This window comes from Camellia sinensis, chromosome 3 (assembly GCF_055761805.1).
Source record: "Camellia sinensis isolate YWXY chromosome 3, ASM5576180v1, whole genome shotgun sequence".
Classification (NCBI taxonomy): Eukaryota; Viridiplantae; Streptophyta; class Magnoliopsida; order Ericales; family Theaceae; genus Camellia; species Camellia sinensis.
The window spans coordinates 167,110,891-167,182,979 of NC_138963.1; the positions used below are offsets into that span (position 1 = coordinate 167,110,891).

Below are 72,089 nucleotides of genomic sequence, written 5' to 3' on the forward strand. Positions count from 1 at the left end.
TTTTTACATTGAATTGTTCGGATCATCGATGTGGGCTTCATGGTGAATCCACAGAAGCCCAACAACACTCTTTAGTTCGTTTTCCCAACTGAAAAAAAGCCTCTCTTGAAAAAACATTCAACTTGTAGACTTAGAAGTAAAGATGAGTTGTATAAAACATCAATTTTATTAGATATCACTAGATATATGAACAAATTAAATTCTTTTTTTTATTATTTTTAAACGGATCACAATTATGAATTTAAACATAAACAACCCATTTTATAAAATAAAATGTGACTTGTTTATCTATTATTAATATCTGATAAAATTAATTTTTTACGCATATGATTTTCACTATAAAATTTATAAAACGAACAGTTAAAATCATCATTATAAATTCAGAATACAACCCACAAAATGAAATAAAAAATATATAGAGAGAATAATGGTAGAGGAGAAGCCTTTCTCACAATCCTAATGGCAGTGGATTAGACATTTTTACAAGCCAAAACAAATATTTCCAAAAGCACCCATAAAACCAGCAATGTCCGTGATGTTTGTGTAGGAAAACTATTTAATAAAATAGTAAACTGTGTGTATTTAAAATTTTTTAAAAAAATGCTTGGAAATAAAATTATAAAATAAATTTTAGAATGTAAACTTAATTTTTCCAAAACCCAAAAAAGAATTATTTTCTGAAAATGAAGGAAGGAAAGAAATTTCTTGTTCAAGTATAAAACTAGAACAAGAACACACACTGAATTACTTTAAATAAAATAAAAATAAAAATAACTTACAAATTATTGCTGTATGAAAATGCAAAAAGAAAAGGCAGTTGAGGCGCGTGTTGGATACACTTTCCTTAAAATCGTTACGTCCTTGCTACGATGCTCGAGAACAGATGACGTCGACCTCCCACAATGCAACGACTATATCTAAGAATTGCAGCACTACAATCTAGGTCTAGCGAACAGACTAAGTTGTTTCTCTCTCTTACAGAAAATTATAAGAACAATATGCAGAAGAGTAATACGGCGAAATGGAGAAAAATGAATTCATGAATTGGTTGGAGAATGTTTAAGTTTATAGGTAAGATGGTGATTGTTCGGATGGGTTTGGAAGCCCTTTGAACAGGTGCAAACTTGAAACTGCCAGAGTGAAGAGAGGTGACCAAAGAACAAAGGAATGCCACTGTTCAAGTTTGAATTTTGAAATTGGTGCAAAAGTTTGAATTTTTTCATTAGGATTTCAAGTTTTCCCGCAAGAATTTGGGGGGGAAAAAATTCAAATAAATTTTGTCCAAAAATTAAAGCTAGGACCCGACCCGACCCACAACTCGCACCCAGCACGGTTGGCCGAACTGCAGCGGCAGCGTGCTCGTGCGGTGGTTTTGGGCTAAGCCCACTTTGTCCATAACTTCCCTCCTTACAAAACTTGGGGTGCCCCTTGGGGCCCAATACAAGTATGTCCACCTAGAGCTTATATACTCACACCAGCTCTTTTAAAGTTTCAATGTGGAACAACCAATTTAAGAAAACTCAAATTTGACTCTTCAACTTTCCATTTCACGAACCCGAAAATGACATCAACTTCCTATTCACTCATAAATAGTTTTGACGAATCATCTTTACCGTGTGAGTTTCTATGCAACAAAGAACACGTCACCTATTGGACTCACCCCAAAAGACGTGTAGACGCCACTCAAATTTAGACTCAAAGTTGGCCCAAAATAAGCTTATGAAAACCATAATTTCCAACAATCTCCCACATGAATGTAGTTCACGAAAAGGGACATGCAATAATATCCAAAAAATGCAAGAGAGTACATTAAGGAGATACTTTGCCTCGGGATAGATAGCTTTTAGCTTTGAACCTCCCCTAGTGAAATCCTATCGGACTTACTAGCTGTCCAGTTGACTTAATGCCTTGAACTGTTTAGCTGGTTGTGTAAGCTAAGACAATAGATTACACACAGAGTATTACCAAACACATTCTTGTTTTGCAGTTATGTTCATTTGGCCCTAAATAATACTTGGTTCGGTGAGTGTTCTAGAGAATTCAGCCTTTTAATTCTCATAAAACCGGCCCAGTTTATACTCACATAGGTAATTCTCATTAAGAATGTCCTTCCACACACCACTTTGATATCCAAGATATAAGAATCATCAAAAGTAAAGCCTATCATAGAAAATGGGTAGGAGAGAGAACCTCTCTAGTGATCGGGGAATTTCCATAATTCGGTTATCCAATTGAACCTAGTTCTTGGGATTTTCTGTCTTCTAGGTTCGGTTCGGTTGCCATTATGGCGATTCTTAGTTAATAGACTTTAATTTCATTTCCCTCGATAAACTAAACACTTGCTCTCTAACTAGTCCTTTCGTTAACAGATCCGCAATATTATCTTTAGACCTTATATATTCAATGGATATTATACCATTTGAGAGCAATTGCCTAATGATATTATGTCGTCGATGAATGTGTCGAGACTTACTGTTATACATATGATTTTGTGCCCATCCTATTGTTGTTTCACTATTACAATGTATGCATATAACTGGCACGGGCTTTGGCTACATTGGAATATCTTCTAGGAAATTTCAAAGCCACTCTACTTCTTCTCCTGTTTTATCTAAAGCTATAAATTCGGATTCCATAATGCAAGTCTGCTTGGAGAACTTCCAAGAGATTGTTGCACCTCCTAGAATAAAGACATATCCACTACTGGACTTTGAGTCATTGGTATCCGATATCTAATTCGCATCACTGTACCTTTAAGTACTGCTAGATATTTTGTATAATGCAATCCATAATTTTGGTTATGTCTTAGTTATCTAAGCACCCTAATTATAGTTTTCCAATGATCCTTCCTTGTATTGCTTGTGTACCTACTTAGTTTGCTGACTGCAAAAGCTATGTTAGGCCATGTGCAATTCATTAAGTACATCAAGCTTCCAATAATTTGGGAGTATTCTACTTGTGATATGCTTTCTCTTGTGTTCTTTAATAAATGAGTATTTGTCACGACCCAAACCCACCCCTGTAGGTTTAGCACCGTAACCGGCCAGTAATCCGTGGATTACCAAAGGCCTCTGAACAGATTAGCAAATAATAAGGGGCTACGGAAGCAATAATACAAAATAGACAAGGTCCAATGAGCTGTGATAACGTACATGGGACAGAATATTTCAAAACTTATTTATAGATACATAAACATGCCAATCCAGATACACAATATTTACAAGGTATTCACAGATTGTACTTTCCAAGACCTGCCTATACAGAGCATACACAAAGACTAGCATGTATACAAAAACAGCCATGGCTTTAGGCTTCGTTCGGAACCTCCTCGGGAGGCACAATAGTTGGCTGACAAAAACGAAACAGAAGGCCGTCAACTCTGGCCCTGGTCATGTGCCGGCTCACCTACATACATAATATAAACTGTGAGCGAAAGCCTAGTGAATAATAATAGGGTAAAGGGTTTCAATGAATGAGTTCGTACAGATTCAAAAATCATAATTCAGTTTCATATCGAAATCATAGTTTATCCAGATTATATACAGACAGAAATCATGAGTCATGATTAAGTTTACGTGATACATCCATTAGCATTAACAAAACAAAACAGAACAGAACGTATACACGTAGGGTTACGAATAACCAGCTCCATAAAGGAACCTCCGGATCCGGGTAACAGAACAGAACAGAAGCTGAGCCCCCGTGACAGGGCCTCCGGTACGGGTAACAGAGTGCAGACAGAAATAAGTTCCATAAAAGAACCTCCGATACCGGGTAACAGCTAACAGATATCACATGATGCTAAGGATGTCACAAATACATATCAGAAATTGAACAATCATTCATTGTATAGAACATATCATTTCGGAAAACAGATCTTATTTTATCACACAGAAAGTAGATACAGTTTGAACATAACTTTACTAAATTATTACTCACAGTTGGCCTTGAAACAGACAGATGAAGCAGATAGATCACACGACACGCGGCACGTGACCTACATAACACATAACGGACACACACTTGAAACACACATTCTAATTGCACAAAACTTACGTCGTTGGTTCTTAGTGTGTTTCTAACCTTAAATCCTCACTATAGAGTTTTAAACATGGCCTAGGAATGCCTAGGATGGAATGAGCATACAAAGATGCCTTGGAAAATATTTTTCAAAACTTGCTGAAAACAGGGGTCTCGCTCGAGCGTGGCTTTCTTCGCTCGAGCGAGCTTGTCAAAACAGAGGGGTCACTCGAGCGTAGACTCCTTCGCTCGAGCAGTCTGTAAAAATGCAAAAGTCCTGGTTGTTGAAATTTTACGCTCGATACCCGCTCGATGCTCGCTCGAGCGTGAGACACAGCTCTTCGCCCGAGCGTAGGTCTCGTCGCTCGAGCGTGTGTCTGCGTGCACCAAAAACCTGAGAGCTTGCAATTTACACGCGAGCCACCATTCCTTCACTCAAGTGGAGCTCTGAACAAACGATGGTCGCTCGAGCGTGGAATCCTTCGCTCGAGCGAGGAAGCCAAATTCTGGAATTTCCAGATTTGCCTCCCAAGCTCAAACCAAGCATTCAACACCTCAAAACTCGACCTCTTGGACCCATTTTCTAGAAAACACTTGTAAACTCATAGTAAAAGATGTTTCAAAGATCAATTTGTAAAATCAAAGCCCAAAGGTGAGTAAATTAAACACAATTTCAAATAAAATATCAAGAACATAACTTAAATGTAACATGCGTGAATTCTCATGACTTCTAATGCTCCAAAACATGATCCAAAACAAGATTAAGCTCAAGAATAGGATGAATTCATGGACTATAACAAAAATGTGGACATGTATGTGGAAATTCATGAAGAACAACTCCAAAATCCAAAAATAGATGCATGCATGCATGAATTCACTCTCAAACCCAACTTTTAAACCAATTCTAGACTTTAAACTCTAATCTTCCATGAACCATACAAGAATTAATCTTAAATTCACATTTGAAAGGGGAGTCTCCTACCTTAAACCTTGAATTCCAAGCCTAGGAGCTCAAATTTGCAAAGCCTCTTCAATTCTCCTAAGCTCCAAGCCAAATCTTTAGATGAATTCTATTTTCCCCTAACTAACCCTCTCTAGTCGGTTTTGGTCAAGAAAATGGCTGAGGATATATGTTTCTAAGTGTAATAAGGTTGGTCTCAAATCAAGCCACTAAGTGGCGTAATGGTAGATAAGTCCAACTAATGTAATTTAGCTTAATTGAATCATACCAAATCAAATTTCAACTAAATTTACCATAAAATCACATTAATTCTAATTAGTCTAAAACATTAGTCAATTTCGGATTTGGCCGCCAATAATGCCTTCAATTTGTAGCTCAAAACATAAAACATGAACAGATTATTTTATGGCAAACAGATAAAAACACAAAGATAATGCAATACATATGCGATTTAATTCCGGATTCCTTCTAAATTACTGTTAGGCATAATTAATCATGGTTCAGCATTAATCGGAGGTCAGGGTTATTACAGTATTAACATCTATAGGTGTCTTAGCAGGAGGGTTGTCATGCTTTCTAAATTTTTCCAGAATTTTCTCAAAATAGTTAGATTGAGATAAGGCATACCCATCAAACATTTTGTAGTATGACATCTGCTACTCCTATATCTTTCATGTCAAACATTTTGTTTAACAATTTATTGGTAGTCTTTATCATTTTAATATTGTTACCAATGATGAACAATTTATCTACATAGAGACAAATGATGACATAACCTTTGTTGGTATTTTTGACATAGACACATTGTTCACACTCGTTTATTCAAAACGCATTTGATATTATAACATGATCAAATTTTTCATGCCATTGTTTCGGTGCTTTCTTTAATCCATATAAGGATTTAACAAGTCTACAAACCTTCTTCTCTTGGCCAGGAACTTTCAATCCCTCATGTTGTTCTATGTAGATTTCTTCATTTAAATCTCTATTTGAAAAGGCGGTCTTAATATCCATCTGATGTATTTCAAGATTATACAATCCTGCTATAGCAATCAACATGTGAATGGATATTATTCTTGTTATAGGAGAATAGGTGTCAAACTAGTCATGACCTTCCTTTTGTTTATACCCCTTAATTACAAGGCGAGCTTTGTATTTATCAATCGACCCATCTACTTTCATTTTCATTTTGAAAATCCATTTGTATCTAAGTGGTTTGCACGCTGGAGGAAGATCAACCAATTCCCAAGTATGGTTTTGTATAATGGATTCAATTTCGCCATTTATAGCCTCTTTCAATAATGGTGCTTCAGGACCTGACATTACTTCCTTAAAGCTTTGAGGCTTATTTTCTAACAGAAACTTAGAAAATCTAGACCAAAAGACTTAGATTTCCTTTGTCACTTTCCATGTCTAGACTTATCTTCTTGTTGGTCTTTGCCACTTTTCATGGCGTCATTACAAGTTTGTTTATTAGAACTTGGCTCTTTCAATTCAGATGACTCGGCTTGTTCAGCCATTGTCTCTATATTTACAGGAATTTGATTTTCTTAGTTCTTTTTCCAAGGAAAGACATGTTCGAAAAATGATGCATTTTTTGACTCGATAATAGTACTTGTGTGTATATCAAGAATACTTGATTTAAATACCAAAAATCGATATGTGCTACTATTATTTGCATAGCCAATGAATACACAATCAACGGTTCTTGGTCCAATTTTAGTCTTTTTAGGACTAGGAACCACCACTTTTGCTAAGCACCCTCGTACTTTTAAGTAATTATAAAAAGGTCGATGACTTTTCCATATTTCATAAGGTATTTGGTTAGTTTCCTTGTGGAGTATCCTATTTAGGATATAATTTGCTGATAAAATAGCCTCCCCTCACAAGTTTTGGAGTAAAACTGAACTTATCAACATGGCATTCATCATCACTTTAAGAGTGCGATTTTTCCTTTTAGCCACTCGATTTGATTGATGAAAATAAGGTGCAGTGGTTGGGGAATGACACCAAGTTCTGAGCAAAACTCATCAAATGGTGCATCATATTCACCGCCTCTATCACTTCTTACAACCTCAATCTTTTTTCTAAGTTGATTTTCAACTTCTACCTTATATTGCTTTAGAACTTTTAAGGCCTCATCTTTACTTCACAAGTATACATAGGAATATCTAGTGCAATCGTCAATAAAAGTTATATAGTATTCTTTTTTTACCACCTCTAATTTGCACAAATTCTAAATCCCCAATGTCGATGTGAATTAAAGCTAGTGGTTCAATACTTCTTTCAATTTTATTAAATGATACTCTAGTCATTTTAGCTTCAACACATACTTCACATTTATGATTAAGGTCAAGATTAAATTTAGGTAAACATTCTAGATTAACAAGTTTACGCCAAGAACCATAATTTACATGTCCTAATCTACCATGCAATAACTAAGAAAAATCAACAATATAAGCAAAAGATGAGTTCTTATTATTAGAAGCAATAGTTGGTACAGCAATTAACACATTGAGCTTAAAAAGCCCATTAGTCATATACCCACAGCCTACATACATCACAGCCTTAGTGAGTAGAAAATTTTCAAATTCAAATACTAGTCTAAACCTGTTCTTAATTAACAATGACCCAGAAATTAAATTTTTACGAATTTCTGAAACATGGAGTAGATTATTGAGAGTGAGTTTCTTTCCCGAGGTCATCTTTAGCACTATCTTCCCTTGTCCTTCTACAGTTGATGTGGAGGAGTTTCTCATGAAGAGTTGTTTGCCATTTTCTACCACTTTGTAGGTTGTGAATATTTTTTTATTGGCACAAATGTGGTGGGTTGCTCCAGTATCCACTCACCATTCTTTAGGGTTGCCTACCAAGTTAGCCTCAGAGACTACTGCAGAAAGGTTGATGTCTACCAATCCCTCAGAAAGGTTGTAACCGTCGGTTATGTTGGCTGGTGCCAGTTTCTTGCTAGAATTTGCTCCATCTTTGCACCTTCGACAATCCTTTGCTCAATGTCCATCACCACCATAAACATAGCACTTGCCTTTGAATCTTTTGTTGTTATCACCTTTGAAGCCTTGCTTGGACCTTTTGCCATCATGCTTTCTCTTTTTGTTATTGTTGAACGTCAAACTTTGTCTTTGTTCCACAACATTTACCTTAGCCTACATGACTTGGTTTGTAGACTTCTTCTCAGATTTTCGGTTGTCCTCTTCAATCCTCTGTCGTATGATAAGTTCTTTCAACTTCATTTCCTTGCGTTTGTGCTTAAGGTAATTTTTAAAGTCTTTCCATGTAGGTGGAAGTTTCTCAATAATAGCAGCAACTTGAAATGAATCACCCAAAATCATCTCTTCGGAAATGATATCATATAGGATCAACTGAATTTCTTAGATTTGGCCAACCACCATTTTAGAATCAAACATTTTAAAATCCAAAAACTATCCGACAACAAATTTCTTTACACTGACATCTTTAGTTTTGTACTTCAATTCAAGAAATTTCCAAAGTTCTTTGGCCGTCTTGTTTACACAATATATATTGTATAAAGAATTATCAAGTCCATTTAGTATGTAATTTCGACACAGAAAGTCACCTTACTTCCAGGCATCTATTGCAACAACAAGTTGACGATCAGCGTCCTTCCCCTCTATCTATTTCGGGGCCTACTCATGGATGTACTGGGCCAAATGCAAAGCTGTAAGATAAAATAGTATTTTTTGCTGCCATCTCTTAAACTCTGTTCCATTGATTTTTTTCGATTTTTCTCCATGGTTTGTCGACACCGTAGGAGTCACTGGCGATGGTATCAAGACTGTTGGGGTCAAGATCAAAATAGTCTCAGCACTATCCATTGCCATTTTTTCTGAAAATCACAATTTCATAAAAAAAATAAATACACAAAAATAACTTAACGATCTTAAGCTATAGGAAAACCGTTTAATAAAATAACAAACTGTGTGTATTTAAATTTTTTTAAAAAAAGGATTGGAAATAAAATACTAAAATAAATTTTAGAATGTAAACTTATTCTTGTTCAAGTATAAAACTAGAACAAGAACACACACTGAATTACTTTAAATTGAAAAAAAAAAAAAGAAAACTTGTAGATTATTGCTGTGTAGAAATGCAGAAAGGAAAGACAGCCAAGGCATGTGTTGGACACACTTTCCTTAAGATCGTTACATCCTCGCTACGGTGCTTGAGAACAAATGACGCCAACCTTTCAAGATGCAACAACAATGTCCCAGAATTGCAACACTACAATCAGGGTCTGGTGAACAGACTGAGTTGTATCTCTCTTTTATAGGAAATTATACGAACAATATGCAGAAGAGTAATACAGCAAAATGGAGAAAAAAGAATTCATGAATTGGTTAGAGAAGGTCTGAATTTATAGGCAAGATGGTGACTATTCGGATGGGTTTGGAAGCCCTCCGAACAAGTGCAAACCTGAAAACTATTAGAGTGAAGAGAGGTGACCGGAGAAGAAAGAGATGCCACAATTTGAGTTTGAAGTTTGAAATTGGCACAAACATTTGAATTTTTCCGCTAGGATTTCAACTTTTCCCGCAGGACTTTTTTTTTTGGGGGGGGGGAATCCAAACAAATTTTGTCCAAAAATTAAAGTTAGGACCCAACCTGACCCGCACTTGCGCCTGGCTCAGCTTAGCCGGGTGACGGCGCGTATATGAGGTGGTTTTGGGCCAAGCCCATTTTATCTATAACTCTCCTCCTTACAAAACTTGGGATAAGGGTGAACAACAGATATTCCGATCCACTCAAACTGACCAAATTGAACTGAACCGATCCGTCGCATTTCGTTTGGTTTGATTTTTAGAATCTATTTATAAAAAAATCTTTCTAAGAAACTAAAAATTAAATTGGTGAAAAAAAATTAATAACATATTATTTTTATATAATTTTATCTTGTGGGAGGATAGAAATAATTTTTTTTTAATTTTTTTGATATTTATTTTAGTTGAATTAGTTTATATTTTTTCAAAAATCAAACATGGTGACAACTACAATTTCATTATTAAACCAATCTATTAAATCAAAAAATCAAAACTAAAAATATTTTATATATTAAACATATCGATTATAAATTAAAAACTTAATAACGTCCATTACAAGATAGCAATTCAAAGATATCTGTTAATAACAAATACAACAGCCATCCAAAAATATTAACAAAAATAATCACATATTACATGATCATCATCCAAACACATACTAAAAATTAATATGGTAAAAAAATTAAAAAAAATTAAAAATGTAAAAGATTTATCATTGTTATATAATTTTATCTTTAGTGGGTAGAAATAATTTTTAAAAATTCAAAAATAATTTTTTGACATTTATTTTTTATCAAATTAGTTTATATTTTATCAAATTAATGACTTTGCCCTTGAAATGCAGCAACGGTTTCTTCAATTGTTCTTATTTGGAACGAGATTCATAATTATGATCAAATGTATCACAATTGAAAGATCAAGAATCAAAGTAACAGAAGTCCCAAATTATAAGAACCATCAGTGTAATTCATCCTTGTTTAAAATTGGGATTTGTCCAAAAATTATTTTGAAATGGTGAAAAAGTTAAAAATTAAATTAAGTGTGTTATTAAAATTTGTAATTTTTTTTTTTTTTTTTTTTTTTTGTACCTAAGGGACACTTAACAAGACCCATTTAAATAATCCAAAGCACATAAAAAGCAAAAGGGAAAAAAAATACAACTTCCTTGTTTTCTCTTGAAATTTTGGTTTTCTTAAATATTAATCATATAATTGTTGAATTATAAGAAATTCAAATTTAACTCTTGACCACACTTCTTTAATTTGTATTGAGTCCTCATCAAAGACTTCAACAGCTTTAATAAATGGAAGAAATTATGGAATTTCACTAGCACATCAGATGAAATAAATAAATGAAGAAAAAAAATAAGATGAGGCTTCATAAATTTGTAACCCTATTTGTTGAAACTATGAAGTTAATTGTGGTAGGTTTATGTTTGGCAGCTAACTTGCCCACCGACAATTATTTAAAAACATAACAAGTTGAAAAATCACCTCATTTTCACTTAGATTAGATGTATGGTATATATTATCAGGATATTTTATCAAAATTTTCACTTTTTAAAGTAGGGATATGAGTGCTGGTGTAGGTAAGGATACAAAAATGTTGCGAGCATGTTGATACAGTAGAATATAAGTACAATCCAATACATCCATAAAAATATAGTTGTACATAATACATAACAATTAAAAAATCAAATTTAAGAAACAATTAAAATATTTTTGAAATGCAAAGAACTCTTAACGATTTTTTTATAAATTTTTATAATTGTAAAATACAGTTTTTAAAAAAAATTTAAAAATAAACACAAATATGAATGTTCCAACACTCTTATATTTTAATGTATGTATGTATGTATGTATGTATATATGTATGTCGTGAATATCTGAAAAAGTATTTGAAATGTATCCATCTCGTATCCGAAATGTACATGTCTTATATCCATTCTAAGCCCCAATGGGTGTGTTTGATTGGACGGACTGGAAAAGGGGGGATTAGAATCCATCGGACTTGAGTCCTGGGACTGTGAATCCCCCGGACTATTTGGTCGGATTGGATATGTATCCTGTGTTTGTTTTTTCATGGGATTAGATGTCTGGATAGGACTATTTTCAGTGAATCCAGCGTTTGGTTGGACGGACTGGATAGGATAAATGAACAAAAGACTATTTTACCCTTTTCAATTGTTTACTAAGTAATAGTAATATTAAACATATCTTTAATATTTTAATTATTTTTAATTAAATAAATTCGTTTTTTTAAAATTAAATAAATAAATAAATAAAATATCAATAAAATTTGTTTTAAATCATTACTGTATAACAAATCATTATTTTTTTTACATGCAAAACTTTACTGTGTTTGTTTATTTACACAATTAAACATTAAACATACTAATGGTTAAATTTTGTTTAAAGATATTTAAACATACTAATATTGATAAAAAAATTTGACTGGTACAGATTATTTTTATTTTTAAATTAAACATACTAATGGTTAAATGTTTAAATTTTTATTTAAACAATTAACATTGAAATTATTTTGATGTACAGATTATGTTTAAACAATTAACAATTAACAATTAAATAAATGTTGATGTACAGATTATGTTTAAACAATTAACAAATGTTGATGTAATTAACAATCAACAAATGTAGATGTAATCAAATGTTGACGTATTAAAACATAATTTAATAGATGTTAAATAAATATACATGTTGATGTACAGATGTTGAAATAATTTAATAAACATGTTGATGTACAAATGTTTAAATGTTTAAATAAAACATAATTTAAATAAATGAAATTATTTATTGTTGAAATTAAACATTTAATTGTTTAAATAAAACATCTATTAAAACATCTATTAAATTTAAATAATGAAATTAAATAAAACATAAACAAAATTTTAAAATAAAACATCAATAAAATATCTATAAAAAAATTATTTTAAAAAATTAAATAAATAAAACATTAATAAAAAGTTAAATAAAATTATTTTATTTTTAAATTGAGACATTTAAATTTTATTAAATTTTATTAAATATAATACATAATTAAATAGTAGAGGGTCAAAATTGTCATTTTCGCATCTAATCCAAACAGTGATTAGTCCCCCCAAAACAATCCCACCCCCCCCCCCAGGATAGGATAGTCCCCCATATGGGGGACATGGAGTCCGGCCGGACATGGAGTCCGCCGGACTAAAAAAAAATCAAACGACGGATAAGGAACACTATTTGGATTACAATCCAAATAGTGGATAGTCCACCCCCCTTATCCCGCGAATCAAACACGCCGAATGTATTTTACATAATTATACATATTTGTGTCATGTTATTCATACGACAATATGTTTGAAATACTCAAACTTCATAACTTTTTATATATATGACTTTCAATGTGTAATAGTATGTCGTTAATAAATAAAAAAAAAGTGTCACGATATATCATACTATTTTTTAAAGATGATAAATCTTACGCAGACACCTTATTTATTGTGTAAATACATAATAAGTAAAAATATCCATAGTCACCATTTTACATGAGGCATCAACCCCAATTTCCTGCAAGTCTTATTAAATTTAAAAGGATTAACTACCAAAAAATTCTATTAACCAATACTGTGTTAGCTTAGGTCCTGTTCAAGATTTTTTGAACCAACAAATCTTATTTTGAGATATAAAGACGTTTTTGTCCTTTTGTCATTTGATTTGATTTGACTATCTAGTAAAATTGATAATATTATCAGTTCTTTTTTAATTTTAAAAATGAGAACATTATTAATTTTGCACAACAATATTCCAGATAGTTGTTTTGCTAACTGATAAAAAAAATATATAGTATAAGATTAAACGTTTTTGCCCCACTACTTTTTGGTTTGATTTGACTATTTAATAAAATTGAGAATATTATTAATTTTTTTCAATTTTAAAATTGAGAGTATTATCAGTTTTTTTCAATTTTAAAAATAAGAATACTGAGAAGAAAAAAAAACAGAGCATGAGATGAAATTGGTGATTTCATTCCCATGATACCAAAATCAACGTTGAAATTGAAATTGAAATCGAAATTGAAATCGAAAACAATAGTTTTGAAAATGAAAAGATTCCCTCAAAAATTAGGGTTTAAGATATTTGAATTTGAAAAGTCTAGAATCATTGAGCCGATCTACAACATCGTCGATCACAGTTTTGCAAACCTCAGGGTATCAAGAAACGAAGTGATCTTCAAGAGCTCGTCGAAGACCACTTGCAACGGGAGCTCTTATTTTCACTATTTCGCTTCTTCCAATATGAGAATGTTCCAACTGAATCTATGTTTGATGATAGTAGATGATCTTCTAGCTTTGTTGCTTTGGAATTTGTGAACGAAAAAGTAGAAAAATATGAAATTTGTAGAGATAGAGAGAGAGGGGAACGACTTCAAATATGAGAATGTTTCCAACTGATATCAATGTTTGATGATAGTAGATGATCTTCTAGCTTTGTTGCTCTGGAATTTGTGAACAAAAAAGTAGAAAAATTTGAAATTTGTGGAGATAAAGAGAGGAACGAAGAGAGAGAGAGAGAGAGAGAGAGAGGGTGTTTTGTGTTTTTGAATTTGTAAAGATAGATTGGTCATACAAAATTAACAAAAGACTTATGAATTTAAAGTTTTGTGAATAGAATCTAAGTTGCCATTATTTGTCAAAAATAGCACTTGACTGTAAATTTCTCAATTTAAAATGATAGTAGATGAGATTGAGATCTACCAGCTTGTAACTCTCCTACTTACTGCATTTACCTTGACTTTATGATCAACACTTGCTGATCATGAAAGTTTTTCTACTCCAACCAATTGTTTTTAAGCAATACGAAGAGGAAAAGCAAAATTGTATAAGAAAACTCCAACTATGTATAATAAAACTTTACCCATCAAAAAATAAATGTATAAGAAAACCCTTTACAACATGGTTGAACATGAAACTCAATAAAAAGAAATTGTTATACTTCTACTAGTACTCCTTTTAAGTATAATCTTACAGGTTGAAGTAGTAGGGGAGTTTTTATACTCTCTCCTTGTGTATTATACTTTTCTTGTACCTTTAATTTTATATATTTATTGAAATATTTTTTTGTTAATCAAATAAAAAAGGAAAAAAGAAAAAAGAAGTATAATCTAATAACCTAAATTAATTGAAATCGAACTGATTTATTTCAGTTAGCCATTTCTATACTTTTGAGGGTCAAATCAATGTCCAAGGTAAATGTTGTTTTTTTTTTTTTCCCTCCTTATCATGGATTTTTTTTTTAATCATTTATATCTTTGCAATTATGAATATCTTATTGATTGATCCGAGCCACAAACTAAACCAAGAACTCATATTTATTTTTTAAATCGATTGACTAAAAATGAAAATAAATGTAATATTCATGTTTTTAAAAGGAATATAAAAGTAATATTTCCATGATATAATTCACAACATATAAGTTTCACAAAAATAGCTAGTCAAAGGAACATCGTGCATGAGTTTCACAAAAAAAAAATAAATAAATAATTAGCTAGTCAAAGGTGCGGCAATAGTACGGTCCGACTTTCATGGCTAAATTACGATCCAACCAAATCTCTCTATTTTTCTACCAAAAAAAATACTCGAGACCCTTCAATTTTTTTTTTTAAAGATATCATAATTTTTTTTAGATCTCCACCATTGATGTATAAATGAGACCCGCTCATATATATATATATATATATATGGGAGTCACATTATTAATGATAGAGGTTCAAACAAAGTTGTAAAAATCTCCAAAAAAAAATAAATAAATAAATAAGTAAGAATCTCAATCATTGTTATTTTCTAAATTTCCCTCCGTGACTATGACGTCCAAAGACCCCCACTTTCTAAATTTCCCTACGTGACTATGACATCCAAAGACCCCCACCCCCAACTTTGTTTTATTAATAAAAAGAATTCCAAAGAAACCCACAAAACCAGCAATGTTTCTGTGGTGTGTTTCTGTTTATATTCATATTTAATTTTTTTTTCCTTTTTATAACTAGGTATTCGGATTAATTTACACACATCTCGATTAATTTTGAAGATCAATCTCACCGTTCACTTATGAAGACCCCATTTAAAGCTAAAGCAAACGCTCTATATGGATTGACCCCAAAGAACTTATTGCGTAGTAAATATTGAATTTGAGATCTGGAAGAAATACACCTCCTAATCCCAAGTTGTACCTATTAAGCCCCAAAGTGCTTAATTCATGAACGATGAATATACAAAACTTATGTACAGAAATATCTTAACAAAAATAATTATTGTATAACTCAAATTCATTTTGATTTTTGATCATATAATACTGTTTTTGAGTATTTTCCTATACACTAGTTTTGTACATATATTTTACTGCTAATTTATAGTAATAGGATTTTGCTTCTCTCCGATTGGAGAAAAATCCAGTCCACTGCTGTTTGACTTGTGGATCCATTTCGAATCCCACCTTTTAGGTTATTTAGGTCTATATGTATAGATTCTTGAAAAAAAAGTTTTAAAAAAAAAAAAAACTAATTAAATAATCATAATTATATAATTTTATTATTATTTTTTAAATAGACAATGTATTTCAAAATCGTATTTGTTATTCAATTTTCAAAAACAAATCTAATTAATTTAAATTATGAAGGGACCATTAATAGATCAAACAAACTTTTTTTTTTTTCCCTTAAATAAATTATCTATATAAACCCCTCAATCCTAGGAAATGGCTTTCCTCCATACCCCTTTATATTATATTTTGCAAGCTTTATCTCGGATCCACAACAATAATTCAAAGAGAGAGGCTTCTCTCTAGTCTATTATCGAACTAGAAGGTGATGTTGGGCGACCGTGGGCTCACCACGAAGCCAACATAAATGTGTAGAGTTTGTCGACTACTTCATTCCTATAGAAAATCATATTGATCGAATATCGATAGTTACTTGATCATATTGCATTTGTGTTAACAGTAAGGCCTCGTTTGGCAAGAGGCTATTTTAGCCAATTAGCCAAAAAGTTATTAAATTAGCCAAAAAGCCAATAACTCATACCAAAAAGTCAAAGATTCTCTTTTCTCTCTACTTTTTGCACATCTTTTCGTAATTAGCCAAAAAGTCATCCCAAACATACAAGTTTTTTTTACTTACCTTTTTAGCCAAATAGTCAAAAAGTTACTAAATTAGCCTGTTCCCAAACGAGGCCTAAGTATATAATTTCAAAAATAAATTATTAACACAAATGTGATCGAATCAAATGATTATTAATTTCCAATCAATGTGATTTTTTGTAAGGATAAAGCATTCAATGAGCTCTACATATTGAACGAGAAGTTATTGGTTGGTACTAGGGCACTACCACGTAGTGCCCCAATGGTGTTGTGATTGGTGGAGGGGGTATGGCTTACAAATTTGTGTTGGGTAATTGAAGAACATGAGAGGACATAATAAACTGTGATTGGTGAACGGTTCAGGTCATCGATATGGGCTCTATGGTGAACTCACGGAAGCCCAACAATACTCTTTAGTTTGTTTTCCCAACTGGATAGAAGTCTCTCCCAAAAAAACATTCAACTTGTAGCCTTAGAAGTAAAGATCAGTTGTGTAAAAGATCAATTTCATTAGATATCACTAGATATATGAACAAATTAAATCATGTTTTTTTTTTTAAACGGATGATAGTTATGAGTTTAAACATAAATAGTCCATTTTATAAAATAAAATCAGACTTGTTTTTCTATTATTAATATTTCATAAAATTAATTTTTTACACATATAATTTTCACTATAAAATTTATAAAATAAACAATTAAAATCATCATTATAAATTCAAAATGCAACCCAGAAAATGAAATAAAAAATATAGAGAGAGAGAATAATGGCAGAGGAGAAGCCTTTCTCACAATCCTAATGGTAGTGGATTATACTTTTTTACAAGCCAAATCAGATATTTCCAAAACCACCCATAAAACCAACAACGTATCCGTGATGTTTGTGTAGGAAAACTATTTAATACAATAGCAAATTATGTGTATTTAAAATTTTAAAAAAAAAAAGATTAGAAATAAAATTCTAAAATAAATTGGGTAAATTACATTTACCTCCCCTAAGGTTTCTGACAAATACATGGACCTCCCATGTAGTTTGAATAATTACAATAACCTCCACTGCTTTACCTGACAATGTCAAGATTCCCCCTTCTGTTGACTTCCGTTTATTTATTTCACAGAAAAAGCTGATGTCATCAAAGCCAAACATTAAAATGTCTATAATGCCCTCAAGTGTCCTCAACCCATCTATGTCCGGAACAGTGTATTTTCTGAGAAAATGGTGGGTAGTTTCCTTTGCCTTCATTTTGTGACTGCTAACTCCATTATCATCTCTCTCTCTCTCTCTCTCTCTCTCATAAATCTTTAAAAATGTTTCCTCAAATCCGAATAGGTGGTCATTAAGACTACCATTCCTCATCAAATCACACACAAGTATCCTCCGGTGGCCTTCTAGAGGAGTAGTAGCAATACAATACCCTCTCAAAGCCACGAGATTCACGTGTCGAACGCTCGCAATGACCTCGACCTTGTGGGCGAAAACCGCATCGCCTCCCACCGAGCAATTCTTGAACCGCTTTAACGCAACTTCAGAGCCATCCGGCAATACCCCTTTGAATACATTCCCATACCCACCTCTCCCAATTATGTTCAACCTAGAGAAATTCTTTGTTGCTTTCCTAATTTCATCAAATGTGTACCTAACTAAAGTAGTACTTTCATTGATTGAATTCATTCCAAAGCTAAATTAGTTTCTCTTTCATGATCAACCTTACTTCTCTCCCTAATTTTCTCGCATTTTCGCCGTAAAATCCAAAACCCACCACAATCCAGAAACAAAACAAACCCACAACCTATCACAACTACACAAATCACAATTGTTCTAACTCTACCATTCGAATTGCACAAATCAGAAAAATCAAAACCAAATAGACAATTGGCAGTACCTTCATCGGTTGGGCCGAAATGATTGATAAGCGCCGTGGCATAAATCGAAGGGTACACCGTGCAATCGGAGAGGTTTCCAATTGATCGGTCGTTCAAATTCGAAGGCTGGAGGCTCGAAAGACTGGTGGTGCAAGAAGCACACGGCGAACCGTTACCAAGAGATTGATTACACGCCTTCACCGCAACGTCTAACGCCGATTTCGAGACATTGCCTTCGAATTCATCACGAGTAGTGATGTTCATACAACCCTCGGCGATCCATGAGGTCTGAAAACCGCAGATTTTACGAATATCATTGAAATTGGGGAAGAAATTGTTGATTAGGGTTTGGTACGAAACCCAACAAGACTCGGCGGAGTCAATCAGAGGAAGAAAATTGTTGGTGGTTCGGAGATAATCGGACTGAACGAGTCGGAGATCGGCCTTGATGTAATGACAAGAGACGGAATCGGAGTCGAGTTTTGGACGATTTGAGGATTGAATGAGTCGGCGAAGGACGTCGAAATCGAGAGGACATGATGAGGTCGTGGCGTGGAGGTGGCGGGCGACGGTGGAGAAGGAGGAGGAGGAGAAGAGAGGAGAGATGAGAGAGGTGGAGTTGTAGAGAGAGAAATAGGAGGAATATGAGGGACATCTGGGGAGTGATTTAGAGAATTCAGATTACACTGCTGTTGCAATTCGAAACCAGAGTGAAGTTGGGAATGGGGAATGAGATGAGATGAGAGAGAACAAAAAAATTAAAATTAAAATTAAAAACAAAGTTGAATGCTATAATCAAAGGGTATTTTCATTTTTTCAGACTCAAATAAAAGGGTAATATGGTCATTTTGTATACAAAAGTAACGTCGTGTTTGTATAATTGACGGATTGGGGGAATCTGTACAATGTCAGGTAAAGTAGGAGAAGTTAGTGTAATTATTGAAACTACAAGGGAGGTCCCTGTATTTGTCAGAAACCTCAAGGGAGGTAAATGTAATTTACCTATATAAATTTTAGAATGTAAACTTTATTTTTCCAAAATCAAGAAAAGAATTATTTCTGAAAACGAAGGAAGGAAAGAAATTTCTTGTTCAAGTATAAAACTAGAACAAGAACACACACTGAATTACTTTAAATAAAAAAAATAAAAATAAAAAAACTTACAGATTATTGCTATATAGAAATGCATAAAGGAAAGATAGCCGAGACGTGTGTTAGACACACTTTCCTCAAGATCGTTACGTCCTTCTTACGATGCTCGAGAAAAGATGACGCCAATCTCTCAGGATGCAACAACTATATCCTAGAATTGCAGCACTACAATCTAGGTCTGGCGAACAAACTGAGTTGTATCTCTCTCTTCCAGAAAATTATAATAACAATATGCAGAAGAGTAATACATCGAAATGGAGAAAAACGAATTCATGAATTGGTTGGAGAACGTTTGAATTTATAGGCAAGATGGTGACTGTTCGGATAGGATTGGAAGCCCTCCAAATAGGTGCGAAGCTAAAAACCGCAAGAGTGAAGAAAGGTAACTGGAGAAGGAAGGAAGGCCATTGTTCAAGTTTCAATTTTGAAATTGGCGCAAACGTTTGAATTTTTCGGTTAGGATTTCAAATTTTCACGCAAGAATTTGGGGGGAAAAATTCAAACAATTTTGTCCAAAAATTAAAGCCAAGACCCAACTCGATCTGACCCACATCCCATACCGAGCATAGTTGGCCGAACTGCGGTTGTGGTGCGTGCGTGCGTGCATGTGTGTGGTGGTTTTGGGCTAAGCCCACTTTGTCCGTAACTCCCTTCTTTAAAAACTTGGGGTGCCTCTTGGGGTCCAACCCAAGTATGTCCACCTAGAACTTATATACTCACACTAGCTCTCTTAAAGTTTTAATGTAAGAGAACCAATTTAAGGAAACCCACATTTGACTCTTCAACTTCTCATTTCACAAACCCAAAAATAACACCAACTTCTTATTCACTCATAAATAGTTTTGACAAACCATCTTCACCGTGTGACTTGCCATGCGACAAGGAACACGTCACCTTTTGAACCCACCGCAAAAGACGTGTGGGCACCACTCAAATTTGGGCTCAAAATTGGCCAAAATAAGCCTATAAAAACCACAATTTCCAACAATCCCCTAGTTGACGGAAACAGACATGCAACTAGATGCAAAAGATGCAAGAGAGTACATTAAGGAGATGCTCTACTTCAGGATAGGTAGTTTTTGGCTTTAAACCTGCCCTAGTGAAAACCTATTGAACTTACTAGCTGCCCAGTGGACTTAATGCCTTAAGCTGTTCAACCATTTGTATAAGCCATGACAATAGATTACACGCAGAGTATTACCAAACACAGTCTTGTTCTACGGTTGTGTTCATTTTGGCCTTGAACAATACTTGGTTCAGTGAGTGCTCTAGAGAATTGAGCCTTTTAATTCTCATAGAACCGGCCCAATTTACACTTACATAGGTAATTCTCATTAAGAATGTCCTGCCACACTCCACTTGGATATCCAGGATATAAGAATCATTAAAAGCAAAGCTTATCATAACTACGCTGCAGGGATCACTTTTTTTATCATAGAAAATAGGTAGGACAGAGAACCTCTCTAGTGATTAGGGAATCTCCATAATCCGGTTGTCCCATTAAACCTAGTTCTTGGGATCTCCAGTCTTCTAGGTTGGGTTGCCATTATGGCGATTCTTAGTTAATATGCTTTAATCCCATTCCCCTTGATAAACTAAACACTTGCTCTCCAGCTAGCCCATTCGTTAACAGATCCGCAATATTATCTTTAGACCTTATATATTCAATGGATATTATACCATTTGAGAGCAATTTCCTAACGGTATTATGTCGTCAATGGATGTGTCAAGACTTGCCGTTATACATATAATTTTGTGCCCATCCTATTGCTGCTTCATTGTTACAGTGTATGTATATAGCTGACATGGGATTTGGCCATATTGGAATATCTTCGAAGTCACTCTACTTCTTCTCTTGTTTTATGTAAAGCTATAAATTTGGATTCCTTTGTGAACCTTGCAATGCAAGTCTGCTTGGAGGACTTCCAAGATATTGTTACACCTCCCAGAGTAAAGACATATCCATTAATGGACTTTGAGTCATTGGTATCCAATATCTAATTCGCATCACTATACCCTTCAAGTACTGTTGGATGTTTTGTATAATGCAATCCATAATTTTGGGTATGTCTTAGATATCTAAGCACCCTAATTATAGTTGTCCAATGATCCTTCCTTGGGTTGCTTGTGTACCTTCTTAATTTACTGACTGTAAAGGCTAAGTCAGGCCGTGTACAATTCATTAAGTATATCAAGCTTCCAATGATTTGGGAGTATTCTACTTGTGATATGCTTTCTCATGTATTCTTTAGTAAATGAACATTAGCATCTATAGGTTGCTTAGCAAGACAGGTGTCATGTTTTCCAAACTTTTTCAGAATTTTCTCAACATAATGAGATTGAGATAAAACATACCCATCAGATGTTTTAGAAATTTTTATTCCAAGTATGTAATCTGCTACTCCCATATCTTTCATGTCAAACCTTTTGTTTAACAATTTCTTGGTAGTCTTTATCATTTCAATATTGTTACCAATGATGAGCATATCATCTACATATAGACAAACGATGACATAACCTTTGTCGGTATTTTTGACATAGACACATTTGTCACACTCATTTATTCTAAACCCATCTGAAATCATAGCATGATCAAATTTCTCATGCCGTTGTTTCGATGCTTGCTTTAATCCATATAAGAATTTGACAAGTCTACAAACCTTTTTCTCTTGGTCAGGAACTTTCAATCCCTCAGGTTGTTCCATGTAAATTTCTTCATTTAAATCTCCATTTAAAAAGGCGGTCTTAACATCCATCTGATTTATTTTAAGATTATACAATGCTGCTATAGTAATCAATATGTGAATGGATGTTATTCTTGTTACAGGGGAATAGGTGTCAAAGTATTCAAGACCTTCCTTTTGTCTATACCCCTTAATTACAAGGCGAACCTTCTATTTATCAATTGACCCATCTGCTTTGATTTTCTTTTTGAAAATCCACTTGTATCCAAGTGGTTTGCACCTTGGAGGAAGATCAACCAATTCTCAAGTATGATTTTATATAATGGATTCAACTTCGTCATTTATAGCCTCTTTCGATAATGGTGCTTCAGGACCTAGCATTGCTTCTTTAAAGTTTTGAGGCTCATTTTCTAACAGAAAAGTTAGAAAATCTGGACAAAAAGACTTAGATCTCCTTGGTCTCTTCCAATTCAAATGACTCAACTTCTTTAGCCATTGTCTTTGTATCTACAGGAATTTGATTTTCTTCATCCTTTTTCCAAGGAAATATATGTTTGAAAAATGATGCATTTCTTGACTCGATAATAGTATTTGTGTGTATATCGAGAATACTTGATTTAAATACCAAAAATTGATATGTACTAATATTATTTGCATAGCCAATGAATACACAATCAACGGTTCTTGGTCCAATTTTAGTCTTTTTAGGACTAGGGACCACTACTTTTGCCAAGCACTCCTACACTTTTAAGTAATTACAAGAAGATTGATGACCTTTCCATAATTCATAAGGTGTTTGGTTAGTGTTCTTGTGGGGTATCCTATTTAGGATATAATTTGCTGATAAAATAGACTCCCCCCACAAGTTCTGGGGTAAAACCGAACTTATCAACATGGCATTCATCATCGTTTAAAAATGCGATTTTTCCTTTCAGCCACTCCATTTGATTGAGGAGAATAAGGTGCAGTGGTTTGGTGAATGACACCAAGATCTGAGCAACACTCATCAAATGGTGCATCATATTCACCGCTTCTATCACTTTTTACAACCTTAATCTTTTTTTCAAGTTGATTTTCAACTTCTACCTTATATTGCTTAAAAGCTTCTAAGGTCTCATCTTTACTTCGAAATAAGTATACATAGGAATATCTAGTGTAATCATTAATAAAAGTTATATATTATTTTTTACCACCTCTAGTTTGCACAAATTTTAAATCACCAATGTTGATGTGAATTAAAGCTAGTGGTTCAATTCTTCTTTCAATTTTATTAAATGATACTCTAGTCATTTTAGCTTCAATACATACTTCACATTTATGATTAGGATCAAGATTAAATTTAGGTAAACATTCTAGATTAACAAGTTTATGCAAAGAACCATAATTTACATATCCTAACCTACTGTAAGTGAGAAGAATCAACAATATAAGCAAAAGATGTGTTTTTATTATTGGAAGCAATAGTTAGTACAACAGTCAACACATTGAGCTTAAAAAGTCCATCAGTCATATACCCACGACCTACATACATCCCAGCTTAGTAGGTACAAATTTTGCAGATTCAAATACTAGCCTAAACCCGTTTTTATTCAACAATGACCCAAAAATTAAATTTTTACGAATTTTCGGAACATGGAGTATATTGTTGAGAGTGAATTCCTTCCCCGAGGTCATCTTTAGCACTATCCTCCATTGTCCTTCTACATTTGATGCAGAGGAGTTTCCTATGAATAGTTATTCGTCATTTTCCACCACTTTGTAGGTTGTAAACATTTTCTTATTGGCACAAATGTGGCGGGTTGGTCCAGTATCCACCCACTATTCTTTAGGGTTGCCTACCAAGTTAGCCTCAGAGACTACTACAGAAAGGTTGATGTCTGCCAATCCCTCAGAAAGATTGTAACCCTCGGTTCTGTTGGCTTGTGCTGGTTTCTTGCTAGAACTTGCTCCATCTTTGCGCCTTTGACAATCATTTGCTCAATGTCCATCACCACCACACACATTGCACTTGCCTTTGAATCTTTTGTCGTTCTCACCTTTGAAGCCTTGCTTGGACCCTTTGCCATCATGCTTTCTCTTTTTGTTGTTGTTGAACCTTGAACTTTGTCTTTGTTCCACAACATTTGCCTTAGCCTGCATGACTTGGTTCCTAGACTTCTTCTTGGATTTTTGATTGTCCTTTTTAATCCTCAGTCACATGATAAATTCTTTCAACTTCATTTCCTTGCATTTTTGCTTAAGGTAATTTTTGAAGTCTTTCCATGCTAGCGGAAGTTTCTCAATAATAGCAGCAACTTGAAATGATTCACTCAGAATCATTCCTCAGAAATGATATTATGTAGAATCAACTGAATTTCTTAGATTTGGCCAACCACCATTTTTGAATCAAACATTTTAAAATCTAGAAATTGTCCAACAACAAATTTCTTTACACCGGCATCTTCAGTTTTGTACTTCAATTCAAGAGATTCTCAAAGTTCTTTGATCGTCTTCTTTACACAATATACATTGTATAAAGAATTATCAAGTCTATTTAGTATGTAATTTCAACATAGAAAGTCACCTTGTTTCCAGGCATCTATTGCAGCAACAAGTTGACGATTAGCGTCATCCCCCTCTGTCTGTTTCGGGGCCTCCTCACGGATATACCGGACTAAATGCAAAGTTGTAAGATAAAATAGCATTTTTGCTTCCATCTCTTAAACTCTATTCCATTGAATTTTTCAAATTTTTCTCCATGGTTTATCGGCACCGTAGGAGTCATTGGCAGTGGTACCGAGACTATTAGGGTCAAGATCGAAATAGTCTTAGCACTATCCATTGTCATTTTTTTTGAAAATCACAATTTTAGAAACGAAATAAATACACACAAAAAATAAATAAATAAATAACGTAATGTAACGATCTTAAGCTGTGGGAAAACTATTTAATAAAATTACAAACAGTGTGTATTTAAAATTTAAAAACAATGATTGGAAATAAAATTCTAAAATAAATTTTAGAATGTAAACTGTACAAGCATGAAATAATCTTCTCGCATAATCATGTTGATCAAGTTAGCACTCCTCAAAACGTTGCCGCTTCACTACCTAAAAACACAAACGTGAGCTAGCCAGAGGGTGTGTGCCGGAAACCTCTCCAATGCCTAAGTCAGCAAATAGACAATGGATACAAAAGCTCTGTGTATTTGAGAGTAAAAATTGTGATACATGTACATAAATCCTGCTATGAGCTTTTATAGATTCTGCCTAGCACAATTGTAGTAGGACTTCAACTCTTCTTAGTAGAGTCCTCCTAGGAATCACTAACATAATGCTTATCTTTTTACACCCTCCTCACTACTTAACCAAGTGAGATGGTTCAACCATGGTCTGGTAGCAGCACAACCGAGCTAGCACTGCCTTGCCTTGCACTAGTTTTAATCACGCTCACTTAGCTCGGTGACACCTTGCTCATCTAGCTCAGTTCTACTTCCACCTTTATCTTGGTCCAAAGCACCCAAACCGGGCTATTAGCAGATATCTCCGACCGAACGGACGAGATCAAGGACAGAGTTATGCAGGCCATTACCTCGGTCCATAGCTCGGTCTATTTAACATCCGGGCTTAGCTCGGCCCAAGTTCACACATAAATTACCCTCTCAGCTGCCCCTTAATTTCATCTGCAACTCATGATTTTGGGATTATTTTTCTCTAGTCGAGCTAAAACATTCACGCCAACTGAACTAAAATAAGCAACACCACCGAGATTAAAATATTCAACCCCACCGAGCTAGGTTAGCTCGGTCTTCAATACTGTGCCTGTTACAGCCTGTCGTTTCACGTACCTGACATCATGTCCTACAGGTGACACGTGGCACACGTCTATTGCTTTTCCATACTGTGACAGCTGTCCCACATTTATCAAAAAACGTTTAAAAAGTTTGTCGTTTTCACGCCTATTCAAAACCCCTTACTCGAATCAAACCCTTACTGTTTACTTTCTTCCCCTTTGCACTTCTAAAATCTGCTCTTGTGCCTCCTGTGCTCCAGTCCCTTCCTCTTCACTTGCTCTTTTGCTGGCTGGATTTTGCTCTCACGCTTAAACCCGTAAGTTGTTTAATACCTCTTTCTAATGTTCCTTTGTACTCATTTCTATACTTTTAGCATTTAACACTACAACAAAAAAGGTCTATGGTGACGAAAATGCGTGACGAAAAAATATTTCGTCTCCAAATATGCATGTTTTAGTGATGAAAATAAGATTTCGCCTCCAATTGTATTATTTTTAGAGACGAAAACCAAATTTCGTCACCAAATGCTTAAAATCAAATAAAACAATAGGTGGCAAAAATTTTATTCGTCTCTAAATTTTATTTTTCGTCACAAAATAATTTCCCGCCCTTGGAAAATTTGGTGGAAGATTTGGCGCCATTATGGAGACAAAATTTGTCGTCACCATTGTAAAAAATTTTAGAGAGGAAATAATTTCGTCTCCAAATGTATTATTTTTAGAGACGAAAACCAAATTTCGTCACCAAATGCTTAAAATCAATAAAAAAATACAAGAAATCTAGGCTATTGTGACAAAATTTAGTGACAAAATTTTTTTTGTTTTAAAATTTAACCGAAAGATGACGAAATATTAATTTTGTCGTTTGTTTTAATTTTTCTCAGAAGTATAGGAGACGAAAACAAAAATTCGTGTGCAAAAATGAGGCGCCAATTTCATGTGCATTGGCGCGAATTATTTTAGCTCATTGGAGACGAACATTTTTGTCACAAAATATATTTTTTTTTTGTGACGAATGTAATTCATCACCAATAAATTTCATACCTATTAAACGATGTCGTTACATATTTTCATTTATTAGGTGACAAATATATTTTTGTCTGGAAATGATAAGTTATGGAAGACGAAAATATTTCGTCACCAATAAACACTCCATCATGCAACAATGTCATTTCATCTTTCTATTAAATAGGCGACAAATATATTTTTGTTTCAGAAGAATAAGTTGTGGGAGACGAAAATATTTCGTCACTAATAAATTCTAATTGATTGCGTGACGAATATATTTTTCATCTCATAAGGTTAAGTCGTGGAAGACAAAAATATTTCATCACCAATAATAAATTCTTTGTTCTGGTATTGAAGGATACAAAAATATTTTATCACTAATCATTTCTGTTTTTTAAAATGCCGTGAAACTGTGACCCCAAGAGATACACTCTGACGCTTATCACTCATTTTCATGTACACGGACCTTGAAGTCATGACCCAAGAAAACACTTTCTACAAACCCTCATTTCTCTCTCGCACTTGAGTCTACTCCTCTCTCACAAGTATTGAAGTCATGACTCAAGAAGACACTCTGTAAACCATTTTTTCTATTTCGCGCTAAAGCCCCTCTCTTCTGTCTCACACTTAAGCCCTTCGTGCATGCTAGCATTGAAGCTATTATCCAAGAATGTACCCTATGCAAACCCACTATTCTTTCTCACAGTGAAGGCCCCTCTTGCACGCAAGCACTTTTTCTCATTGTCGGAACCAACTCTATCCTTTCCGTCTAGAACACTCATTTCAGAAAAATCGAAGGTCAAAACCTCTCTCCACAAAAAAAGAAAAAGAAAAAGATAATTAATGTAGTAATTTTTTTTTTGTGAGAAAAAATACAGAGAAACAAATAATAAAAAATTTGTAATTTTCAAAATTAATAGAAAACATTACCTTATTTAGTATGGAGTTTTCAATAATTAATTTTTAAATTTTGGTAATAAAATTTATTTTCGTTTTAGAACATAACCCAAACTTGACCAAATATTACTTTTGTCGTTTCTTTTAATTGTTCTCAAAACTATAGGAGACGAAAAAATAAATTCGTCAGAAAAAAAAGAGGCGCCAATTTTTTTTCTTGTTGGCGCCAATTATTTTAGCTCATTAGAGACGAACATTTTTGTCACAAAATTTAAAGTATTTTGCGACAAAAGGAATTCGTCACCAATAAATTCTAAACTTATTAGACGATGTCGTTTCATTTTCTTATTTATTTGGTGACAAATATATTTTTTGTCTAGGAAGGATAAGTTATGGGAGACGAAAATATTTTGTCGCCAATAAACCCTTCATGCTCGTTTTATCTTTCTGTTAATTAGGCGACAAATATATTTTTGTCTCGGAAGAATATGTTTTGGGAGACGAAAATATTTCGTCACTAATAAATTCTCCATGTGTCATGTTGCATTTTGATTGATTGTGCGACGAATATATTTTCGTCTCATAACGTTAAGTTGAAGGAGATGAAAATATTTCATCACCAATAAATTCTCCATCCCCACACAACGTTGTTTTTGTATTTTTGTTGATTAGGCAATGAACATATGAGTTTGAAACGAAAATATTTTGTCACTAATTATTTCTCTTTATTAAAATGCCGCCAGAAACTAAGAGACACTCTTCCTTAATCACTTACTTTCACACACACACAAATACTAAAGTCGTGACCCGAAAAGACACCCTCTACAAATCCTCATTTCTCTCGCACACTTGAGTCTCCTCTCTTACAAGTATTGAAGCTGTGACTCGAGAAAACAATCTCTATAAACCATCTCTTCTATTTTGCACTGAAGTTCCTCTATTCTCTCTCACATTTAAGCCATTTGTGCATGCAAACATTACTATCCAAGAAGACATTTTGTGCAAAGCTACTATTCTTTCTCACAATAAACCCCTCTCCACAAAAAGAAAATAATAATAATAATAATAATAATAATAATAATTAAACAAGGAAACAAAATACAAGAAATCTAGGCTATTATTGTGACAAAATTTGGTAACGAAATTTTTTTTGTCTTAAAATTTAACCCAAAGATGACAAAATATTGATTTTGTCGTTTGTTTTAATTTTTCTCAAACGTATAGGAGACGAAAAAAAAATTCGTCTGCAAAATTCAGGTGCCGATTTCATTTGCATTGGCTCGAATTATTTTAGCTCATTGGAGATGAACATTTTTGTCACAAAATATATATATTTTTTGCGACGAACGTAATTTGTCACCAATAAATTCTCTACCTATTAAACAATGTCGTTGCATATTTCCATTTATTAGGCGACAAATATATTTTTGTCTGGGAATGATAAGTTATGGAAAACAAAAATATTTCATCACCAATAAACACTCCATCATGCAAACGATGCCGTTTCATCTTTCTATTAAATGGGCGACAAATATATTTTTATCTTTGAAGAATAAGTTGTGGGAGATGAAAATATTTCGTCACTAATAAATTCTGATTAATTGCGCGATGAATATATTTTTCGTCTCATAAGGTTATGTTGTGGAAGACAAAAATATTTCGTCACCAATAATAAATTCTCTATTCTTGTATTTAAGGAGACAAAAATATTTTATCACTAATTATTTCTCTTTATTAAAATGCTATGGTTTTGTGTTTCGGAGCACTGAAACCGTCACCCCAAGAGACACACTCTGACCCTTATCACTCATTTTCATGTGCACGGACACTCAAGTCATGACCCAAGAAGACACTTCCTACAAACCCTCATTTCTCTCTCGCACTTGCGCCTACTCCTCTCTCACAAGTGTTGAAGTCGTGAAGCAAGAAGACACTCTGTAAACCATTTCTTTTATTTTCGCACTAAAGCCCCTCTCATATGTCTCACACTTAAGCCCTTCATGCATGTCAGTATTGAAAGCTATTATCCAAGAAGGCACCCTATGCAAAACCGACTATTCTTTCTCATAGTGAAGGTGCCCCTTGCATAAGCACTTTTTCTCATTGTTTAAACCAATTCTACCATTTCCATCTGGAACACACATTTTAGAAAAATCGCAGGTCAAAACCCCTTTTCACAACAAAAAAAAAAAAAAAGATAATTAATGTAGCTTTTTTTTTTTTTGTGAGAAAAAAAAAACAGAGGAAAAATTAATAATAATTTTTTAATTTTCAAAATTAATAAAAAAAACATTACCTTGTTTAGTATGGAGTTTTCAATAATTAATTTTTGATTTTTAATCTATATTTTTTTAGTGAACATTTTTTAATATTATAATTTTTTTTTTCTTTTTTTTTTTAACTTCTTAAATCCCTTTAATTTAGATGAGGGCAAATTGCAGCAGTTGTCTCGATACTTTGGTCCTTGTGTCATATAAACGTTATGTGCCATATTTATATCTATCTATCTATCTATCTATCTATCTATATATTATAGAGAAAAGCTAAGGATCATGAAAAAACTTTCATGAAAATGATCATAAAAGAATTATGACCCTTGGATTACCTTGATTAGTGTGTAGTGCTTTATTTTAAGTGTAATCCAAGAGTCATAAATCTTTCATGATCATTTTCATAAATAAAAAAAAAATTCATGATACCTAGTATTGCTCATTATTATATAAGGAAAATGTGGTTTTAAATTTACAAACCTTATGGGAGCTCTAATATCCCAATCTTAATTTAAAAAATTTTTGATTTAAAAAAAAAAAAAGAACTCAGCATTTATTGACTTCTTCCAACCCACTTTTTGATTTTTCTCATACCTACTCCTACACCATTTTCAACTTCTCGCATATACTATGGCTAGTGATGGGATTGTTAAATTATTTTTATAAAAAAAATTTTAAAAATAATTAGTATATTAAAAAAATATCTAAAACAAATATGAATTCTTATTAAATATATGTATATATATATATATATATATATATCTATACTACATATTAAGCAAAAGGGGGTTTTTAACGCCAAGGCCTGTGGGAGCTTCAATATCCCAATCTAAATTTTCTAAATTTTTTATTTAAAAAAAAATCAACATTTATTAATTTGGTCAAAATTCCTTGATCAGCATTTATTAACTTTTTTCAATCCACATGTCTTTCCACATGCTTGCATTTATTGATTTGGTCAAAATCCCCTATCAGTATTTAAAATCCCCTCATACAAATAATTATAGATACAATCTGTGTATAGTTACTGCAATACCCTTTCCAACTTCTCTCATGCGCTATGGTTAGTGATAAGATTGTTAAATTATTTTTATAAAAAAATCTTAAAAAACATAATTTATATATTAAAAAAAAAATCAGAGGTTGCGGTTCACTCATCACTCTTCTCTGTCTGTCCGTCTCTCTCTTTCTCTCTGTGTCTCTGTCACTCTTCTCTTTCTCTCTCTCACTCATCACTCTTCTCTGTCTGTTTGTCTCTCTCTTTTTCTCTGTGTCTCTCATCCATCTCTCTTCTCTCTATCTCTTTTCTCTCTCTCTCTCTCTCTCTCTCTCTCTGTGTGTGTCTCTCACTTATCTCTTTCTCTCACAACTCATCTCCTCTACCACCTTCACCACTACTGCAAACGTCATTTCACTACCACCACTACTACCACGGTCGCCATTTCACCTCTACGACTACCATTACTACTACCATCGCCACCACTCCACTACCACCACTACCACTATTGCCACTACTACTATTACCATTACCTGTCTTTCACCACAGCCACTCTATCTACTCTACTACTACCATAACTTCACCAATAATCTTCTTCGCCATCACCACCACCACCATCGTCTCTTATCCACCACCTTTGCCACTACTGCCGCTTCCTCTCCTCTACCACAAAATATTACCTCTCTTCTCTCTCTCACTTATCACTCTTCTCTGTCTGTCAGTCTTTGTCTCTGTCTCTTTCTTTTTCTCTCTTTGTCTCTCGCTCATCTCTCTTCTATCTATCTCTCTCATCTCTCTATCTCTCTTCTCTCTCGGTCATTTATCTTCTCTCTATCTCTCTCTCTCTGTCTCTCTCGCCCATCCTTCTTCTCTCTTCGTCTCTCTTTTTCTATGTCTTTCTCTCGATCATCTCTTTTCGCTCTATTTCTCTCTCTCTTTGTCTATCTCTCGCTCATATCTTGTTTCTCTCTATTTTTCTATATGTCTCTCTCTCTATCTCTTTCTCTCTCTGTCTCCCTGTCTCTCTCTCTCTCTATATCTCTTTATCTCTTTGTCTCTCTCTCACTTATCACTCTTCTCTATCTCTTTCTCTCTCTGTGTCTGTCTCTCGCTCTTCTCTCTCTCTCTTTCTCTCTATGTGTCTGTCTATTTATTTGTCTCTCTCCCCCATTGTGTTCACCTTGCTCACTCTCTACCACCACTATTCTATCTCCTCTACCACTACCACAACTTCACCACTTATCTCTTTCACCATCACTTAACAAAAAAAAATAGGTCGTAAAAAAATATTTTTCATTGGCCACAAAAAATTAACTTTATTTTAATGGAAACTATTATCCCTACTTCTACCAAATAAAAAAATAATAATAATTTTGTATTCATTAAAATAAATATGAAACAAATAAATTTTCAACCTTACTAAATGAAAAAACAAAAACAAAAATTCATTAACTATAAAAAAATTATTTTAATAAAAAATAATTTTTTTTTAGCAATGACATTCTCCGTTGCAAAAAAAAAAAAAAAAAAAAAAATATCAAAAAAATTTCCATTCTCCCCCATTCCTTTTCCATTCCCGCTTGGGTTCCCCCCAACCCAAATCCAAAATCCTCAATCTCAAAAATCCCTAATCTCTTCCCCCCCTTCTTTTCCATTCCAGCTCGGGTTTCCCTCCACCCCAAACCCAAACCCAAAATCCCCAATTTCTTGAACCAAAATCCCCAATCTCAAAATCCCTAATCTCTTCTTACGTCTCTCTCTCTCTCTCTCTCCGTCTCAATTTGTTTCAGATGATGAAGACATTTACGACGGCCTTCAAGACGAGCCATGGGAGGAACGAACTCTCCACCTCCTTTACACCCGCCACCCACCTGCCACCACCACCCACCACCACCCACCACCCACTACCACCGGCCATCTGCCACTCACCTGCCACCACCACCCGCAACCACCACCACCACCACCACCCACTTCCTACCACCCACCACCTGCCATCGTCACCCATCACCCGACACTGTCACCCACCCACCCATTATCACCACCCGCTACCTACCCGTCACCACCACCCACCCGCCACCACCCATCACCACCCACTATCCGCCACCCACCTACTACCTCCACCACCCACTCGCTACCACCCACCACGCGCCATCGTCACCCACCCACCCACCACCACCACCCGTCACCACCCACCATCCCACACCCACATACTATCACCTACCACCCGCCATGGTCACCCACCCACCTACCACCACTACCCACCACCTATCAGCCACCACCACCCACCCGCCACCACCCACCACCACCCACCATCCGCCACCCACCTGCTACCACCACCACCACCTACCCGCTACCACCCACTACCCGCCACCGTCACCCACCAACCCACCATCACCACCCGCCACCACCACCCACCCGTTACCATCCGCCATTTGCCACCCACCTGCCATTACCACCTATCACCTGCCATCACCACCACCACCACCACCCGCCACCTACCCGCCACCACCCGCCACCCGCCACCACCACCACTACCCACTACCCGCTACCACCCACCACCCACCACCCGCCACCGTCACCCACTCACCTACCGTCACCACCCGCCACCTACCTGCCACCGCCACCCACCCGTCACGACCCACCACCACCCGCCATCCGCCACCCACCTGCCACCACCACCCACAACCTGCTACCACCACTACCACCAACTCGCTACCACCCACGACCCGCCATCGTCACCCACCTACCCATCACCTACTCGCCACCACCCACCATCCGCCACCCCCTGCCACCACCACCCACTCGCCACCACCACCCACTAGCTACCACCCACCACCCGCCACCGCCACCGCCACCCACCCACCAACCATCACCACCTGCCACCACCACCCGCTAATGGAAAATTTTAAATTTTAAATTAAAATATCAATTGTTTATGTTCATAAAACAAAAATGATAAATACATATCCAAAAACTACACATTTTTTTTTTATTTTTTTAATATGTAGGATATTTATAAATGGAAAATGTTTGGCACGTCAAATTTTTTTCCATAATTTAACTTATAATGATGTAATCATAAGTGTCAATTTTTATACAAATACAAGAAAAGAATTAATTAAATTATACATTTCAATCAACGACATACTCAAATTTTGACTATTTCAAGATGTTATTTAACTATAATTTCAATTAAAAGAATCTTCAACCCTTAATATTTTTTTTATCAAATTATAATTTGATAAAAATTTAAAAAGATGAAATGTTGAAAGTTATTATTTTTTTCCATCAAAATTGGTGAAAAGAAAAAAATTGGAATAAGAATGAAATTCTTTTAAAAATTGATAAAAATTTAAAGAAAAAATTAATAGAATCATCCATCTATCAGCCACGATGCGGTGTTTTCACCTCTTCGTCTTCCGTCCTCTCTTTCTCTCTCTAAATTTAGCTTACAATTCCCTCTCTCCCATCATTCCCGATTTATTGTCCATCCATGGCTTCCCAACTTCTTCCTCCAAAACCCAGCCTCCACTTTCAGTCCCCAAAATGGAGATTCTCAGCTAAATTTAATCCCAACCTCTCTCTCTCCTCCTTTCTGTGCCCATCGACGATGTGGACTGCCTCTCCACCGGTGGACTAACAGGAGGAGCAGACCACCACCACCACCACCGCACTCCGCCCTATCTCCTCCAATGCATCCACCACACAATAACCATTTCGCATGGATGGTGCCCACCTTCGTGGTCATCAACATTGGCATCTTCGCCCTCGCCTTACACATCAACGATTGCCCTTCTCACTCCACCGATTGTGTCGCCCAAGATCTCCTCGGCCGCTTCGCCTTTCAGAGCCGCAGAGAAAATCCCCTCCTCGGTCCCTCTGCTTCCACGTAAGCCCCCTAAATTCATTTGCTTTTTTTTTTTTTTAATTCTCCTTTGATAGTATGAGTTATAATTTTAGTATATGATTCGATTATTTGATTCTATTTTGTTCCAGCATTGTTAGTTTTTTATTTTTCAGGTTCTTAATATTGTGGGTTAGAATTTAGACAAGAATTAGAGAATTAGACAAACCTGGGGTGGGAATATTTTTCTGTTCAAATTTTGTAAAATTTCAAAAGAAAATTTTGACTATATACTTAATTTTGAATTTTGTAGCCATATGCCTGATTAACGTAATAATTGTAATTTGTAGCCTCCAAAATATTTGGTGTTTTTTAAAACAAGTAGGACACTTATGGTAAAATTTTGGTGATATTCATTAGTGATATTCTTAGAAGTTCCATAGTTAACTTCGTATGTTATAGGGCAAACCGTGTAAACTCGCGGTAGGTTCTATTGAAAATATTGTTGCACATGGCCCGGTGTATGAGAGAATTGAACCCAATGAAGCCATTCATATGGTGTCATTAGGACAGTCCAATGTACGTGTGTCTATTGAAGTTGTTATTCAAAAAGATGCCCCTCTTCCTATACCTATCTCAGATAAGATGCTTATTGTTGGAGAAGCAGTGAGATTTTTTGTTGCTTAGCCCAAAAATCTTGTATTGGTCGGTGATGAGGTAAAATATTCAAACTTAGAAACTTTATTACACTTTCTTAAAATTAAAGTTGACTTATATTTGTTTATTTTGAAAATTTTAAACTTAGGGAGTTTCAATTAATGTTGAATGTGGAAAATATCAAGAGTCCATTCAATCTTTTGTTTCATTAGTCGAGCATATCAAGTATGATGAAGCCATAGACATTCCACTAGAGAAAGACATTTGGGGTGGAGATCAATATCCAACTTCAAAAAGTAGACATGGAGTACATATGTCATGTAAAAGAATTATCCGTTACATGTACCATGTTGTACATAAGGTAAGGAAAATTTGCTACATCAATAGCTATTTTTGCAGATTTTATGAATTATGAATTTAATTAACATTTGTTTCTTTTATTAGTCATCTCCATCAAGTGTTGAAGGTTTCCAATTGGAGGAAACAATTTGTATTTGTTAACCCTTGTATCGTTAGTGGAAAAATTATGGATGGGGAGGAAACAATTTTTATGAATTATTATTATTTTTATTTTTTTTTATAAATGTGCAGGATTATATTATGATGGTAACAATGGGGTTTGGTATTCTTATGATCACCAAACTCAGCAGTATGTCCCCTACTCTGATCAGAGTGACAATAAAACAGCTAGAAAACAAAATGTGAGATAAATTCTATATTTTTATTACTATTATATTCATGATACTTGTACCTCTTCTTCATATTATCTAATTGTTTGTAAATAACCTCTTGCAATTCAATGGAAAAAAGACTTACACGGAAACCGAACTTGATGAAGTGCGAGTTGAATGGATTAATTTCGTACTAAAGAATATGAGTTGAAATCTAATGTAAGTATGATATAACTTCCGTTATTTAAATTGCTAATCAACAATTTCTTTAGTTGGTAAGAAATATATAATCACTTCAAGATTTCATTTTAGATTTGTTGATTCTATGAATATTTGGTTTTATGACTTTAAAATATCTGCTCATACATTAAAGATTTTCATTTTGGATTTATTGATTCTATGTATATGTCATATTTATATATGGTAATCCAAACATTTTATACTAATAATAATCAAAGCTGTTATTCATTTTCTATTGATGCAGTAGATGACGAGTCAGTGTGATGAGAAAATGTTCGATTTTGTCTTTTGTAAGACAAGAACAATCTCTACAAAAAATATTAAGTTTATTCATATGCTTCTAGTGGTTTCTGAATTAATTTGTGTTTTTTATTTTTCAAGTCAGAAATTTCTTGGAGAAATGCAAAATATGGTCAAAGAATTCAACAATTTCGTTTTTTCAAGTTTTTTTATTTTTTAATATATGTAAGCACAGTTAAAAACTTTTTATTAATCCTTTGTATATACTTTTAAACATTTAACTTTCATTTATGAAATATATGACGTTATTCCATTCAATATATGGTTGTGATTCAAAATATAGTATATAGTGCGCATTACATTCTTCAAATGCATATAACGTGTGATCTTATCTGATTATTAATCACATGTTTTATTAGATATTAATCACACTTAAAATCTGTAAAATATGTGATCTAAATATTTTTAATCACACTTAAAATGTGTGATCTAAATGTTATTAATCTCACTTAAAATGTGTGATCTAAATATTATTAATCACACTTAAAAGATGCGATCTAAATATTTTTAATCACACTTAAAAGGTGTGATCTAAATGTTATTAATCACACTTAAAATGTGTGATCTAAATATTTTTAATCACACTTAAAAGCTATGATCTAAATGTTATTAATCACACTTAAAAGATGTGATCTAAATATTTTTAATTACACTTAAAATATGTGATCTAAATATTTTTAATCATACTTAAAAGGTGTGATTTAAATGTTATTAATCACACTTAAAATATGTGATTAAAAATGATCCCTTTTAATCACACTTTAACAAAACTAAAAGGTGTGATTAAATAACATACATCACACAAAAAAAAGTGTGATCTTTATATGTTTTTGTAGTAGCGTCATTTTACTTTTGTGTATATTTTGTGATGAGGTCTCTCAGAAAGCATTGAGGTAGAAGATCAATAGAGAGCTATTAATTTGGATGAATTGTAGCAACTTCATATTCTTTTGCCTGTAACTTAGATAAAATTTGATTAGAATAGGGAGAGATTTCAAAAAAACTAGAAAGAACACAATCAATTTGCTGTGAAATTCCATGTGTTCTTTTTTCCTTATCCTCTAAGCATGTAAGTGAAACATAATAAAAACCAAATAAGTGGCAAAATGAGAAAGGAAAACTATTAAACATGGATTGGAAGGCTCACATAATAGGAGATTAATTTATGATTCCTTAAAATGCATCTTTCACATCATAGAATAAAGAACTAAGATTTCAGTTTCTATGATTGTATTTTCTGTTTGTTCTTGAGTTTGGTCTGAAGTTTCATGATAATGGTAAGCAACTAGCTGAGTAACTAATACAGTGTATTAAGACAGAACTTTAGATTTGATATAGTTGTGGAAGAAAGAAAGGGATATGAGTTTGGTATCAGTAATTGTTCCATATCTTGTGAAATGTAAATGGATTTTTTCACAATCTATCTTGCCCATGCTTATATGCCCCCTAATTGTGAACGGTGTAAATTACTCGTTTTTCTTTTTTCACCCAGAAAAATCATCTTATAATGAAATCTCAACAAGTCCTCTAATCTATATTTCAAAGAATTTAATGAAACTAGTGAATAATTTGAAACATCTTATAAGTTGAAATGATATATAAGAAAAGGATAGATATGAACAATGCAATTCTTTATTATCAAGCATTAAATTTGTTTTACTAGTGATACATTTCATTGTTATATTGGTTCATTCTTCCTTACAGGAACAATCAAAAGCTAACATATTTGTCTTACTAATGATACATTTCATTATTATATTGGTCATTCTTTCTTATAGGAGCAATCAAAGGGTAACATCGCGAACAGAGAAAGGATGTATACAAAACACAGGTGTGGTTCTAGGTCAATCCCTGTTAGAGTAGAAAAACTGGTACGTATCAATTAAATGGACCAATATAAGTTATGTGAACTTACGGCACATTAATGGGATGCACCATTTGTGAATTAGCTTTAAAATTAATTTTGTGTTCTCATAATCTCGAAAAAAAAGTATGTTAGAGGGGTAAATTGTATAATTGATCTAATTGTAAATTGATAAGTTACTAATGTTTTTAATCTTTTGTATAATTAATTAATTACTAAAGCTTTTAATTTATTTTTTTGCAGATTGGATTGGGGTGGCATTTTTGACGTGCAACAATGATCTAATTTGCTTGAATGTTCATTTTTGTTTGATAAGGATACACATACTTTGTGGAGTTGTACTAGTTATTGTTAGATTTTTGGTAAAATTGAACAAGTTATAACTTTTGGATATTTTGTGAATATTTCACTATTTTATTGTATTAGGATGAAATTATTTGTGATGATGAATGGATATTTTCATTTTGTTAATTCGTAAATGTGTTGATAACAGGTTAGGTTAAGTTGTGATGGAATTGTTATATTCAACAGGTTTCAACATGAACAGGGTTATATTTGTTGAACTAAAATTTAGATTTTGATAAAATAGATATATAATATGGAAAAAAATATTATGAAATTATTGACAAAATTTTCCATCCCTAAAAAAGGTTCTTTTGTCTCTTATTTCGCTTAGGTGGATGATTAATTTTGTCATGAATTCTTTATTTCGTCACTAAATGCATTTGTCGTGACAAAAAATATTGTCACATTTTGTCACTATTATCCTCAATGTGTGACGAATTTTTTTTTACATTATTTTATCATTTTTAATGATGAATTTGTTTTTGTCTCTATTGGTAGCTTCTTTGACAAAAAAAAATTCGTCTTCGTTTATATTAAACGTGACAAAATTATTTTGTCTCCATTTCTTATATTTATGACAAAATAATTTTGTCTCTAATTTCTCCTTTAATGACAAAATATTTTGTCGCTAATTACTTACAAGTATGTTCCCGACAGAGTGTATTTGAGACAAAAAAATTCGTCACAAATTTATCATTTTTAATGATGAATTTATTTTTGTCTCTATTGGTAGCTTCTTTGACAAAATTTTTTGTCTTCGTTTATATTAAACGTGACAAAATTATTTTGTCTCTATTTCTTATATTTATGACAAAATATTTTTGTCTCTAATTTCTTCCTTTAATGACAAAATATTTTGTCGCTAATTACTTACAAGTATGTTTCCAACAGAGTGTATTAGAGACAAAAAAATTGGTCACAAATTTATCATTTTTAATGATGAATTTGTTTTTATCTCTATTGGTAGCTTCTTTGACAAAAAAATTTCGTCTTCGTTTATATTAAGCGTGACAAAATTATTTCGTCTCTATTTCTTATATTTATGACGAAATACTTTTGTCTCTAATTTCTTCCTTTAATGACAAAATATTTTGTCGCTAATTACTTACAAGTATGTTCCTAACAGAGCGTATTGGAGACAAAAAAATTCGTCACAAATTTATCATTTTCAATGATGAAATTGTTTTTTCGTCTCTACGACCCTTTAGCGACGAGGCTTTGGCGACAAAGCGGGTGACGAAAAATTTTCGTCGTAATTAGTTTAGGTGACGAAATATATACATTTTGGGACAAATTTGTTTCGTCTTTAAATCCCAAATTTGTTGTAGTGTAATCTCCATATACGTGTGTTTATACGCATTAGAATGTTTGAACAAACACCATGAACCCAAAACCTTAGTCCCAAGCTTAAAGGCTCACCAACTAGTTTTGAAAAACACGATTTTTTATCCAAAGTCGCTCTGTAACCGAACTAGGTACTTGTTGGCGACTTCTAGGCTTGTTCCTGACGAAGCTATAAACCTTGAGTTGGTCCCATTTCACGACGGAACTAAAAACTGACCGTAACCCAAATATAGCCAAGCTAGGTTTATTTTACTCTGTCTGTTTACTTAGCCCGGTCTAGTTATCTGGACATAACACTTTATTTTCACTTTGCAGACTCAACTCGGTTGGCCAGGAACACCTTTAGCACTCTGCCCCCGGGCATTTTTGCTCAACCGAGCTATCAGAATCACACCTGCGTCGAGCTAGGCTGTCGCTTCCAATTTAACATAACCATTCTATTAAGTTTCAATGGGTAAATACCGGCTTCTAGTAAACTCTCCTAGAGCCATGGCCGAATTCCGTAGAGACTACCATATTCTTGAGGACATCCACCTCTCTTTAGCCGAGCTAGACACCACGCCTTAGAGCAAACCGGGCTTTGTCCCTTTCACAGTGATATCAATTGTAGAAGTCGGACTTCGGTTCCCGTTCAGCCCATTGTATGTGAATTTCTTCGCCAGACAAGATTGTGTCCAACCCAACTTTTCACAAACACATACAGAATAATAAACGACATCGCCGAGCTAAACCGCCGGCTCGGCCTCAACCTCCGATTGGCCGAGCTATTTCATCAATGTTAGCTTGGCCAAAATGATGATGGTTGGGTGTACTACCTTCGAGTAAGAAGAGGTCGAGAAAAAATTATAAAAAACACATCGGACAAAGACTTGAATGATGACAACGACTTCCTTTGGGTTTCTGGTAATTTTCAAGACTATGAAGCCCAGATACCGGGCTACAATATAAACTGGAATAAAAGAACTGTTGGTAAGGACACTTCGGTTTTTTCTTTGTTTGTTGTTTCATTTAACCACCGCGCTAACCCGTTCCTTGCCTTTCTTGTTTACAGATTTAAACCAACTTAAAACACACCATACCTACACCAATCAAGACGCCCTTTGTGGCGCACTCCGATACCACCAACGCGATTGGGCCGAGCTTTTAAACTTCGAACCGACCCCCAGATACAGCGAAAGGAGGAAAACCAGAGTCACCGACTTCTTTCTAGAGCCTTCCCCCGAGCCAGATCCCACACTTCCCCAAATCAACATAATCCCACTTACAGAAAAATAAGAAATGGCAAAATGGAGGGTCGTGCGAGCACTCATCAACGAGTAAACCTCTGGTGAAGTGCTAACCGGGCTGGAGTCATCAGGTTAACAACGCGATACCGTGGTCACCCTTCTAACTGCCAGGGCCACCATATCTCGACCGAGCAAGCTCGCACCTACCTCATTGACCGAATCGCAACGCCTGGTCGATGAGGAGGACAACGTGCTTCCTGAAGCTACGCTACCGAGCCCAGAGCCCGTACACACCAACCGAGCAAGCCCTTTAGAATGGGCACCAAAAATAACTTACAAGAACCATGCTATAACCACCAAAGACTCGGTGGTTGCTGACAAGGACCATACGCTTTCCTTCAAGCTCGCCAAAAGCGTGTGTCTGCCATCAGACATGGAACACCATGACCACTTAACCAAGCTAAAGGCCATCCGCTCGGTAACCAAGTCAATGGTGCTTCTAAGTGCTCCCCTCTATTCGTTTTCCATTTTTAACCATCTGTTTGCTCGGTTTTAACATAATCACTATCTCTCCTTCCGTAGGCCATGCAGAAAAACCATATTGCCCATAAGCGCGTGCTGGAGCTTCGCAAGACAGCGCGGTCGGCTGTGGTGGATGCCAGTACTAAGTTAGACGAGCTAAATAAGCCCAAGCAAAGAATGGCCGAGCTCGAATTAGAAAATGCACGGCTTATCGAGCTTGTCAACACGGCAAAAGCCGACAAGCAAAAGACACTAGCCAAAAGGAAAGACCGTTACCTGCGCAAACTGGCCAAGATGGAAAAAAAGAAAGATGCTAAGTTCACCGAGCTAAAAAAGAAAATGGAAGATGTCGAAAACTGCGGCTACAAAGAAGGGGAGGCCACCTATGTCTTGCAGTGTGAAGTTGCTAAAGACATCTTTTTCAAATGTGGATGGAAGGCGGCTGTTTTGAAGCTCGGTCAGGGGCAAGACACCAAGGTCTTTTAACTAATGAGGAAAACTTGATCAAAACGTCTTGTTCTTTGTTCTTCCCATAGACGGCGCCAATTGTACGAGCACGAAATAATCTTTTCGTATAATCTTGTTGATCAAGTTTGCACTCTTCCAAACGTTGTCGATTTACTACCTAAAAAAAAAAAAGTGAGCTAGCAGGCGAGTGTGTGCCAGAAACCTGTCCGATGCCTAAGTCAGCAAATAGACAATGGACACAAAAGCTCTTTGTATTTGAGAGTAAAAATTTTGATACCTATACATAGGTCCTGCTATGAGTTTTTATAAATTCTGCCTGGCACAATTCTAGTAGGACTTCAACTCTGCTTAGTAGAGTCCTCCTAGGAATCACTTAGATAATGCTTATCTTTTTACACCATCCTCACTGCTTAACCAAGTGAGATGGTTCAACCATGGTCTGGTAGCAGCACAACCGAGCTAGCACTGCCTTGCCTTGCACTAGTTTTAACCGCACTCACTTAGCTCGGTGATATCTTGTTCATCTAGCTCGGTTCTACTTCCATCTTTATCTCGGTCTAGAGCACCCAAACCATGCTACTAGCAGATATCTTTGACCGACCGGACGAGATCAAGGACAGAGCTATGCAGGCCATTACCTCGGCCCATAGCTCGGTCCATTTAACATCTGGGCTTAGCTCAGCCCAAGTTCACACATAAATTACCCTCTCATAAACTTTATTTTTTCAAAACCCAGAAAATAATTATTTTTGAAAATGAACGAAGCAAAGAAATTTCTTGTTCAAGCATAAAACTAGAACAAGAACACACATTGAATTACTTTAAATAAAAAAAACTTACAAATTATTGTTGTGTAGATATGCAGAAAGGAAAGATAGCTGAGACGTGTGTCGGACATAATTTCCTTAAGATCGTTACGTCCTCTCTAAGGTGCTTGAGAACAGATAACGTCGACCTCCCAAGATGCAACGACTATATCCCAAAATTGCAACACTACAATCTGGGTCTGTCAAATAGGCTGAGTTGTATCTCTCTCTTATAGAAAATTATAAGAACAATATGCAGAAGAGTAATACAGCGAAATGGAGAAAAACGAATTCATGAATTGATTAGAGAAGATCTGAATTTGTAGGCAAGATGGTGACTGTTCTGATGGGTTTGGAAGCCCTCCAAGCAGGGGTGAACTTGAAAACTGCCGGAGTGAAGAGAGGTGACCGGAGAAAGAAGGGATGCCATTGTTCGGGTTTGAATTTTAAAATTGGTGCAAACATTTGAATTTTTCCGTTAGGATTTCCAATTTTCCCGCAAGAATTTGGGGGGGGGGGAATTCAAACAAATTTTGTTCAAAAATTAAACCTAGGACCTGACCCGCACCCAAGCTCGGCTCTACTTGGCAAGCGATGGTGCGCATGTATGGTGGTTTTGGGCCAAGCCCATTTTGTCCATAACTTCCCCTCCTTACAAAACTTGAGGTGCCCCTTGAAACCCAACCCAAGTATGTTTGTTGGCTTATTTTTCCTACGAAGGAAAATATCATAAATGCGAGCGTGCCAGCAAGGATTGAAAAATCCTTACAGATTAAATTCAAGCCAATTACCAAGCGATTGTGTTGACGGTTCTTTTGTCTCAACGAAGAGGACTTCAAATTTGCCAAGTGTAGCGAAAAGAAAAAGTAAAAGAAGAAAAAGGGACGGAGAAAGATGATTGAGTGAACAATCAAAGTAATAATTACTTACCTCTACTCCTATGCTTCGAAAAGAAAGTGCATAAAATGCTTCGAAATGGAAATGCTGAAAATAAATGCTTCGAAATATAAATCTATGTTAAGCTACTCCTAAGATAAGAAAAATGACAAGAAATATTGAAATTAATTGTCTTTGATTTATGTTCTGGCCCCCTTTACAATGTAGCCATTAATGGCTATTTATAGAAGAAAAAATACAGCAATAACTACTTAGTAACTACCCATTTCTTCCATCTTCATTCTTGTCTTGCCATGTGTCTTTCCACTCATCCACTTTGTCCTCCCACTCATCCACTTTGTCCTTCATATTCTCCATTATCTTTATAACTTCTTTTAACTTCCAAATGAATAAGAGGATGCCACGTGTCCTGTAATTATATAAATAATAAATAATAATAAAAATTGCAGATTTATGGTGCTAACATTACCCCCCGCGGCCCTTAAAAATGATGTTTATTTGAATTTTTGAAGGGCCGAACCAAGCACATGACTAACCTAAGCAGCAAAGTGCTTCGAATGATGTAACAACACCAATAAAGTGCTTCGAATGAGTATGAAATTATGACTAGATGACTCGAATTATTACTAGTAACAAGCTTCGAAAGTGATATAAAGGACCAAAATCATTCTTCGAAGGTCGATGGAACCGACAAAAGACGAATTACATCCTCAAAAATACTCGACAAAGCTTCGAAGGTTCACAACCACCATTATTATTTCTTCGAAGCTGTTGTTGATGCAAGATAGAGTGCTTCGAAGCTTACAAAATTATGGCAAAACGACTTTCGAAGCAACTTATGGCAAAACGGCTTTCGAAGCTGTTTTTGGCCAACCATTGTGGTTTATTCAAAACTTATATGTTCTGGTTCACACATAATTAATGAAAATATTAATTTTGTGTTTCGAACCAATTATTAATTCTTCGAAGACACCAAAACTGTTGTTCTTCGAGCCAACTTATGATGCCAAAAACAGGCATTATTCGACAACTAATTAATTGTCATTTTACATATATTTGAAGAGATGTACACATTTCGAAAGTTTTCAAAGTTTTATACAGTTTCGAAGGTGAAGTAATCAACCTTCGAAACAACTCTTGATGTTTCAAATGTATCTTCAAAGCTTTATACAGCTTCGAATGTGAAGTAATCAACCTTCGAAACAACTCTTGATGCTTCGAATGTATCTTCGATGCTTTGACTGTGTACATACAAACAACTGGCCATCAATTTGAAAAGATAAGCCATTCTCAACCATTTATTTAAATGCATAGGCTTTTTCTAGCCAAGTTCATGCATTTTAAATGGTCATCCCTTGTTCTTAGTGTTTCGAACTCATAAGAACAATTTGTTAATTTTATTAGCCACATCATCATAATTATATTTTGATGTGAACCACAAATCCAAAAAGGATTTTGAACACCAAAAGTCATGGTATAGTGTGACTGTTGGCTTTTTGGCTTTTCGAAGGGTATTTTTGTGAATGTGAGCGTGCCAGCAAGGATCAATCAGTCCTTACAGAAATTATAATTGCCAACCAATTATCAGACGATTGTGTTTTAGTTCTTTTCAGCCTCAATGAAGAGGACTTTTACTGGTGGCTTGACTTAGGAGAAATTAAGAGAAATAACAGTAATATGAAGAACAATTGAAGTATTTCATAAAAATGAACACTTACAATGGTCCGAACTCAGCCTCGGAGAGGTTTACAACAGCAATCTACTTGAATCTACTTGAAGCTACTCCTATGAATCGAAGTGCAGTGCGAGTATTTAAAGTGCAGGTATTTAAAGAACAGGTATTTAAGGACTGGAAATGTAGATGACTGGAAAGAAAATATATGAAGTAAATGACTGGTTTGTATGATCTGAGTCCGTCCCTCTTTCTGGGGGCTACCCTACTATTTATACTCGTCAGTGATGACCTTCGAACTGCACTTCGAACTGTCGAACTGCTCCTCCATGATCGCTGGTCATGCTTCCTTACAAGTAGCTCCATTACGCCATTACTGGCAGTTGAGCTTCCCTCTTGTACTTAGATTTGAATATGAGTAACCGTTTGAAGACACGTCATCTTGCATCCCGTTTATTTGATCTAGTGTTACTCGGATCATGTGAGGACCAATGTTTATTGTCACGTGTACGATCAGGATTAAAGGCTTGAATAACCTTCCTTTATTACCCTTACTATGCCACGTGTCGAACTGTAACTGGCTTTTACAAAATATGTAGCCAACATTACCCCCCGCACTAATATACCCAATACTTGGTGATATTAGTGGATTGCAGTTTTCCCGCGCTTCCAGAACGTGTATGGAGTCCATATTCTGGAAACACAACCGTCATCCATTTGGAGATCATTTACATTAACTCGTCGAACATCCCAATACCTTAGTATTCGAACAGGCTATGGCTGCATCAACTTCCCTTTCTATTGATCAAGCATATGAAGAGCCTTTGAGTGATGTTGTTCCCCCTCGAAAGAACCTCCATGCATTCATTAGCCACCTTTACCCGCCCTTCTATATTCAGGTAATGGAGGCTTTTGTAGATTATAAACCTCTGGATTATGAACACATTGCTTTTAATCCCTTGGTTTACAAACTTACAGATACAAAGAATTCTTCCCCTAAGCTCCCTTTGTATTCTGACCGAACTACCCTCGAGCCTTTGCTTCGACAAGTTGAAAATATGGATCTAGGAAACTCTTCTTTACAGACCTCTGCATGGGATGAAACTGTGACCTCTTCATCCTCTGGAGCTTCTGGCTGGACAAGCTGGTCCACTCCTGAGACTTATGATCTAAGGAAGCGAATCAATCACCATTTTGTTGAGTTTACTGACCCCTTGGAGTTTCCCTCCTACGCTCGAAGCTCAGTGGTCTACCCTTACGTGCCCATTGACCTTCGACGTAGCTTGGAGGAGAATCTGCTTGTGGCTTGGTATACTTCTTCCATGCCTACGAAGATAATGCATCCTGCCCAACGTTCAGAAGAAGCACAAGGGTATGCCCCTTCATTTTTAGCCAAAAAGGCGAAGATTTGTTCTTCTGATTGGCTTGACTATATTAATGCTTTTGCTCCTTCTGTTCCCGTGCCATTTCCCATAATAGAAGCATCCACACCTTCCTCTGCATCTGCATCCTCTGAGATAGAAACAACTGCTCCTTCCCCTTCGTCTTTTGAAGCAGAATCATCTTCTCCTTCTCCTCCTCCCATCCTTTCCTGGACAGAAAAACTAAGACTTGCCCTTCCAATGGACAAAGTCTTTCCACCTTACCAACCTCCGTCACCCCCTTCTCCAGCCGAGCGAAAGCAAGCTCAACTTTTACTTGCGGCTTTCTCCCACCTGCCCTTCAATGTTCTTGAGGATGATATTCCTCTTAAGAATTTTCAATGGGCTTGTGATATCCTCACTAGGGGTCATGTCCTCAACCCTCTTGCTCAAGCAGAGCTCCATTTGTTTTTGGACCAACTCCCAGTGCTCCTCTACTGGCATCAGAATTCTAAGATCACCATCCAAAATCTGGATGAACTTTTATCTCTCCGAATTCATGCCCAATATGAAGCAGAGAATCTCATCGAAGAGCTCGATGACTTCAGGAATAAAGATTCTACGTACTGGGATGGTTTGGTTATAGATGACTTGGAACAAAAATCGAGGGAAGAGGCCTTCGAAGCAAAGGCTGAAGAACTCTATTATGAAGTGAGGGCTCATCAGCTTATGCAATCGACTTTAGAAGAAATAGAAGAAATAATAAAGAAAGAACAGAAATTTATTGACCATTGCTGGACAAAATTTCATGACCTTGTTATTTATTCTATTCCTTATTTTTATGAGCTTGAATTTGTACCGAGATAGAGTTACTTAATGTAATAAACAAAGTCTTTCTGTACTTAACACTGTTTGACTCTGTTTTCTTTTTATCTCTAAAAGCTAACTCATAACTTTGAATTGAACAATTTCATCCTTCGAATCAACTGTTTAATGAAGTACTAAAAGAACCAATCATGTCTTCTTCCAATTCATGGAGTAAAATTGACAATTCTGGCAGATATCATTTTAGTACTTTGATTTCAATGACTTTATATTAACTGTAACCAATATATGGTCATAGTTGATATAGCCAATCAATTTGAAACTGATCTCTTTTGGCTTCGAAGGGCAAACTATGGCAATTCCTTCTTGCTCAAACCAATAACTGGTTTTGGATGTTCCGAACAGTGCCCTTTTTTCCTTAAAGAGTCCTAGGGCTTGCTTCGAATGTTATCACTTCGAACAGGTCTTTAGATTTTTTGAAGTAGACCAATGCTTTGAATATTCAGACATTTTTAAGCATGCAGTATGCTTCGAAGTCGGCTCCTGCATTTCGAAGCCGTTTTTGTTTGAAATTTTAGCGCCAAAATGTGGCTTCGAAGCTGGCATCAATGTGCTTTTCCCTCCAGAAATTATCGATGTTGAAAGAGATTCCTTGTTTTCGCACGTTTTAGTACTTAATGACTTACGAGATGTATCCCCGCACACAAAAGTTATTTAAAACCTTTTCACTCTGTGCCCCGGAATTGCTTACACATTCAAATCCCCTTTAGATTTCCATTTCTCTCTACTCCCTTCTATATTTTCCGAAAACTCACTATCAATGGCTTCTTCCCCATCAAAAGTTCCGACCATAGAGCGCGTAAGCTCATCTGTGGCTTTGAAGCGGCTTATTGATGCTGAATGTGAGAAATACAAGGGTGATGAGAAAAGTGCTATCGATGGGCGTTTCTTTATCCCTCGTCGCCATGTGCAGCGAGAGTACGTGCTAGGACCCATTTTCAAGGAGATCCCTTCCGAGCTTCCCGCCCTATATCCTCGCTTGGAGAATCAATGCCTTCTGTATGAAGGTGGTCTCGACTGGCAAGGCTGGAAAGTCAATCGTCCTCACCGATGCTAGCCCACGATGAGACCAGAGTGGCAAGAATGGTACGACCGAGTTGTCCCTGCTAGGACATTGGACCTTCAAGAACTCTGCCTTCTTGATGCTCTTCGACTATCTAGGGTAACTATCTCAGAAGACCCTTTTCTAATCCCCGCTGCTTTATGTTTCTGGAACCCTATTTTCAATTTCTTTCAGTTTAGGTGTGGGATGATGGCTCCCACTGTTCTTGATATTTGCCACCTATTAGGAGTATCCCCCATTGGTACCCCCATCACACCAGATTTTCCTGACTTAGTAGTCCCTTTCTCCCTCCCCTCTCTTAATGTATCTTACAGTGATTTTGTTAGAGTCGAGAACAAAAGAATGGGTCCAGTAACTGATAGGGAATTCTTTTCCTTTTTATTATATTGGCTTTGCAAATTTCTTTTCTGCACCTCCTCCCAAAGAATCATGCTCGAATTTGCTCCTCTTGCCAAAGCCTTGGTTTTGCAGAAAAGAATAGCCTTAGCCCCATACATTCTGGGTCATGTATATAGAGTTTGTTCCCTCTTTTGTGAGAAACCCCTAGATGCCAATCAAGGGGGACCATTTTGGATTCTTTAGCTTTGGCTCTTTGCCTATTTTTCTGAACTACAATCCAAATGTCTTAAATTTTCTGGGCTACACTCCCTCACTCATGGCATAAAACTGGCCAATGCTTCACTTTATCCAGCTACTTTTGCCTTTTATTTCTCCTTCTTTCATCAACTACCAGCTGCTCTTCCTGATCATCGTTTCCGTCCCTTCGAAGCTAGCATAGGTCCAACCTGGTTAAATCACTTCCTTAGTGATAGGCTCTGTGCTTTGCCTATTCATAAAGATATGTGGGCTTCCCTACTGATCCCTAGGGAACTGTTTATTGGGACCACCAACCCCAGAGCCTATAAATGCATAGCTGAGCCTTATTGTCCTGCTCAATTTGCTAGACAATTTGGCCTCACACAAGGAGTTCCAATACCTCTTTGCAGCAACACCAATCTGAGTCTTACTAAGAGGGATTTGAAGGTTCGAAAATCGAGATTAGAAGAGGCAACCTTCAAGTTTATGGATGATTTGGCCAGTTTTGAGTTCACCCCTTTCTCCCCTCATGGTACTGAATTGAAGAGATATCAAAATTGGTGGGTGAGCAACATGGAAGTTTATTTGGCCATCTCCTCTCAAAACCTATTGGAGGTGCTGGATGTGCCCAAGCCCAAAGAAGCTGAGACTGTCATTTCTTCCACTATTCCAATTACAGTAACTGCTACAACTCAGTTTACTTCTGTTGCTTCAATTCCTCCCAGAGTCACTCGAAGTATGTACCCCTTTCTCCTTTTCTCTAACCTCTTCATATAATGCTTGCTATCTTATCTCTAATCCTTCTTTTATGAAGGTGGTCAACAACAAAAGAAGAAGAGACTCCTTGAGCTAGAAAGGGAAAAAACTGAACTTCCAGAGATGGAGGAAGAAGAAAACGATCAAGAACAGGAGTCTCCCTTGAAAAGAAACAAAAGAGAACCTCAATTGGCTCAAGAGGGGATAGCCGCTAGGGAAGAAGAGGAGAAGCTCACTTTTGAAGAGTCTGGACCCCAACCTAAAAAGGTCGAGAAGACAATGGAGGAGCGAATGATACCAACTCAAAGGAAAAGGAGAAGAAAAATTACCGTTTCTCCTTCCGATTTTACCGAAGATTCTGATTCCGAGACAATTGCTCAAGTAATAGAAAAGAGGAGGAAGATCACTGTTTTAGCTACCAGCTCGTTTGAAGATCCCATCCATGAGGTTGTAGAACAAGAATATCCCAAAGCCATAGTTGTTCTTGAAAGAGCTGAGGAGAGGCAGCAGCAACAATTCCTTGGGACAAGTAAGTTTCTGCATGCCTTTATTCTTTTCTTGTCGACTCTTCAAGACTAAGACTTGACATTACCTCACATTTTCTTCTTTTTACAGCAACGACCACTGCATTAATCTTCCCAACGGAAACTTCCCCAATTTCAGTCGAAGTTGATCAGATGCAACGCGTGAAAACCATTCAAATCACGCTCCCACTTCCTAAGCCTATATTCGATACATCTTTACCGAGGCCGAGTATCCCTGCATCTCTTTTCCTTGGCTTAGAGCCATACCTCCCTTTCTTGACTCTTGATTTGCCTCAGTTTGTTTCTTCGATCCTCACTCTTCCTCCTACTGCTACTTCATCTCGCATGGCAGTTGATTCTCCTTCAGGGGATGCCGATAATTTTCCAATTCATGACTCATCACCAATGCCTACTTCCAGCCCTTCCTCACTTGATTTGCTGGTGGCCAAGACCATAGAGGCTGCCAAAGATGCTCCATCTGTTTCTCCCATCCCTATGCAGCCCTTTGTGTCTTCCACCACAACACTCTCTATGCCCTTCATGTCAAGGGATGAGGTAGACATTTTTGAAGGAAGACTAGCTAGTCTTTTTGACATACCTTCTACCTCTCCTACTTCTACTACCGAAGCTGAGCCATTAGCCTTGGCTAACTCCCTTTTGGAAATCTTCGAGAGTTCTCCTTCCTCCAGCAACAAGCCTTTTGTACCTTTAGTAGATTTGGACACATGCTTGCAACTGTTGACTTCCTTTTCGAGGATCCCCTTCGAGGCTCTACAAAGGCCTATCATCAGGAATGGGTTCCTTCAATGCTGTAACATTGCTGAGCAGTCTGCCATGAGTGTTTCAAGTCATCTATCTCAGGCTGCAGCTACTATTGATTTTTATCTCAACATTTGCCATGCCGCTAAAGCTGCGGATGATAAGCTGGTTAAGGACCAGAGTTTTGTTTCTCAGGTGCATACTGAAGTATCAACTCTGAAAGAACAACACTCTTCTGCCTCCCACTTTCGAGTCCAACTTCTGGAGAAGAAAGCTCAGCTCGAAGAGGAGTTAGCTGCAATAAACCAAGCCTTGGTTCGAACTGATAAGAAATTGCACATCACCAATCAAGGACTGGCTGATCGAAAAGAAAACATGGCTGCAGCTATTCAATTATTTCCTTCCCTTAGTAATAGGAAAGCTATTGTACAAAAACAATTAAAGCATTGTAATGATTTTTGGGCCAATTTGTGGCATAATGTACTTGATTCTTTATGAAAGCACACTATTTTGAATATAATTTGAACAAGCTTGTGTTTTTGCATATGGTGTTTACTCTATCCCTTGTGTCTCCCAAACGGTTGGAAAATAAGGTTTTAGATATCTGCCATTAATCTTTTTGGGATGTACATAACCATTCAAATTTCTTAAATGGTATGCTCCAAAAGGCAGAACCCTATGAATTTGATATGGTCCTTCCCAATTAGGTGACCATTTGCCAAACTTATGGCTTTTAATCCCAATTGGGAGTATTGTCTTCCATACCAAATCACCTTCATCAAAGCCAATGTGTTTGACTTTCTTATTATAATTCTTGGCTGCTTTCTTCTTTTGGAAAAGAATGCTATTTAATGCCAAAATTCTGGCTTCATCTATGCCTTCTAATTCTAAGCACATACTTTGATGGTATTGTTCAGGATTCAATTGATCTTGACATCTTACTCTCAAAGATTTAACATTAATCTCTACTGGTAAGACTGCATCATGTCCATACACCAAGGCATAAGGAGTGACCCCTGTGCTTGACCTCGGTGAGGTTCTATATGCCCACAGAACATCCAACAATAGGTTATGCCAATCCCTGGGATTGTCATCCACAACCTTTTGTATTCCTTTTTTCAAGGACTTATTGGATGACTCAGCTTGACCATTAGCTTGTGCATAATAGGGTGTGGAATTAACAAGGCTAATTCCAAATTCTGCCGCAAAAGCCTTCACCATCTTCCCATCAAACACAGTTCCATTATCAACTGTTATGGTTTGCGGGATTCCAAATCTATGGATCAAATCTTTAATAAAACCAATAACCTCTGTTTGGTCTACAGCCTTGTATGGCTTAGCTTCGACCCATTTAGTGAAGTAGTCAGTGGCCACTAGAATGAAACAATGATGTTTCGAAGAAGGTGGGTGTATTTTTCCCATCATATCCATGGCCCACCCTCTGAATGGCCAAGGCTTCACTACTGCATGTAGGTCAGTTATGGGCACGTGCCTTATTGTGCCATGCTTTTGACATGCCTGACACCCCTTTGCATATTCTATGCAGTCTTTAAGAATGGTTGGCCAATAATAGGAATGCCTTCGAAGCAACCATCTCATTTTTACACCAGGTTGATGAGCACCACAGATGCCTTCATGAACCTCAGCCATGGCTGTTAATGCTTCTTTTGGGCCTAGACATTCCAACAATAAGCCATCTCCCCCCCTTTTGTAGAGAGTATTACCATATATCATATATTGCATAGACTGCAATTTAACTTTTCTACTGGCCTTCGAAGATGGGCCAACCAAGTACTGCATTATTGGATGCCTCCAATCTTGTTCTTGTAAGTCATTATGATTGACTTCCAAGATCACATTCCTTTTATTCAAAGGTTGAATTAATCTCTGATATGTTGTTTGGCTTATGTCCCTTTGGGTATTATCCCTTCTCTTGAAGTTCGAAGCCTTTTGAGCCACATCATTGGCTCTATTGTTCAAGAATCTTGGAACATGGGTTACATTTGCTATTTGAAACTGAGAAAGCAAATGTAATGCAACAACATAATATGGCAAGATACTTATGCTTTGACACTTGAAAATTCCTTTCACTTGGTTAATCACCAATTGAGAATCCCCAAATATGTCAACTGCATGTACTTGTAATCCAATAAGAATCTCTAGTCCCACAATTAAGGCTTCATATTCAGCCTGGTTATTGGAACAGGTAGCTTCATCCACTCTAAAACCATGGGTAGTTTCTGTCCCCTGTGGAGACTTGATTACAATACCAATTCCAATTAACCCATTTGCTTTCGACCCATCGAACCACATTTGCCATGGCTCAACACTGGTCATACCAAGTTCCATTATCTCCTGGCTCTCAGTTTGAGATGGATGGTCTGCCAAGAAATTGGCTAAAACCTGCCCTTTTACTGCCCTTTGAGGGACATATTCTAGATGAAATTCTGATAAGGCAAGTATCCATTTGCCAATTCTTCCCCTCAACATTGGTCTAGATAACATATATTTAACCAAATCTGTGGTTGCAATTACCAAGACAGTTGTAGGCAAAAGATAATATCTTAATTTTATTGCAGCAAAATACAAAGCAAGACACAGCTTTTCAACAGCTGAATATTTACATTCACACGAACTTAAAAACCTACTAAGGTAATAAATAGCTTGCTCCTTGCCTTCTTCATTGTCTTGGGCTAAGAAAGCTCCCAATGAATCCTCTGCTGCAGCTATGTATAACTTCAAGGGCTTGTTCCCCTTTGGTGGCATCAGCACTGGAGGTTTAGCCAAGTAGGCCTTGATACCTTCGAAAGCAATCTGATGCTCTGCTGTCCACACAAACTCCTCTTCATCTTTCAGCCTTAACAAGGAAGAAAATATTTTAGTTTTCCCTGCAGTGTTAGAAATGAACCTTCGAAGAAAGTTAACCTGCCCAAGGAACCTTTGTAATTCTTTCTTACTTGATGGGGGTTTGGCTTCGATGATTGCTTTGGCTTTATTCTGATCAATCTGTATTCCTTTCTTGTGAACAACATAGCCCAAGAAATTTCCAGATGATACCCCAAAAGCACATTTAAGAGGATTGAGCTTTAACTTGAACTTCCTCATCCTTTCAAAAGCTGCTTCTAAGTGAAACAGGTGCTCTTTCATGGATTGGGATTTAACTACAATATCATCAATATAACATTCCAGATATCCTCCAATAAGATCATGAAAGATAGTGTTCATGGCTCTTTGGTATGTAGCTCCAGCATTCTTTAGACCAAATGGCATTTTAACCCACTCAAAGGTGCCAATATTCCCAGGACATCTGAATGCTGTCTTGTGGATATCTTCCTCTGCAATGCATATTTGGTTGTAGCCGGAATGCCCATCCATCATTGACAAGACTTGGTGACCTGCTGAACTATCTACCAGCAAGTCCACTATAGGCATAGGGTACTCATCTTTGGGAGTTGCTAGATTTAAATTTCTGAAATCGATACATACCCTCATTTTGCCATTCTTCTTGACTACAGGCACAATATTAGATAGCCACTCAACATACCTGGCTGTTCTAATAAAACCTGCCTTGAGGAGTCTAAGGATCTCTTCCTTGACCTTCTGAATTACTTCTGGACTCATCCTTCTTGGTTTCTGCTTATATGGCCTGAAATTAGGCTTCATAGGGAGCCTATGTTCCACTAATGACCTGTCCAATCCTGGTAGTTCATTATAAGACCATGCAAAGCAATCTTTGTATTTCTTCAGAACAACCAAAAGCTGGTTTCTGTCCAGAGCATTCAAACAAGCACTTACATAAGTGGGCTGTTGTACAGAACCTTCCCCTAGATTTACTTCTTCTAAAGGGTCTTGTGCATGAGAACTCCCTCTAGTTTCTGCTGCCTTTGAAGTGATCTTCGAGCTTGGTTCTGCCCCTAAGTTCTTCAGTTCAATATCTCTGCCCTCCTCCTCATAGACAAAATCTGTCCACAAGGCTTCCTCTTCCTGTATTTCTTGGACTTTTGTTTCAATGTCCAAGGCACAGTACTTACCAAGAGTCAAGACTCTAGCCTGTTGCTGCTGCTGTTTGCAGCCAATTATCATGGCCTCTCTCTCTTGCTCCTGAACTTTCTGGACTATTGCTTTTATGTCCAATGCTGAAAACTTGATCAAAGCCAAGGACTTGGCTTCTGGTGGTTCCTCTCTTTGCCTATAACCAGGCATTATTGTCATCTCTAAGGACAACCTCTTCACCAGCACTTTTTTGGACTAAGTGCTTCAGGTGTGTCACCTCCTCATCAGCCGTCACTTCGGCTGAATTGTCATCTTTCATCAGTATACTGAGAGGTGTCACTCCCTCAATATACAATTTAGCCTCCGCAAAGTCTGCACAGGCTATGAAGGGTTGAGGATCTGCGTCGATCTCCTCTGTCTCTCCATTGCCCAAGGCCATCATGATTTTCTGATGTAAAGAAGAAGGCACACACTTGTTAGTGTGGATCCAGTCCCTTCCAAGCAAAGCATTGTATTTAGCATTACTGTCGATTACGAAAAATGCTGTCATACAATCCCTGGTTCCCACACTTAAATTAATGGGTAGAATCCCCTGAGCCATTTGTTTATCTCCAGCAAAACCAGCAATGGTTGTGCTGGTTGGTATCAACCTGGGATTCTTTTTCCCTAGTTTCTTCAAAGAAGATTTCGGGAGTAGGTTCACTGCTGCCCCATTGTCTACTAGGACTCGGTTCAGCTGTACCCCATCAAAGAAAGCCTTGATGTACAAGGGCCTGACGTGCTGTGTCATCGAATCCGAGGGGTACTCAAATGGATATGATAGATTGATGCTTACCACCTCTTCACTCTCATATCCATCTTCCATCGGGATGACCATTTCGAAGTTATCTTGCACCATACTTGCTTGTGAATCTTCACTGGAGATCTGAACTGGGTCAGCTTCCTGCCCCTCTTGATTCTCATCTCCAGCTTGAAATTCTTGTGGCAGTATGTGTACCATGTTTACTGATACTGGGGGAAACGAGCCAAACTGGATGGCTGGCTGTACTTGTTTCCCCTCTTGGTTACTTTGGTTGACTCCCTCAGAAACATCCTGCATGATGCATTCTGGTATTTCATCACTAACTGATCCCTTCGAAGGATCTTTCTCAACTGGCTCTTTAGTCAGAAACGTTTGCTCAGCCATGAAGGCTTCAAACATCTCTTCCTCCACAACCTCTTTCTTCTGACTCACGCTAATCTCTTCTTCAGTCTCGCTATCTGTTTCCATCAGAGCTTTCTCCAACCCTACCAAACTGGCCTTTTCTCTGGTTTTCAGTTCAGAATGAACCTTGGCCAACTGTTCTCGGCTGCAGACCACTGTGCTCTGTGGAACTGGCTTTGGAGCATGGTCTGATTTTAGGTTCTTCCTCCCTTCCGTTTTGACTGATGAAGAATTTTCTCCACCTTCCTTCAGATCCTTTTGGTACTGGGTGTACCTGCGCTGAATTTTTCTCCTCTGTGATCTTGAGATGACTGGGATCATGTCGGGTTCCCTCGTCTTTGGGTGTTTAAGCAGTACCCAGTTGTTCGGAGCCACCATAGGAGGCTTGATCATCCTGCCTTGGTTTACAGTATCTCCATAAGCACGTACCTCCCTAGGTTTGTTTTGCATTACAAACCAATCCGGGACCCCAGGTACCCATGAGCTTACTGATTCAGAAGCTGACCTGCCTTTTTCCACCTTCGAAGCCATCTTCGAAACTGGCCGTGAAGGTAAGTGCTTGGTTTTGTCCTCATGTTTTGAATCTGATTCAGACCTTCGATAAGGGTGACCATTTTCTGTCCTGCGTGAAACTGATCTAGGGAGCCAATCTCTGGCTTTGATTCCATGGACTGAACTCCTCTCCAGCTTTCTTTCAGAATGGCTACTCTCCATTCTATAATAGTTATGTGGTCTGGATTCATGCAAGAGTTCCTTGCCTTTGTCATGCATTCTGTTTACCACAGGCTCAACCACTGGTGGTCTCTGCCTATCACTAGCCGGATACGGCCTTTTGTTGTAAGCATTGGTTGATTTAGGACGTCTCTGAACATCCCTGTAGTATTGCTTCCCATCAGTTGGAAGCCCCTTCAACCACTTGTAACTGAGTCTGCACCTGGGGCACATTCTCTGCATCACTGCTGCTTCTAAAGAATCATCATCCAGTGACTCTTCATCAGAACGTTCCATCTGGTGTGAGGAACCTTGTTCAATAACTTGTGGTCTTCTAGTATTCTTCTTGACGTTGGTTTGATTAGCAACATGCATCTGCACATTGACTTCCTCCAATTCTGTCAAGGACAAGTTCTGGAAATCTGATGTAATGACATTGGCTGCTGCCTCTCCAACTTCTGGAAAGGGATCACTGTCAATTCCCATGGCTTTTTCTGTTTTAGCTGAGAACTTCAAACTTCCTTTCCGAATCTGTTCTTGGATCCTGTCTCGAAAAACAATGCAGTTTTTAGTCGAGTGAGACCAAGAATTATGCCATTTACAGTATACTTTTCCTTTCAGTTCATCCGGAGATGGTAGTTTTACTCCTTTAGGCAACTTAAGGAAATTAGCCGCGAGCAAATGATCAAAGATGTCATCTGCTTTTGTTAAATCGAAAGAGTATTTTCTGTGAAAGTCTTTCTTTTTAAACTGCTGGTCTATAGTTGTATCCTTACGAATTAATGCTTCACAGATTACAGGTTCTTTGCCTACAATCTCTGCTGCATCTATTTCATAATTAGGATCTCTATAATATGTCTTATATGATGCATTATTTCGATCTTGTTCCTCTTCTAATAATGTTTCATATCGAGACACCTTATAGGTCAGTTCGACCAAATCTCTGAATTCAGTTGAATCAAACTTCTTTCGAAGCCTGAATTCTAAACCATTTTGAGCCAATCTGACGAATTCTGGCTCTGGCAGGATGACTCTACATTTATTTCGAGCCCTTTTAAATCTGGCAATAAACTGAGTAGCCTTTTCTTCAGGCCTTTGACTCAACCTAGCCAAATCTGCCATAGATACTTCTGGTTCTGATTGGAAGAATTGGGCATGAAATGCCTCTTCCATTTGTTGCCAATTTTGAATGGAGCCAGGTGTAAGGTTGATGTACCATACAAATGCTCCTCCCGTTAGGGAATTTGGAAATAATCTCAGTTTCATATAATCATGGTTAGTGAATTCACCGCATTGAGCAGCAAATCTAGCAATATGTTCTATCGTTGATTGATTTCCAGTCCCATAAAAAAGGGTAAAATCTGGTATCCTGAATCCCCTTGGGTATTCATGTACCCTATCTACCCATTCTGGGTATGGTTTTCTGTATATAGGAGTCTGGACCCCCCGAGCCATTGGTCCACATATCTCCCTAACAATATCAACAATCTGGTCTCTAGGGACCATATTTTGTGCCTGCTGAACCACTACTGGAGGAGCAAACACAGGATTTGGTGGATAAACTTGTGCTTGTGGTCCTCTTGGTCCATAAGGTGGTAAATTTGGGGTTGGTTGTCCTTGCGGTGCAGGTTGCTGTTGAGGGTATGGGTAACCCCTTTGAGCATGACCTGCGAAAGGACCTGCAACAGGTGCTAGGACAGGTGTCGTGTCTCTACCATTTGTAGGAAAACCCTCCAACCCCCCGGGTGTAAATTCGAATAAGGGATTGGTGTACCCTCTTGTGCCAGGTATGGCTTCGAACATAGGATTTGTAACCATTCTTACACCAGTTTCTTGTACTTGGCCAGATCCACCAACTTGTGTGGCTTCATTATTAAGTACTGAGGTATTTTGGCCTGCTATAGGCCTTGAAATGGGTTCATACCAAGACTGAGGTGATGGTCTTTCAAAGTTTTGGGTACTAGTTTGACCATTAGTATGTCCATTAACTTGCATAGGCTGTTTTTCTCTAGCCAATCTTTGTTGGGGGACATTTACAACTTCCTCCGTTTGTCTTGTGTTTGTTGGTTGGTGGTTATTCATTCGATCCAAAAAGGATGTTGCCCACCTTTCCATTGTGTTCATTAGTTGTTGTCCCATGGCATTCACTAAACCATCCCATGGATTTGTTGGCATAGTGGACGGTCCAATTCCTTGGTTTTGTCCAATAATATGAACATATGGTTCTTGTCCAGAAGTACTGGTCTGCTCGACCATGGGTTCTGACAATATAGGAGTTTCCACAGGATGTGTTACCACATTATCCTCTGGATTTGGTATTTCTACCTCTCCTTCCACGCCTTCTTCGAAGCGTTCATTTTCTCCTTGTCGTCTTCTTCTAGCCATTTTTAATTAAGTCCCACCGGGCGTGCCAAAAATATATGTTGGCTTTTTGGCTTTTCGAAGGGTATTTTTGTGAATGTGAGCGTGCCAGCAAGGATCAATCAGTCCTTACAGAAATTATAATTGCCAACCAATTATCAGACGATTGTGTTTTAGTTCTTTTCAGCCTCAATGAAGAGGACTTTTACTGGTGGCTTGACTTAGGAGAAATTAAGAGAAATAACAGTAATATGAAGAACAATTGAAGTATTTCATAAAAATGAACACTTACAATGGTCCGAACTCAGCCTCGGAGAGGTTTACAACAGCAATCTACTTGAATCTACTTGAAGCTACTCCTATGAATCGAAGTGCAGTGCGAGTATTTAAAGTGCAGGTATTTAAAGAACAGGTATTTAAGGACTGGAAATGTAGATGACTGGAAAGAAAATATATGAAGTAAATGACTGGTTTGTATGATCTGAGTCCGTCCCTCTTTCTGGGGGCTACCCTGCTATTTATACTCGTCAGTGATGACCTTCGAACTGCACTTCGAACTGTCGAACTGCTCCTCCATGATCGCTGGTCATGCTTCCTTACAAGTAGCTCCATTACGCCATTACTGGCAGTTGAGCTTCCCTCTTGTACTTAGATTTGAATATGAGTAACCGTTTGAAGACACGTCATCTTGCATCCCGTTTATTTGATCTAGTGTTACTCGGATCATGTGAGGACCAATGTTTATTGTCACGTGTACGATCAGGATTAAAGGCTTGAATAACCTTCCTTTATTACCCTTACTATGCCACGTGTCGAACTGTAACTGGCTTTTACAAAATATGTAGCCAACAGTGACCATGAAAATTTATACTTTTTGACATTTTGAAAAATATCAAAAATTTTGAATTCATGAACAGTGGCTTGTTCATTATTCTTGACCATGTTTGTTTTAAAAACATGACTTTTGCCGAATAGGTTTTTATAATTCTTTGGCAAAGTGGGTTGTTTTTCCATGTTAGCCATTAATGGCTTATGAAAATCTCCCATAAGAATGTTATTTTCATGACTTGACTCTCTAAAAATTGGTTTTTGGACCCCCCGAGTCGTGTATGAAATATCATTCTTAGCCAAATTTGGCTTAAAAATATGCTCTTTCGTTGTGTTAATTTCATAATTTGGCTCTTTAAAAACGGATTCTTGAACCCCCCGAGCCATTGATGAAATCAACTCTTTGCTTTTACTATTTTTAACCATGGAAAAATTCTGAAAAAATTCACCAATTCCGGCCATTAAGGCCTCAGTTAAAGACTTGGTAGTGAGAGTTGATAACTCATCATTCCATTGGCGAATTTCCATATCAAGTTGATGAATTTCTCCAATTAAATTGTGTCTTTTTTCTTCCACCAAATAATATTGTAAGGGATGAAAATTTATTTCATCAAGAAAATGGATCTCTTCTTGAAGATCCAAAATTTCTTGTTTACGCCAATAAATTTCATCTAGGCTATTTGAAATGGACAAATCCAATTCATTTTTCATTTATTACACTTGACGTCCCACTGGGCGTGCCAAAAAATGTTGGCTTATTTTTCCTACGAAGGAAAATATCATAAATGCGAGCGTGCCAGCAAGGATTGAAAAATCCTTACAGATTAAATTCAAGCCAATTACCAAGCGATTGTGTTGACGGTTCTTTTGCCTCAACGAAGAGGACTTCAAATTTGCCAAGTGTAGCGAAAAGAAAAAGTAAAAGAAGAAAAAGGGACGGAGAAAGATGATTGAGTGAACAATCAAAGTAATAATTACTTACCTTTACTCCTATGCTTCGAAAAGAAAGTACATAAAATGCTTCGAAATGGAAATGCTGAAAATAAATGCTTCAAAATATAAATCTATGTTAAGCTACTCCTAAGATAAGAAAAATGACAAGAAATATTGAAATTAATTGTCTTTGATTTATGTTCTGGCCCCCTTTACAATGTAGCCATTAATGACTATTTATAGAAGAAAAAATACAGCAATAACTACTTAGTAACTACCCATTTCTTCCATCTTCATTCTTGTCTTGCCATGTGTCCTTCCACTCATCCACTTTGTCCTCCCACTCATCCACTTTGTCCTTCATATTCTCCATTATCTTTATAACTTCTTTTAACTTCCAAATGAATAAGAGGATGCCACGTGTCCTGTAATTATATAAATAATAAATAATAATAAAAATTGCAAATTTATGGTGCTAACAATGTTCATCTAGAGCTTATATACCCATACTAGCTCTCTTAAAGTTTCAATGTGGGACAACCAATTTAAGGAAATCCATGTTTGACTCTTCAACTTCTTATTTCACGAATCCGAAAACAATATCAACTTCTCATTCATTTATAAATAGTTTGACGAACTGTTTTCATCGTGTGACTTGTCATGCAGTAAAAAATATGTTACCTTTTTAAATCCACCTTGAAAGACGTGTAAACCTCACTCAAATTTAGAGTCACATTAATCCAAAAGAAATCTATGGAAATTACAATTTCCAACAGTTTGTGGGGTTGGCATTACCACTATATATATTTGTATGTTAAATACCAGCAATGTATCCGTGATGTTTGTGGGGTTGGCATTACCACCATATATTTATCGACAATGCTACGTAACTCAAATTTTGTGGCTCAAAAGTGGCTCAAATGACCAAAACGACGTCGTTTTGAGTACAGAACAACATAAAAATGGCCAAAACGACGTCGTTTTGGCCATTTGAGCCACTTTTGAGCCACAAAATTTGAGCTACAAGACATTTTCCTATATTTATACGTTAAATAGTAAAGTAGGTAATGGGTTTCCTTATGAATTTGTCAAACTTGTGAGAAGGAAAAAAAGTAACTAGAAATACGTGGTGTCTATGATCAGTTTGAATAATATAATGCCACCAAAACATGACAAGAAAATGCTAACACGGTTCTTCTTTTTATATATATATATATATATATATATATAGAGACACAGAGAGAGAGAGTATTGTAATTGTAATTAATTGACTCTGACTAGGCGGTTTGAAAGTCTCAACCTATCTACTCAAAAAGACTTGGGTAACGTTTCAGTGTAATACACATCTTATGTAATTTTGATAAAAAATTATGTAAATTTATATAAATTATCTTATAAAAACATATAGGTTGAATATAAATTTTTGATAAAAAAAATATAAATTCATATAAATTTATTTTTATAAATAGACTTACTCAAATTTATGTTTAATTTATATAATTTTAAATTAAACATAAATTTGATGTGCATTGTACACTAAAAATTTTTGAATTAATTATTTATAAATATTATTTGAAAGACTTATATAAGATATGATCCTATGAAAAAATTTATAACCCAATTGGTCTTGTGATTTTTTTTGGACACGTCTACCCCCAACCTTAATTAATTAATAATTTGATTAATGATAATACTATATATGAGAAATCTATCTCAAACCTAATGTGACATTTCTAAACTCAACGTTACATTCTCATATGATTTTGAAAATGCTAACACGATTCTTCATTATACATGTATATATATATAGAGAGAGAGAGAGAAAGTATTGTAATTGTAATTAATTGACTCTGACTAGCCAGTTTGAAAGTCTCAACTTATCGAAAAATGTTAAAGATCTCAAAAATTTTATTAATTTTTTTATTAAATGTCTTACATAGGTGTGTAACTCACACCATTTAGATCTTATGTGAATCTCACACTCATATTATATTTGATAAAAATTTTAATAAAATTTTTATGATCCGTAACATTACTTCAACCTATCTTCCCAAAAAGATTTGGGTAATGTTTCAGTGTAATACACATCTTATGTACTTTTATAAAATAATTTATATAATAAGTTAAATACAAATTTACATAAATTTATTTTTATAAATAAACTTACTCAAATTCATATTTAATTTAAATAATTTTATAATAAAATTATATACGATGTGTATTACACACGATTTTTTTTTTTTTTGGTCATTTCTTTGTGTTAATCTATCTATATACTGGACATTAAAATTATATACCAAGTGCAATATACACTGGACATTAATGCTTTGCAGGCTGTTTCTCTCTCTATCTCTCTCTCTCTCTCTCTACGCGTCTTTGTCATTTTCGTTGGTCAAATATGGAAATTGAATATAAAGAGCCCACACCATGCATATGCACAGCTCATCAATTGTTAGTCAAATATGGAAATTGAATATGAAGAGCCCACTCAGATTAAAAAAAAAAAAAAAAAAAAAAAAAAAAAAAAAAAAAAAAAAAAAAGAGGAATGTTTGAATTTTTTGGGGAATGACTCTCACACCTTCAAACTGATTCTAACCCTTTATATATGTGTGAAGCTCATTCATGTATATGCAAAGTCTACACGATCAGTAATTTAAATTTATAAAAATCTTATAGAGATCTTGTAAGGATGGAGTCTCAATTATTACTAAAAAAAGAATACGAAGAGCCTGCACCATGCATATGCACAGCTCATTAATCGTTATATTTTAGTATAGGGTATATATATATATAGATAGAGAGAGAGAGAGAGATCATCTATTTTATTGTTGAATTTCATCAGTATATCAACCTAACACATTAGACACATATGGAGTTTTTGGTACCCTTCAACCATCAATTAGTTTTTTTATGAAAGTTTGTTGTGTTGAATATATATATATATAATTTTTTTTTTCTATTATAGGAGCTTTTTTTTCTTTTTCCTTTTTTGTGGTGAGTGTTTGGCTTTTAGGTATTGTTGGATTATAATTATTCAATTTGATGTAATTATTTTTATATTTTTAATTAATCTTCTATTGAATGATTAAAAAAAGAGTAAATTATAAATACATTTTTTGAAGTTTAATTAAAATACAAATTGTTTGGTAGTTCTAGAATTTAAAAATATCTCCATATCAATATATATATATATATATATATATATTTAACAGAATTAACAGAAAAAATAAAATTCTTAACTACTCCCCTCTAAAATAATAAAATTACTTGAAATTTTAATTGAAATACATTTATGACATTCTTAAAAATAGTTAATTGACTTGATAATTTATTAATAAAAAGGGTAATTTATTATGTAATTAGAAACTTGAAAGAGTGAGATGTAATTTCTAAAATCACAGGAAATGATCTGTATTTTAAACAAATCTCAAGGAATGCATTTATAATTTACCCTAAAAAATTATCATTTATCTTCTGATTCTCACCATGTCTCAAAAAAAAAAAAAAAAAAAAAAAAAAAAGATTAGAAGTCACATTCAGCCGTAGAAGATTTTTTCTTTTTAGAAAATTATAATAACAGTACTTTTGATTTACTTGTTATGTCAATTTGCTCTTCGTTGTTTCAATTTTAATAATTTTAAATTTTATACTTTATGCCAAATAAATCTAAGTGAGCATCTTAAGAATTTTTCTAGTAAAGTTTCATTATGCGTCTCGAACAAACCATGCATTAATTTTGTTAGTTATAAAATGAGAGATCAATTTAATTATGCTAATTTTATTGAGTATTATTATTTTTGTAAACCTCAAAAAGCGATTAGTATAATTTACCCATATTAAAAGTTGAATGGACTATTGTATTCCTGTCCAAGTACTCCGAACCACACATTCATTTCAAAAAGACATGGTGTGATATAGGAAGATGGTTTGGAATAAGAAGCAAAAAGGATCCGAACACAAGATCCACCGTGTATTAGAGAATTTTACGCTAAATGCTCATAAAAGTATTAAAATAAATAACTATTTATTCTTAAAAATATAAAGAGAACACAAAGTTGTTTTTAGACGGGACGGTCTCCATTTAAGAAAAGAGGATTAACAAAGTTGAGGGGGTGACACCTCACTTGGGCTTGTCAGTGGGGGTCTGTAGCATGGCCCAAAGGAAAGAAAAATGCCTAACACCTCCAGTGGGGGTCACTGGGGGTCTTCTCCTATTGGTCAAAAACTGTTTTCCTTTATTTTATTTTTTTTTGTTTTCCAGCGAATGAGGGGGTGACACCTCACTGGGGGTTGTCAGTGGGGGTCACCCCAGTGGGGGTCTGTAGCATGGCCCAAAGGAAAGAAAAATGCCTAACACCCCAGTGGGGGTCACTGGGGGTCTTCTCCTATTGGTCAAAAATTGCTTTCCTTTTTTTTTTTTTTTGTTTTCCAACGAATGAGGGGGTGACACCTCACTGGGGGTTGTCAGTGGGGGTCACCCCAGTGGGGGTCTGTAGCATGGCCCAAAGGAAAGAAAAATGCCTAACACCCCCAGTGGGGGTCACTGGGGGTCTTCTCCTATTGGTCAAAAATTGCTTTCCTTTTTTTTTTTTTTTTGTTTTCCAGCGAATGAGGGGGTGACACCTCACTGGGGGTTGTCAGTGGGGGTCACCCCAGTGGGGGTCTGTAGCATGGCCCAAAGGAAAGAAAAATGCCTAACACTCCAGTGGGGGTCACTGGGGGTCTTCTCCTATTGGTCAAAAACTGCTTTCCTTTTTCTTTTTTTTTTTGTTTTCCAGCGAATGAGGGGGTGACACCTCACTGGGGGTTGTCAGTGGGGGTCACCCCAGTGGGGGTCTGTAGCATGGCCCAAAGGAAAGAAAAATGCCTAACACCCCCAGTGGGGGTCACTGGGGGGTCTTCTCCTATTGGTCAAAAACTGCTTTCCTTTTTTCTTTTTCTTTTTTCCAGCGAATGAGGGGGTGACACCTCACTGGGGGTTGTCAGTGGGGGTCACCCCAGTGGGGGTCTGTAGCATGGCCCAAAGGAAAGAAAAATGCCTAACACCCCCAGTGGGGGTCACTGGGGGTCTTCTCCTATTGGTCAAAAACTGCTTTCCTTTTTTTTTTTTTTTGTTTTCCAGCGAATGAGGGGATGACACCTCACTGGGGGTTGTCAGTGGGGGTCACCCCAGTGGGGGTCTGTAGCATGGCCCAAAGGAAAGAAAAATGCCTAACACCCCCAGTGGGGGTCACTGGGGGTCTTCTCCTATTGGTCAAAAACTGCTTTCCTTTTTTTTTTTTTTTTTTCCAGCGAATGAGGGGGTGACACCTCACTGGGGGTTGTCAGTGGGGGTCACCCCAGTGGGGGTCTGTAGCATGGCCCAAAGGAAAGAAAAATGCCTAACACCCCCAGTGGGGGTCACTGGGGGTCTTCTCCTATTGGTCAAAAACTGCTTTCCTTTTTTTTTTTTTTTGTTTTCCAGCGAATGAGGGGGTGACACCTCACTGGGGGTTGTCAGTGGAGGTCACCCCAGTGGGGGTCTGTAGCATGGCCCAAAGGAAAGAAAAATGCCTAACACCCCCAGTGGGGGTCACTGGGGGTCTTCTCCTATTGGTCAAAAACTGCTTTCCTTTTTTTTTTTTTTTGTTTTCCAGCGAATGAGGGGGTGACACCTCACTGGGGGTTGTCAGTGGGGGTCACCCCAGTGGGGGTCTGTAGCATGGCCCTAAAGGAAATTAGCAACGGTGCTCTCTCATCCAGGCAGCGGCGTGAGAGAGCATAAGCACACGTTAAACTTTGAGGGCCAATGATATTTCATACTTAAATTCATTTATTCTTTTGTTTTAAAACACTCACAATCAGTAAAAGGTTGTTTGGAGTATCCTAAATAAGTGTACTTTTTGTCTTTTTAGATTAAAAAATTGAGGAAGAAAATATGGATGTTTGGGTTAATTTTTGACTTTTTATGAAAAAATGTGTAATAAAAAATTATAAAAATTGATTTGTAGGAAAAAATTAAGATTGAGAGTTGTGCAGCTGTAATTGTTGATTTTTGGTGAATAATGTTAATTTTTTAACTTTTTGAATAACTTTTTAACATTTTAACTTTTTTACAATATGTCAAACTTGACGTAAGTTATATAAAAATTTCAAAATGTGAAAAACTTGAAACAAACATGATTCAAATAACTCTTAGTTGTTTTGAAATAACAAGACAAAAACAAAATGAGACGCGAGATCATGTGTCAAAATTTAAGACCACAAGAAAAGTCTAAACCAAAGTCTTCTTCCTTAATTTAGTAGATTTGCCAAATCTGTATCCATTATATGAATCAAGTGGCACTGATCTCACTTTCAAAATAATTTAACTAAAAATATATTCGAGTTGTCACTTTTACATTTCTCTTTCTGTATGCCTCCTTTACGATTACCAACATAGTGTAGGTTCATCTTCTAGTTAAGTTGGATAATAATTAAACCTATAAAATTTGTACGAAGAATTATTTTAGATTATCGTAATACCAATATATTATAATTTTTTCAATAATTCTATAGATATTGAACTAACTACAAAAATAAATAAATAAAGAAATAAAATACAAGTACGGCTAATGGAGCAATCTATTCAATAGCAAGGCTCACTGTCTAATGTGTATGACTATTATTATTTTCTATAAAAATGTTTGAGAGTTCTAAACTAAGAGTTCTAAAGGAACACTAAAAGGTGAGATCCACTCATTGATTTGATGTTTTGGTTTGCTTTATTTATTTATTTATTTAATATCTTACCCCCTCATTAGAATCCTTGTTACAGCTCTAAATTTAAGGTTACGCATCATTGCTTAGGTGAGCTTCTACACTATAACATTTTCTTAGTTTATTGATATTTAAAAGTGTCACAAAACTATTGGTTTAATGACATTTTTTTAGTCTTGTGGTATTTTGAACAAGTGCTATTTGTATCCATACCACGGTAGATACTAGTGCCACGGTAGATGCTTGCAAGTGTCACTACATCATCATGGCTAAAAACTTTCAATGACATTTTAATGTCATGGTAGATATTATTTGTGGCACTATCAAGCGCCATTAAAAAAAAAGTTAGTGACACTTATAAGTGTCATTACAACATCAAGACTAAAACCTTTCAATGACACTTTAATGTCATGGTAGGTACTATTTGTAACGCTATCAAGTGTCATTCATAACGATAATTCGTTGTAGAACAATTTGATCCGCTCTTGCGAAGACTCGAACCGCCAACCTCCCGCACCATAAACCTTATACACCACACTCTTCTCACTACACCTCTATAGCACCACATGATTATATATGCAACATATATTATTTATATAGTACATGCATCCATATTAATATAAAAGTATATGCATAAACATAATTATTTTATTGAACATAATTTATTTAAAATAAACTATTTACTAGCAAAATAAAAAAAGATCACTTTTGGTGACTAAAAATATTTTTTAGTCGTCAATTCTATATTTTTGGCTACTAATTGTTTTTAGTTGCTAAAAACTTTACTTTTTCCGACCAAAATCGGATTTGGTCACCGAAGATGCACTTTCAGCTACCAAAATTTTGGTTGCCAAAAAATTTAATTCCCGCTTTAGGATTTTAGTTCTCTCGCGCTAAAAATGACCACTTTTGGCGACTAAACTTATTTTTTAGTTTCCAATTGTAGACTTTTGACTACTAACATTTTTTTAGTCACCAAAAAGCTTTACTTTTAGCTACTAAAATTTTTTAGTCGGTAAAACCCATATAATCAGCAACCAAACTTATTTTTAGTCACCAATTGTAGACTTTTGGCTACTAAATTTTTTTTAGTCGCCAAAAAGCTTTACTTTGGGCTACTAAAAATTTTTTAGTCACTAAAACCCATATAATCAGCGACCAAACTTAGTTTTAGTCACCAATTGTAAACTTTTGATTATTAAAATTGTTTAGTCGCCAAAAAGCTTTACTTTTGGCTACTAATTGGTCGCTGAAAGCTATACTTTCAGCGACCAAATTTTTTTTGGCCAAGAAATTTAGTTACCGAATGTGCTTTTTCTTGTAGTGTATATTGAGTTTAATTTACTCATTTTTAATCATTTACTTGCATTTTAAAAATTTAGAAAATATATTGACATTTTTTGTTTTTTCAAAAATGCCATTATAAGCTTGGAAAGTTTTTGGCTTAGTGGCATTTCTCAAAATGCTATAAAATATTTATTTATGATACTTTTCACCTAAGTGTCATAAAAGGTAATTTGCACCTACCTAGTGTCTTGATATTTTTTAAAAAATGCCATTGCTACTAAAGTTTAGTGGCATCTGTTGGTAAATATCACGAACATAATTTTTTGTGTCATTATTTTATAAAATGCCATAAAATTGATATGACATTTCTTTATTGAAATGGCACTAGAGCCTTATATGTTTGTGGTTCTGTGGCATTTTTCTAAAATATTTAATGCCAATTTTTATTTTTGTGGTATTTTCTAAAAACATGCCACTAGTGTAGTGTCACTAAAGTATAAATTTGTTGTAGTGACATTTTTGTTGTAGTGAAGTGCCACTTTTTTTAATTGAAATGCCACCAGAGCCTTGTATGTTTGTGGCTCTACAACATTTTTCTAAAAAATGTCATCAAATATTCTTTTTGTGACATTTTTTAAGAACATGTTACTAATATGGTGTCACTAAAATGTGTTGTTATTGTAATGGTAGTTTACTTTGTGTGATGAAGTGAAACAAATAAACCACTTCAATCCATCGTTAACCCTATCCCAAACCAAGCACAGTCCAATTGACACCCAAAAACACGTTGGGACTAAGGCTAGCCCATAGTGTCTACCATGATGGGCCATACGGACTTTAAATTGTTGATTCTTCATAGGAGATTCAACCAAATATTAAAGTTTTGGTGCCAAAAAAATAATAAATAAATTACACAGACATTTTTTCAAGAAATAAAAAAAAAAATAGAGTTAATTGTACAATTTTAACATAATTATTTTGACACTCCACAATTTTTAAAGGATAAACTTATCTGTGGTTAGATTTTTCAATTGGAACGTGTTGTTAGGCTTCCGTTGGCCCTCTACAAAATTCACATCGATGATTTGAACCAGTTAATATGTAAGACTCGTCGAGCATTTCATCATTATAAAAAATCAAATTAATTAGATATCAATAGTCACTTGATCAAAGAACCTTTATTTTAACAATTTATTTTTAAAATCATAGTTACTATTAACACAAATTTGTTCTGATCAAGTGATTATCGATATCTGATCAATGTGATTTTTTAAATGGATAAAATACTCAATAAACCTTACACATCAAACGATTCGAATTATCAATATAAATTTCATAGTGAGCCCACATAACCTAATAACATGCTCTATTCTAATTTTAGATCGGAGACAAACATATTCCATTTTTAAAACCCTCCTTAAGGCCCTAACACAATAAAATATCAAAAAAAAAAAAGGGCAAATTACATATACACCCCTCCAGGTTTGGTTAAATTATAGATACCCCTGAGGTTTCGGAAATTACATCCCGCCCCCTGAGGTTTGTATTTTCATAACAATTTACCCCCTGAGGTTTATATTTCATAACAAATTACCCCCTAATTTCTTATGCAAATATAGCATTCAGGGGGGAATTCGTAATTTCTCAAACCTCAGGGGGGTATCTGTAATTTTGTCAAACCTGGAGGGGTGTATATGTAATTTGCCCAAAAAAAAACAAGGGCAAATTACATATACACCCCTCGAGGTTTGGTTAAATTACAGATACCCCCCTGAGGTTTCGGAAATTACACCCCGCCCTCTGAGGTTTGTATTTTCATAACAATTTACCCCTTGAGGTTTATATTTCATAACAAATTACCCCCTAATTTCTTATGCAAATATAGCATTCAGGGGGGAATTTGTAATTTCTCAAACCTCAGGG

At 35.8% G+C, this 72,089-nt stretch overlaps 1 long non-coding RNA gene and 1 pseudogene across 2 annotated transcripts; one reads left to right on the forward strand and one right to left on the reverse strand.

Annotated features, from left to right (window-relative positions):
• Positions 1-8,646: 8,646 nt before the first annotated feature.
• LOC114302414 (putative LRR receptor-like serine/threonine-protein kinase RKF3 pseudogene) lies at positions 8,647-19,034 on the reverse strand (annotated as a pseudogene).
• Positions 19,035-34,767: 15,733 nt separating this feature from the next.
• Positions 34,768-39,354, forward strand: LOC145821187 (uncharacterized). Of its 2 annotated transcripts, XR_014363216.1 has the most exons (5): positions 34,768-35,219; positions 36,423-36,532; positions 36,642-36,721; positions 38,821-38,913; positions 39,150-39,354. It is a non-coding gene; the product is annotated as an uncharacterized LOC145821187 (long non-coding RNA). The 2 variants fall into 2 exon arrangements; XR_014363215.1 differs by lacking the exons at positions 34,768-35,219; positions 36,423-36,532; positions 36,642-36,721 and having other exon boundaries at positions 37,854-38,913.
• The last annotated feature ends 32,735 nt before the right edge of the window (positions 39,355-72,089 follow it).